Source organism: Rhipicephalus microplus, chromosome 3, assembly GCF_043290135.1.
Source record: "Rhipicephalus microplus isolate Deutch F79 chromosome 3, USDA_Rmic, whole genome shotgun sequence".
NCBI lineage: Eukaryota > Metazoa > Arthropoda > Arachnida > Ixodida > Ixodidae > Rhipicephalus > Rhipicephalus microplus.
In genome coordinates this window covers 109,971,769-110,030,540 of record NC_134702.1, presented here as the reverse complement: position 1 = coordinate 110,030,540, position 58,772 = coordinate 109,971,769, and the positions used below count along the sequence as shown (strand labels likewise).

Below are 58,772 nucleotides of genomic sequence, written 5' to 3'. Positions count from 1 at the left end.
CCAAGTGTGATGAACAAATGGAAACTAACAACTGATAATCTGCGTATATTGTCTAAAACTGAAATGTTAAATCGGATGTGCTGATTGTGTTGTAAATGAATGTTCGGTGATTTCTCTAATGGTATATTTCAGTTTTTATTCTTTCATGCATAGCTTTGTTATGAATATTTTTGTGTGTATTTTAGAGTTCTCATTCTATTATTTGCTGTCATGGGCCACATGCGTGTTTCTTTTTTTATTGTCGCTTTCAGCTGCCTGTAATTTTTGTCTCTTTTTGTAAATTTGTAGCTTAGATTTTTTTCTGGGTGAAGGGGTCAGTCAAGCTGTGAAATGCAGCTTTTTTCCCTTCGAACCAAACCGCGTAAACAGTGTATTTTCGTGTACTTGTCTCGTGGTTGAATAAACATAAACTCAAACTCAAGGGACAAAAAAGGCAAAATAACTACCAATATGGATAGGATAGTTAAAATAGCGGAGGAGTTTTACAGAGATCGGTACAGTAGCCGGGACAATCACGACTTTAATACTATAAGAACTAGCAGTAACCCAGATGACACCCCACCAGTAATGATAGAAGAAGTCAGGAAAGTTTTGGAGAGCATGCAAAGAGGCAAAGCTGCTGGTGAAGATCAGGTAACATCAGATCTGCTGAAACATGGAGGACAAATTGTGTTAGAAAAACTAGCCACCCTGTTTACGAGGTGTCTCCTGACGGGAAGAGTACCAGAGTCTTGGAAGAACGCTAACATCATCTTAATACATAAGAAAGGAAATGACAAGGACTTGAAGAATTACAGGCCGATTAGCTTGCTCTCTGTAGTATACAAGCTATTTACAAAGGTAATTGCTAACAGAGTAAAGAAAACATTACAATTCAATCAACCAAAGGAACAAGCAAGATTTCGAACAGTCTACTCAACAATCGACCACATTCATACTATCAATCAGGTAATAGAGAAATGCTCAGAATATAACCAACCACTATACATAGCCTTCATAGATTACGAGAAGGCGTTTGATTCAGTAGAAATATCAGCCGTCATGCAGACACTGCCGAATCACGGCGTCGATGAAGTATATATAAACTTCCTGGAAGAAATCTACAGGGGATCAACTGCTACTATAGTGCTTCATAAAGAAAGCAACAGAATACCAATCAAGAAGGGTGTAAGGCAGGGGGACACAATCTCTCCAATGCTATCGACCGCGTGCTTACAGGAGGTTTTCAGAAGCCTAGAATGGGAACAGTTAGGGATAACAGTTAATGGACAGGAACTTAGTATCCTGCGTTTCGCCGATGACATTGCATTGCTGAGTAACTCAGGGGACGAATTTCAACTCATGATTACGGAGTTAGACAAGGAGAGCAGAAAGGTGGGTCTTAAAATGAATCTGCAGAAAACGAAAGTAATGTACAACAACCTCGGAAAAGAGCAGCGCTTCGAGATAGGTAATAGTGCACTTCAAGTTGTAAAAGACTATGTCTACTTAGGGCAGGTAATAACCGCGGAGCCGAACCACGAGATTGAAGTAACTAGAAGAATAAGAATGGGGTGGAGCACATTTGGCAAGCACTCTCAAATTATGACAGGTAGATTGCCGCTATCCCTCAAGAGGAAAGTATATAACAGCTGTATCTTGCCGGTACTTAGCTACGGAGCAGAAACCTGGAGACTTACAAAGAGGGTTCAGCTTAAATTGAGGACGATGCAGCGAGCAATGGAAAGAAAAATGGTAGGTGTAACCTTAAGAGACAAGAAGAGAGCAGAGTGGATCAGGAAACAAACGGGGGTTAAGGATATCATAGCTGAAATCAAGAAGAAGAAATGAACATGGGCCGGGCATGTGGCGCGTATACAGGATAACCGCTGGTCGTTAATGGTAACTAACTGGATTTCAAGAGAAGACAAGCGGGTTAGGGGAGACATAAGGTTAGGTGGGCAGATGAGATTAAGAAGTTTGCGGGTGTAAATTGGCAGCAGCAAACACAAAACCGGGTTAACTGGCTGAACATGGGAGAGGCGTTTGTCCTGCAGAGGACGTAGTCAGGCTGATGATGATGATGATGATGAATTCTCAGCATGAATGATCCCTTCATTTTATTTATTTCTGAATCTGTGAAGCTGCTTTTAAAATGAATTATTCAAATGCTATTTGTGTTCGTCAATGTAGATGCCATCCTCTGGTTCTTTTTTTCTCATAACCTTATATAAGTACTCCAGTACGTCCAGCCACAGTTGTTCCAACAGCAGCACCAATAGTACGATTCTCGTGGTTTCGTAAGTGGCGCATCAGCATTCGGTGTCGTGACTGGCGCCGTCCCTCAGTTTTAACGATCTGCATCGAATAGTTGTGCTATGAAGAAAGTAAAAGAATTATATTCAGATAAACAAATTGATGGGACATTACAAAACAAAATTGCTTGCATTCAATTTTTTACACTCCTGGAGAACAATTTACCTAGGTTTTGCATAATTTGCGTTCGTCATTATTTTTCGTTTTTCTTTTGATCAGACATTAAGCCTTTATTCATTGGTGAAAATTTCTAAATATGTGCGTTTAACCAATGTGCTTTGTAAAGGCAAAAAAAGGTAAGATAACCTACGCACGCGCTTTTTGTGCGCGAGCCCTATCTTTTCTGTGTCCCTGTCACTTTGTAGCTGAATTGTTCACAAGGAATTTGTTCCAACTAGCCCCCCTATCCTGGTATTTGTACTCAAAATCTTTCTATGTGACCCGGACAGCCAACAAAAAAGAAGGGGGGGGGATGGAGACTGCCGTTATAATAGTCACTGTGTCGGTTAAATTCTGCTGTTCTTTAGAATGCTCGCTGCGCTCCTTATGATATGAGCGTTGATGACTCGAAAGCGAAACCCTTGCTTACTGCACTCAATGTAAATCTCACCCTCTCCCCCTCCTACTCCAACCTGACATGGCCTCGCTCTACGCCTGCGGGACCAAAAGCACTGCAAGCTTCTGTACCTCTCCTCGTTTCGCGCAGGTGCCGCGTAATAACGTGACCTCACGTAGTGTGATGTCTTTGTGAAGCCAAAGTGACGTCATGAGGACATCAGAAACTGGCACCCTGTGACGTTTTGATGACGTCATATGGTAGCATCTTCACGTGATGATTTTTTTACATCATTCGTGCTGAGGCAGCCAACACCAATGGCCTATTTTCGTGTTTTATAGAGCATCTAAATAATGCTTTCCCATTAGATAACAGATACAAATATATAGATACATACTCTCAAGGGACGCAGCTGGCAGTTCCGGCAATTGAGTGTTTCGTGCACGTGGGTGACGTGCTTGAGAAAACCTAGGTGGTCTGCCTGCAAAAGAACGCACGCCGTCATACTAATTTACCCACAGCACTACAAGATAAGAGATTGCAATAATGGTCAAAACATAGAAGCGAAGATGATACATACGTCGAACTGTACTAGAGGATTCACGAATTGCTGGCTCTCCGTACGTCAGTACATTATGGAAATAAGAGTCGTGCATACGGGACCATCCTGCAAAAGAAGATTGAGAGATATTGGTACCTCAAGACGAATCGTAATTATCATAAGACATGAATGACGTCTAAATAGCAAAGAGAAAAAAAACAAGGGTACGTACTACGACGTAGCGCATCACGTTTACGACCTCCCTCACCATCACGGATTAGGGGAGCGCGATTTCCAAAAGATTGTCCTGAAAGTGAAGCAGTGAAACCATCATGCGTTGAGTGTACCACCAGAATATATGAGCATACGGAAATTCACATACCGGGAAGTGGAGCAGAAGGCACCTGGGATACTTGTGTCGCTCTATGGAAGTGGCGAGTCTCGGGAGATACAAGAAAGCCTTGCATGGGATTATCTGTGAGACATTTGCAGTTTAACGCTGGCAGCCGAGATAGCTGCGACCAAATAATAACTGACGAAATGAATGCAAATGAGGATACGTACAAAGACTCGCAGGAGGTGGTCCTAGTAAACCCACCACAAGTGGAGGTGGACGTGCAAACATAGGATGATATTGTGAATGCAGAAGTGGTACATCTGCAACGTAGTGTTTCAGATTAACGAGGGTCTCGAGCTGGCAGACTTGGTGCCATGAGCTTTATACGAGGGACTCTTGGTCAGCTGCCAGTTCGTAATAGGTTCACGTGCTACGTGGCGCCCAACAGGTTCACAAAGAGTGTGCCACACTCACCACCATGGCTACAGGTAGCGCTGGCTGACACTCCTACGTGTAATTCAGATATAAACCCAATAAAGTGGCTGAGGGGATGGCCGCCGCAGTAGCTCAGTGGCAGATCATCAAACCCATTATTGGAAGGTCGCAGGTTCAGCTCCTGTCCCAGCAAGTTATCTTTTCACCCAGTTTTCTTGCTTCACGTTTACATTTCAATTAGGTCTAATAACTTCTCCAATACTTTCATTGGCATTATTGTGTCAAAACACAGAAAAACGAGCCCTTAAGTATGGACTTTCTCCTCTAACTATAAACTATATATATATATATATATATATATATATATATATATATATATATATATATATATATATATATATATATATATATATATATATATATATATATATATATATATATATATATATATATTATGAGACCACGTCCGGTACGGCAGCAACCAGGTTATCCTTTTTTAATCCAGGCGCACGAGCCAGAGAGTCAGCCCGCGTGACATACGATGATGATCACTACAATGGTTTGGTCATGCAGATGAAGATGAAGTACATAGTAAGCGCTCACACTATTTTCCCCCCTTGGCGAAAGAGGGCAGCAAGTTAGAAAGGGTTGGGACGCCGAATATATCGTTTCAGTCGAGAGACGTGGGCGATCTCGGTGTGGCGGCGACGACGATCAGAAGCCGCGTTGACAGGAGCGACGCGATAGTTGACTTCAGATGTTCGTTCCAGGACGGTGTATGGACCGAGATACCGGTGAAGGAATTTTTCGCAGAGCCCAGGTACACGAACAGGTGTCCACAAAAGGACTTCGTTGCCTGGGCGGAACACAACAACTCGACGCGTGGCATCAATGTCGATTTTTCTCTTGTCCTGAATGGTAGCAGTGTTCGCGCGGGCGATTTCACGGCAGCGGGCGACGCGAGCGGCGAACTCTTCCGGGAGAGATGAAGATGGATTGGAAGATGTGGACAAAAAGGTGGTGTCCAGAACAAAAGTCGGTACACGGCCATACACGAGAAAAAAAGGGCTGAAATTCGTTGTACGCTGTATGGCAGTGCTATATGCGAACGTGACAAAAGGAAGTATTGTGTCCCAGTTTTTGTGATCTGGTTGCACGTACATAGAGATCATGTCGGACAAAGTTCGGTGAAAACGCTCAGTCAGACCATTAGTTTCTGGGTGATACGCTGATGTGGTCTTGTGGATGGTGTTAGAGGCCTTTAAGACTTCAGCAAGGACATGTGAAAGAAATGTCTTGCCACGGTCACTAAGGAGCACACGCGGTGCGCCATGTCGTAAAATAATGGCGCGAAGGAAAAAATCGGCTACTTCAGAGGTAGCACCAGATGAAAGAGCTGCCGTCTCCGCGTAGCGAGTAAGGTGGTCTACGGCAGTAACAATCCAGCGGTGACCGGCTGGCGTAAGCGGAAGAGGTCCGTATAAGTCTATGCCCACAAATTCAAAGGGAGTGGACGGGCACGGCAGTGGTTGCAGTGGTCCCGCGGGAAGAGACGTGGTACGTTTTCGGTGCTGGCATGACGCGCAGGAAGCGACGTACTTGGCGACAGAAGTGGAGAGGCCAGGCCAAAAGCAGCGAGTCCTGAGGCGGTCGTAGGTCTTGTGGAACCCTAAGTGGCCAGCTGTCGCATCGTCATGAAACGCTTGTAGAACTTCCAGACGAAGTGAGTGAGGAATGACGGGAACCCATTGGTTACCGAGAGGATGGTAAATTTGCCGACATAATGTTCCCTCTTGAAGCTTGAAACGGGCAAGTTGTCGTCTTAGGCGGCTGTTTGGAGCATGCGATAAGCCAGTGAGCCGATCGATGATTGTGCGGCAGTAGGTATCGGCATGTTGGAGCGAGGCGAGATCTGTGGACGAAAGAAGGTCCGCCGAGGCAACTAACTGTTTCGAAGGAGCAGGAAATGCATCTTCCGGTGGCATACACTTTGAAAATGACGAAGCAGATGAACCAGTGACGACACAAAGCGGTGCTTCTTCGGTAATGCTGGCAACAGTGGTCCCCTCAGGCAAAAGAAGTGGTTCTGGCGTCGTGTTGCAGGCCGTGATGCTTGCATAACCACGGGAGAACCGCACTAAACAAGATGCGATGGTGATCCCTCGAAAAATGCAGCGTTGGCAAGGAGCAACCAAACCGTCACCATCTAGAATGTCACGTGACTTGATCGTAAGGACACGTTCTCGTCCGGGAGGCAGGAGGAAATCCGCAGCTGTCACAAGGTTGGGCGACGAAAGGTCGGCAGCAGAAGAAAGCTCAGTGTCCGTAATACGAATGAGGGGCCGACCACACGAAATTACAGCAGACGCCGCTGACAAGAAGTCCCAGCCTAAGATTATCTGATGAGCGCACGAAGACAGCACAGCCAATTGTATGTGATGACGGATTCCATTGATGTGAATACGAGCAGTGCACAACCCGGTCGGGCGAATTGGACTGTCATTAGCACCGCATAACATGGGACCGGCATAAGGAGTTTGCACTTTACGCAGGCGAAAACACAATTCACGATCAATTACCGAAATGGCGGCTCCAGTGTCTATAAGGGCGTCAACAAAAACACCTTCCACAGAAACAGGCAGTAAATTAGCTGGACGAGACGGAGGAGTTGTAGCGTTCCGACGACAAGCAGTTTCCCCTCCAAAAACTGCACCTTCTAGTTTTCCGAGTCCCGAGAGATCGGAGCGGGACGCAAGGGTGATGACGTACGCCGAAACGGTGACGGAGAACGGCGGCGAGATGAACGAGAAGGATGAGGCCCAGCATGAGACCGTGGAGGGGAGGGCGACTGACGGAAGGTGGATGGATACGGTGCGGGATCGTATTCATCGGGTCTCGGGGAAAAGTCTCTCTCGTAAGCTGAGTAACCACGTCGTTCATCCTGCTGACGGCGGCGGCAGAAACGGGATATATGACCCCTTATGCCACAGTAGAAGCAGATGGGGCGGGGAGGACGCCATGTAGAATAGTGGCGTGGCCTTGGCGCTTGCGTTGTCATCGCAGCCACATGGTCGCGTCCGACGTCCGCAGGCACGGTTGGAACTGGTGCAGGGACCCGCGATGCAACTTCTGCGTACGAAGGCACTGGGAAGCGCACAGGAGACGGGGCATGTGCAGCGCTTGTCATTGATGCCAGTTCGTCCTTGATTATCTCTCGCAAGTTGGGAGGAGGTGTGTGGACAGACGCAACGGTAGGGTTGCCTGGAATAAGGCCGTGAAGTTCTTCTCTGACAATTGTGCGGATAAGGGCCCGCAATTCATGCTCTTTGGTAAAGCGAGCGTCGCAGGAGGCGTGTGGAAGGCGCATGGAATGAAGCGCGTCCAGGCGTTGGCATGTAGTGATGACGTCCCGGACGGTAGTCGGGTTCTGAATCACGAGAGCATTGAAGGCCACAGAGTTGATGCCTTTCAGTAGATGTCGGACGCGATCGGCCTCCGTCATGCCATTTTGTGCTCGGCGACAGAGAGCCAGAATATCTTCAATGTAGGACGTATACGAATCGTCGTCCCCTTGAATGCGGGTTGCGAGCTTCTGTTTCGCTACTACAGAACATCCTGCAGACGTGCCAAATACCTGACGGAGATGCCCCGTGAAGGCCGACCAATTGGAAAAGTCGCTCTCGTGGTTGTAATACCAGGTTTTAGCGACGCCATCGAGGTAAAAAGGAACGTAGCGCAGTTTGTGCGCCTCGTCCCAGTAATTACAAACGCTGGTTCGATCATAACTGTCGAGCCATTCTTCGACGTCTTCGTTGCGAAGGCCGGAAAATACCGGAGGGTCTCGATGAGAGGTACTCACGGTGTAGTGAAGCCTAAGTGGCTGAGAAGGAGCGGTTGCAGCAGTGGGCGGGTTGGGTTCTGCCATTGCTGTTGCTTGAGGGCACAACCGTCGACCAGACCGGAGCTCCAGGGGTGACGGGTAGAGCAGGAGGACGTGGGAACCAAAGCACGCTCCACCACTTATGAGACCACGTCCGGTACGGCAGCAACCAGGTTATCCTTTTTTAATCCAGGCGCACGAGCCAGAGAGTCAGCCCGCGTGACATACGATGATGATCACTACAATGGTTTGGTCATGCAGATGAAGATGAAGTACATAGTAAGCGCTCACAATATATATATATATATATATATATATATATATATATATATATATATATATATATATATATAGTAAACGTATATTTGCGGATATTTACGATGTTTACACGCGACGACAATGGCTGGCTGGCACATTGGTGGGCTGGGACCAGTTTTGTTTTGTTTTGATTTGTTTCCCTGGGAGGTTGGCTCATACCCACTCAGGGGGATTGGCCAAGAAAGTGTAGTGCAGTTTTTCTGTAATCATTTAACTATGTGTAATTAATTGGTATTATAATAAGACTAATGTAAAAATAAAAACAACATAAAAAGAGCAAACGAAAAAAAAAATCAAGTTGAGCAATTTTGAGATTTGAGGTGTTATGTTTACCACTCAGATGCGTTTACTTCACTCTGCCCTTGGGAGTAATAAATAATTTTTTTTTGTTTTTGATTGAAGATCACAAAGGTATACGCTTGGTTGCCTGAATATAATCGCAAACGTCATTGAAAGCATCCCTGTGGCAATGTCCCAAAGCTGAGGCGCCAAAGCTTAGCGCCGTTTCCGCCGTCAATGTAAGGCCTATTTTCCGAAATGGCATAACCAGTAACCTCTTTCTAAGTATATCGTAGCGGCGACAATACAAAAAATAATGATCTAGTGATTCCATTTCTCCGCAGAATGCGCAGAGGGGTGATGTTGTCTGACCAGCTCTGTGTAGATATAGGTTTAGTGGGGGGACACGACATCGAAATTTAGTGATTAAGACTTCGATCTTTCTGGACTGACTCCAGTGGGGTTGCCATGGAAACATGAGGTGGTTATAGTCTGTCCATGTAATTACTTTTTCTATCGTATCAGTGGAGATTGCTGATTTTCGATATCTTATAGCCGTGATATATTCTACATCTGGCAGTATGGACAAAACTGGCCCATCAAGCGCGGCTCGTGCTAAGGAATCGGCCAATTCATTTAATCTTAATCCACAGTGACCCGGAACCCATAATAATCTCAGGAGTCTCAACTGCGGCGGTACCAATGTTTTGAATGTGCTTAGAATTCGAGAGTTCTCTGAAGCTGTCAGAGCTGCACAAACTGAAAGAGAATCCGTCATTATTACTGCATTGTTTTGATTTGATGGAAGTTTTCGAAGAGCTAAAATAATCGCCAAGAGCTCCGCTTCAAAAACTGGAGTAAAATCAGGCAGTCTCACTGAAAAGGACCAGTCAAGCAAATCAGAGGCAATGCCTACACTTGCCTTTTGATTATTTACGGAAGCATCTGTGGCTATTATATTTTTAGTTTTTGCATGCTCCAAGTAATCTAATAATATGCTATTTAAAAATTTGAGGGATTGTAATTTGGCGTTTTGCGGGAATATATCATCATACTCAATAATAACATGACAATTCGAGTCATTAGTCTCAATTACATTTCTAATGTTCACATTTATACTTTGTAGATTTTTTTGTACAAACATTATTTGAGGTGTGTGAAACCGTGGCCAATGAGCAAGAAAGAAGGCGTCTGGGTTTGCGATAAAAGCATATTGAGATCTTCTTGCCGGTAAGCTATAAAATTTTAAAAATGCTTGTACGGTCAAAATTTGAAATCGACAAAGCAGTGTAGGCAGGCGCGCTTCCTGGTACAGTACGTTGATCGCCACAAATCTAGGGAGTCCCAGACACATTCGCAGTGCTTCTCGCTCCAAGACAACTAGAGGTTTCGTTTTATAAGCAGGGCCACCCGAGAATAATATGCAGCCGAATTCCATGATGGGGCGCATGTACATCTTGTACAACGTTATCAAGGTGTGCCTCCGTAACCCATATTTCCGGTTACTTAGCTTGTGTAGTAAGCCTGAAGCCCGCTGTGCTTTGGTAGTTATATACTCTATGTGTGGACTCCAGTTAAGTTTGTCATTATAAATGATTCCCAAATATTTTATAGAGTCTACTTGCTGGATGGGTTCCTGTTTATATAGAATTGAAATTGAAATTGGTTCTGCAAGCGGAAACGCCATGAGCGCGCTTTTGTTGACATTTAACGATAACGAAATCGACTGCAACCAAATTTCCAACATGTTAATATATCTTTGTAATTTAAGTTGTAAGGAGTAAATACCACAGTCAGCAGCAAAGAGTGCGATGTCATCAGCATAAATGTAGACAGTAACTTCTTGATCTGTTGGAATTGTGCTCATTAAAGCATTAAATAATATTGGAGATAAGACTGCTCCTTGGGGAACTCCGCGCGTTTGTTTAAATCTAGATGAGGAACATCCATCCTTGACGCAGTAGAATTCTCTTGATTTTAAGAATTCTGCCACCCACTCAATAAAATATTGTGGGAAGTTCAATCTCTCTAGCGTATTTAACAATATGAAGTGCTCCACACTGTCATACGCCTTGGCTATGTCAAGCGTTACTGAAGCAGCGTATTGCCTTCTTTTACGCGCGAGCTGTATTCGGCTCTCTAAATCAGCATGGGCACACCAAATTGAGAAATCACTATGAAAGCCGATTTGGTTCGGTTTTATTACTAAATTTTCTGCCATCCAGATACTTACTCGGCTATGTAGGACCCTTTCTACTAGTTTGACCATGTTAGATGTTAAAGAGATTGGTCTGATATTATCGACTGTTAATCCTCCACCCGGCTTTTTTAGTATAGGAATCACCTTTGCTATCCTCCAATCCTGTGGCACCCATGAGTTTTTTAAGGAGTAGTTAATAACATTGGCGACGTCTCGAGGCGATAAATTGAACAGAATTTTAATCATGGGTACTGTGATTCCATCTGGGCCAGGAGATGCACAGGGTAAATGTTTAATCACGTTGGATACTTCAGTCTGTGTCACTTCTTCAAAGTCAGACTTTGTCGTAGACTTGTGCCAGTTGTTTGGCACTACTGAAGTGAATCTGCTTTTTAGACCTTTACCGATAGCCTCTAATGTTGTGGTCATTTCTTGTGCCGACAGATTATCACTAGCTACATTAACTGGTGATGGCAAGATTTTCCGAGCTCTCATATATCGGAACAGTGCTTTCATATGTTTAGGCTTCGACAGGTATTCATAATGTCTTCTGTCATAATCTTGTTTAGCCTGAGCTACCGTTCTTTTAAAGCCCGCAGCAATGAATTTATAATCGGCCCAGTTTTGTGGGGATTGATTATGTAAGAGCTGCTTCCAAGCTGCCTGACGTCGTCGGTGCTCTCTTGTACATTCATCATTCCACCAACGGCTATATACTCTTTTTGTGGATTCAACAGTAAATTCGGCTCTTTTGTAGGATCGTTTAATGACTGCGTTTATTTTCAGTGCTTTTTTATTTCAAATTTCAAAACTTATCGGTAAGTGGTCACTGTTGGTGCCACAGTCCAGCGCTTTCCAAGAAGAAGTACTAATGGCTGAACTGACAAAACTTAAATCTAAGGCCGACCTGGAGTGATTACGAATAAATGTGGGGGTTCTGACGTTGAGGCACGTGAGGTCATTGGCCATTGTCCACTCCCACAAGCGTTTCCCACTAAGATCAGTTCTAAAACCCCAACTCGTGTGTTGGGAATTAAAGTCTCCAACTAAAACTTTGTCTTTGCACCACGATTTTGTAGCTAGATCCAAACTTCGTGTGTCTTGAACTCCATTCGGAAAATACATATTAACTAAAGTGAAAGGAGTGCAGTTGGGCAGTGTAATGTCTACTGCCAAAATTTCGCATTCTGGCGACATATGTTTGTATGAGCATTTGACTTTCATACTAATTCTATTACTAATAAAGAGAGCTAGACCCCCACCTCTCGATGGACGGTCTAATCGAAAAGATTGGAAGTTATTTAAATGGAACAAATTTTGTACAGATAGCCATGTCTCTTGTAATGCTATAATATCAGGAGCGAATTTAGAAGTCAAGTATACCAAATCCGTAGATGCAGAATGGATTGATCGGCAATTCCAATGGAGAATCTTAAGCGACCCTATGGTTTCGAAAGAGCTGCTTCCGCTATAGCTTTCTCTAGAATGCTTTCTTTCAAGAAATCCCTCTTTGAAAGGCTCTCCTTTTCTTTCAGATACTTTTTGTTCTTTGTTTGTTTCGGTGAGTTAGTTTTCCTTGACACAGGGGATCTAGATCTCTTCAGGGACCTAGGGTCCAAATCCATGTCATCGGAATCTATTGTATATGCAGCTTTGTCTTCCCTTACACTCTGTATATCTACTGCAGAGGGTGCTGTAGACGTAGAATACGATGGTGCGGTTTCGAATTCCTCATTTTGGCTGTGGACGCCTATTGCAGAGGCTCCTGCGGGCTGATAATACGATGGCGCAGTTTCAGATTCGCCGTCAGCTATTGGTCGTGAACTCTCAACATGTTGGGATACTAGGCCTGACTCTCCCGCTGTACCAAATATGCGAGTCATCTGGTTAGCCAAAACCAGATGGGACCAGTCTCTATCCACTTCGTAGTCTTTTCTTCCAGACAGAGACCCTCTACCGCTTTATGCCCCAATCCCACTACTGCCTTGTGGCACTACCCCGCGGCGTTAAAGCGCCGACGCGGCGCTCGTCACGAAAGCGGAGTGTTGGGCGGCACATAAGACTTCAGTCTTACGACGTGCACAACAGTAGATGGTGGTCGCGTTGAGTGCGCTTCATCGACTACTCGCTGTATCTCGTAGGTGAGGTTTGTGACCTTGAGTAGGACTTTGTATGGTAAGTCATAGTGAAATGAGAGTTTTTCGGAGAAGCTGATGTGACGACATTGGGTCCACAAGAGTACTAGAGAACCAGGTGCATAAGAAACTTCAAGGTGGTGACGATCGTTCCGAGCCTTTTGAGAGGCTTGAAAAAGTATGAGTCGTTCTCGTGCAATCTGTCGTGCTACGTCGGTTCATCCTATGGCATCGCAGACGTAGGTGACAAGGGAGCTTGAACCAGCGGGAAGGAGTGTATGAAGAGGCTCAGAGGGTTCACATTCATAAATAAGGTAGAATGGGGAATAGCCTGAGGTGTGATTTCTGGACGAGTTGTAAGCGAAGGTGACGTAGGGTAACGTTGCGTCCCAGTCACGGTGGTCTGGAGAAACGTACATGGACAACATGTCAGTGATTGTGCAATTCAGGCGCTCTGTAAGTCCATTAGTTTTTGGATGGTATGCCGTTGTGAACTTGTGGTTCGTCGAACAGGAACTTACAATATCCTGGGTGACACGAGATAAATAGTATCGGCCTTGGTCAGTAGTGAGACGCCGAGGAGCAGCGTCATGCAAAATGATGTCGTGCAGTAGAAAGTCGGCGACATGGGTAGCGCAGCTGGTTGGGAGAGCGCGGGTGATCGCGTAACGTGTCGTGTAGTCGGTCGCCACGGCAACCCATTTGTTCCCGAATGCAGAAGTGGGAAATAGCCTGAGAAGGTTGAGCCCTACGCGGTAGAAAGATTCAGCAAGGATGTCAATACGGTGAAAGAGGCCAGCTGGAAGCAACATTGGTCGTTTTCGACCTTCACAGAGGTCGCAGCTAGCGACATACTTTTGCACAGAGTGACATAGGCGTGGCCAGAAAAAACGGCGCCGGACGCAATCTTAAGTGCGGGTGACTCCCAGGTAACAAGCGGCAGGTTCATCGTGAAGCTGTCGGAGAACATCTACACGCAAATGGGAAGGCACGACGAGAAGGCGGTCAGGACTATTAGGGCGCATGTTGTGGTGGTAGAGAACCCCTTCATGAAGGAAATACAAGTTCAGAGAAGTGCGTGGAGTAGCGGAACTCAGGCTTTCTATAATGGGAAGTAAATCCGGGTTACGGCGTTGCTCACAAGCGATATCAAGAAAGTCTGATATTGATAAGACGCAAGCCTCAGCAGCTTTCTCTGTGGCGTCTCGCGGATCCACTGGATACCGTGACAGGCAGTCGGTGTCCTGATGGAGGTGACCAGATTTATACACGACCAAGAAGGTGTATTCTTGGATGCGGAGAGACCAATGACCGAGACGTCCCGTGGGATCCTTGAGTGACGAAAGCCAGCAGAGCGCATGATGATCACTTACAATAGTAAAACTGCGGCCAGACAGAATATGGGTGAAATTTAGCGACAGCCCAAACAAGAGCAAAACACTCTCTTTCGGTGGTGGAATAGTTCTTCTCGACAGGGACAAAAGGCGGCTGGCGTAGGCGATGACGCTGTCACGTCCATGTGGACGCTGAGCTAAAACAGCACCAATTTCGTGGCCACTCGCGTCAGTTCGAACTTCTGTTGGTGCAGTCTGATCGAAGTGGGCTAATATTGGAGTAGTCGTGGGGACTGCAATGAGCGCCTAAAACGCAGCACTTTGAGGCGAATTCCAAGTAAGTGGGACGTCTTTTTTAAGAAGCTCGGTGAGAGGCCGCGCAATATCGGCGAAATTCCGTATAAAGCGGCGGAAATGAGAGCACAAACCAAGGAAGCTCCGGACATCCTGAGCAGAAGAGGGTATGGGAAATTGAGTCACTGCGTTAATTTAGTCCCGATTGGGCTGTGCCCCCGATGCGTTAACGAGGTGACCAAAAACAGTTATTTCACGACGGCCGAAACGGCATTTGTAGGAGTTCAGCTGGAGACCAGCGTGGTGGAATATTAGAATACTGGACAGTCACTCAAGATGGCTCGCAAACGTCGGTGGAAAAACAAATATATCATCTAAGTAGGACAAGAACGTAGACCATTGGAAGCCGCGCAGAAAGGAATCCATCATGCACTCAAAATAGCCGGCGCATTGCAAAGCCCAAACAGCATTACTTTATATTGATATAACCCATCTGCGGTAACAAATGCTGTTTTTTCTCGGTCCCGTGGATCAACAGCGATCTGCCAATAAGCAGATTGAAGGTCAATGGACAAAAAAAAAACTTTGCGTCATGAAGGCAGTCAAGAGCGTCATCTATTCTTGGTAGGGGTAAACGTCCTTCTTGGTGACCTTGTGGAGATGTCTAAAGTCGACGCAAAACTGCCATGTGTTGTTCTACTGCTTGACAAGCACGACCGCGAACGCCCATAGACTAGATGAGTGTTCGGCGACACCTTTGGCGAGCATTTTCTCGACCTCTTGCTGGATAACAGAGCGTTCGGCAGCGGAGACATGGTAAGGGCGGCGATGAATTGGGTCGGCATCGCCGGTGTTGATGTGATGGGTCACAACTGATGTCTGGCCTAAAGGTTAGGTTTGGTCAATTTGGTTTTTATGGCGCACAAGCAGCTAAGTCTATGCTGCGCAAGACACAAGACTTTCAGGGATGGACACAGAAAAGATGAAATTCTAAAGCTTATTTAACAGATTACATTCTTTCAGAAAGTTCAGCACGTCAGACAGAGGTACTAGAGGGTCATCTCCTAGGAAGAAAGCAGGGTGTAAAGGTACGTGTTGTTTGTATAGCTTGCTGAAATTTTTTTGTCTGTGTTTCAATGGTAGGACATGTGATTAGGATGTGCATAACTGTTAATGCTTCTTGGCATTTTTCACATGTTGGTTGTTCTTCCTTTGCGAGTAAGAAGTTGTGTGTCAAGTGTGTGTGTCCGATGCGAAGTCGGCATAATACAACTTCAATAAACCGTTGTAGGTGACCACAGGTCTTCCATTCCCCGAGTGTGGGTTTCACCAGGTGGACCTTATTGTTCGTGCAGGTGTCTCATTGTTGAGGCCATTTTGCTAGTAGAGCCAGGCGAATCGTTCTCTGGATATATTGAAGAGGAATCTTCACTTGTGTTACTGTTTTATGGGCTGTCTGGGAGGCATACTTATCTGCTTTTTCGTTTCCGGGTATCCCAACATGACTTGGAACCCAGCAGAGACGGATGGAGGCTGCCTGGCTGTTTAAGTATACCATGTTTAAAATGTCGCCCACTATTGGCTCACATTCGGATTTTATATGTAGTGCTTTTAGTGCGCTTAGTGATTGCTTTCTGATTGCTTTGTATTTTTCAGCGATAACTTTCCAAACTGCTTCACTCAAGGCATAAGCTTCAGCTGAAAAAATGAAAAAACTACGAGGTACTTTCACAGAAATTGCGCGTTTCGTCGTCGCGATCCCAATAACCACGTGCTTTTCTGTTTTTGAGCAATCTGTGTAAAATTATTTGTAATCCCTATATTCGTGATGAAGTGTATAAAATTCTTGGATTATGTGTTCTGGTGGGGTGCTTTTTTTTATTAAAACGACTTAATGAAAATTTGCATAGCTACGACAGGTCGAACCATGGCAGCAGTCTTGGTAGTTTAAAAGCGACATCTAGTAATCCATTAGGGATGAGATAAAAGCGGCAGTATTCCTCGAAACGTAGGAGAAGTGGTTTGATTAGGTTCGGTTTATTGAGTTAGTGTAAGCGTGGGTCACACTTCGCGGCAATTGAGTAGCAGGTGCGTTCAGGTGACGACCTTATTCTTAAAACATATGACAAGGTTAGTAATGCTCTTTAATCACATAGAGGGGGCTCATTGCATTCTACGTATAGACTTTGCACAGGTGATGTTCTGTAAACACCACTGGACAGACGGAGATCGAGGTTGTGTATAGGGTCAAGACGGCGGATGTACGATTTTCGCGCCGAGTCGTAGACTACGCATCCGTAGTCTAAAATGCTGCGTACAAGAGATCGGTAAATACGTATGAGGCAGAGTCGATCGGAAGCCCAGTGCTTATGGGAGAGTACTTTGAGCACGTTGAGTGCTCTGTTTAGCTTAGTTTTCAGTGCGTTTATGAGCCAGAAAGTTTAGTTTTTGGTCGAATATGATACCTAGAAATTTGTGTTCTTGTTTTATCGGCATGTTGATGTTGTATACTTTGAGTGTGGGTTCAGGGAACAAACCTCTTTTTTGCGTAAAGAGAACAGCCGTGTTTTTTGGGGTGGGGTGGGGGGTGTTGATAAGCGGAAACCATTTTGGTCGGCCTATTTCATAAGCCGATTTATTGTCATTTGGAGTTGCCTATCGCAGGATGATAGGCTGGAGGCAAGGCATGCGATTTGAAGATCATCAACGTAGATGGAGTGCATGACTGTACGGGGTATAGCCTTGTTGATGGAGTTAATTTTGACTATAAACAGGGTGGTGCTCAAAACGCATCCCTGTGGAACACCATTTTCTTGGACAAATATTCGTGATTTTACCGTACCCAAACGTATTTGAAAAGTTCTATTTGATAGAAAATCGTATAAGCAGTTCAGCATTCTTCCGAGAATCCCTAAGTTAGCTAGATCTCTGAGAATTTCATATATCCAAATTGTGTCATATGCTTTCTCTAGGTCAAAGAAGAACGAGAAACAGAACTGTTTGTATAGAAATGCTTGTCGTATTTCTTGTGCCAGCCTAACAATCTGATCAGTGGTGGAACAGGCCTTTTTGTATGCGCACTGGTGTGCGTCTATTAGGTGCTCCGACTCCAGAGTGAAGGTAAGTCTAATATTTATTATGCTTTCGTAAGTTTTTGCTAGGCAACTTGTTAATGCAATGGGCCTGCAACTACTTGGGGTTGTTGGGGGTTTACCGGGTCTAAGGAACGGTATAACTTTGGCTTTTTTCCAATCTTCAGGCATTATGCCAGAGTCCCATATTTTGTTAAAAAATTGGAGAAGTGCCTCCGCGGATGCTTGGTATAGGTGTGCCAACATTGCGTAGTGTATCTACTCAGACGCTGTTGCCGTTTTTTTACCGGCGGTTCGTCGGGGGCTATGCAAATCGAGCAGATAGATATAAGATGGTTGAATAGAACAGCGCGAACAGCCACAACCTCAAGAGAGCTTTGTAGCACAATGTGCTGGCATGCTACGCTTCTTTGTGCAATGATGGCCACACCTCAAGAAGAGAAATTGTCACCATTTCGATCTTTACGAAAAACCACATATTGATTTAAGAAATTCACATGAGTTGGCTTTAAATGAGTTTCTTGAACACAGAACACTTTTGGCTGATAGCCATTTAGCAAGTTTTTGATATCATCTAGGTTAATAAATAGGCCTTTGGCATTCCACTGTAGTATTTGTGTGGTCATATTGAGAAGAAATGTATGTGTCCTGTGTTCAGATGAATGGGCTCAAAATATGTGTTGAAGGGGAGGCTGCCCTTTAGGTCACTGACCCCTCTGATGGAGCGGTTACGAGATGTTTCTCTTTCTTATTGCGCTCCAACGAGCGGTGATCTTTGGGCGTCGACGACACTGGTGTTCGTTCATCAATTTCCATCGCTTTCTCCGAGGCACTGGAAGGTCGAGGACCGGGCACAGAGACTTGTGTCTCCGGCCTTAGAATTCGATTCAGCTTCGGGGCCTGTTGAGCCGAGGCCTGCAGACCCACCTATGATGTTGGTGGCGCGGCAATCGCAGCAGCCACCTGGGGGTGGACGAAGTGACTACTGGGCCACTGTTGGCGACCGCAGTAGACTGCCGAGGCACTTGTGGTACTACCCCCCGTTGCACCACCTCGGCAAAACTGGTGTGATCAGGTAAGACAGATGGTTCCTTGCTTCACGAAATGTTATGTTTTCTTTTACTTTTAGTGAGATGATCTCTTTTTCGACCTTCCATTTAGGACATGTTCTAAAGTAGGCTGGATGACTTCCATCACAGTTCACACAATGAGGGGATGATTCACAATCATCTGACTAGTGTTCATTGGAGCTGCATTTGGCACAGTTCTTTTTTTCCCGGCATATCTGCCATCCGTGCCTATACCGCTGGCACTTATAGCACCTCCGAGGGTTTGGGATGTACCGCCTCACGCGAAGTTTGATGTAGCCTGCATCTAGTGTGGTAGGAAGCACACAACTGTCAAAGGTTAGCATTATATGCTTAGTACGGATCTGCTCATTTTTCCGGCGAATCAATATTCTTTCAACCTTTACGACATTTTGATTCTGGAACCCATCAAGAAGTTCCTTATCACTAAGATGCAAGAAGTCATCTTCTGATATTACACCACAGCTCATCTTCATTGTTTTATGTGCACACACTGTGACTGGTACGTCACCAATGCATTTCAACTCAATAATTTTCTCAAATTGATCTTTGTTCTTAAGTTCAAGTAGCAAATCACCGCTAGTCATTTTCGTGGCCTTGTAGCCTGGTCCAATGGTGTTTCCGAGGCATTTCGCCTCCAGCAAAGGAGACAATTGGTGAGCAGTTGGGTTGCCCTCGCTATGGATCACATGGTATTTTGGAAATATGTCATTGCTTTTCAGGAAAAAGTGGAAGGGTGCTTTGGTGCGCCCTCTTTTTTGAGAGCGATCACGGAGTAAAGTAGCTTGTTTAGCCATGGGAGTAGTGCGTGTGTTCGGCGGCAGCGCCAACCGCCCACCACGGAGCCCAACAAGGGGACGCGGTAAGACTTGAACTAAGTCTGCACAACGCCAGCTGTACGCTGTCATTGTAACCGGGTATAGCATACCCAAGGTTGGATACCTACACGAGGTTAACCCTTGCCGCCAGAAAACAATGTAGTAAACGGAAAAGAGAAGAGGACAGGATAGATTTAAAGAGGAGAAAAGATGAAGATGTAGGGAGGGAGAGATAGGAAAAGGCGACTGCCGATTTCCCCTGGGTCGGTCAGCCCAGAGGTGCCATCTCCGCGAAGCCGAGGCCAAAGGGGTGTGTTCCCTCGGCCAAGGGGCCTTAATGGTCCAATCACCCGGCATCAGCTTAACCCCCAGGATCCCCTTTTTCCTGGACACGGCAAAGCCACGCACGGCAAGGCGTAGGAGGGAGTAGAAAGTCCCCCGTTAGCTCGGGACCGTGGTGTCGCTACGCACCAAACGCCTACTTACGCAGGCGCGCCTGCGGGGAGGGCCCTGGGAGACCAGTGTCTGCGGGCCCTTTGATGTGGATGGAGCAGCTGGCGCTGCTTCTTTTAAGGAGGCGGTTTGAGTCACCACAGGACCACTGGGTGTGGTAGCGGTGGATTCCTGAGGCCTTTGTGACGCTGCCCCCGACTGCATCACATCGGCGTAACTTCTGTGGAAAAGGTATGACAGCCGTTTTCGCGCTTTGCTGAATTATATTTTTTCTTTGACGGTCAGAGCGATCACTTCTTTTTCTTTTTTCCAACACGGCATGACCGGGAATAACCTGGGCGTTCCCCGTCAAAGTTAACACAGTGGGGTGAGGTTGAGCAGTTTTCCGATTTGTGGTCATTTGCGCTGCATTTTGCGCATGTTTCTTTGCCTCTGCATGAGTGCGAGGCGTGTCCGAATCTTTGGAATTTGAAACAGCGTCTGAGGTGGGGAATTTCAGCTCTGACATTAATTTTAATGTATGCAGCCTTAAGAGAGGTGGGCATTTCACTTGTTCCAAAGGTTAGTATTACGTGTTTGGTGGGCGCTTCCGGATTATTGTGACGGATTACTATTCATTGTACCATTATGACATTTTGGTCTCGGAATCCTTCGAGAAGCTTTCGTCACTAAGGCCTAAAAAGTCTTCTTTAGATATTACTCTCCTGCTGGTGTTTAGAGAGCGATGGATCAAAACGTTGACAGCTGTTTCTCCGATGCTGGTTAGTTGGGATAGCTTAGGCACTTAGTCTTTTTCGGTTAGCTCCAAGAGGATGTCACCACTTGACATTTTGGATGCTTTGTATGTGGGTCCTATTTTTTCTTTTAGGCACTTGGCCACCAAAAATGGGGATAGTTTTCTTAGAGGTGTGCTTTCACTATGGATAATATGGTATTTCGCGGAAGTAACTTTCGTTTCTGTCGAGAAGCGAAAACTTGCTTCGGTGCGGCCTCTCTTACGAGACCAATCAAGGGTGGCGGATGCTTGTGAAGCCATAGAAGTATGAATGTGTTCGGTAACAGCAGCAACCACCCACCACGGAGCCCAACAAGGGGACGCGTCTGGACTTGTTAAACAAGGCCTCCCGACACCAGCCATACGCTGTCAGTATAACCCAATGTAATTATCCAAGGTCGGATACCTACACAAGGTTAACCCTTGCCGCGACGAAAATCATAAGTAAACAGAACTGAGGAGAAGACAGGAAAGATAGAACGTGTGAGAAAAACACGAAGATGTGGGAGGAGAGAGACGGGAAAAGGCGACTGCCGATTTCCCCTGGGTGGCTCAGCCCAGGGGTGCCGTCTACGTGAAGCAGGGGCCAAAGGGGTGGGTTGCCTCCGCCGGGGGGCCTTAAAGGTCCAATCACCCAGCCTCGGCTCAACTCCCAGGATCCCCTTTTCCCCGGACGCGGCAAAGCCACGCACGGCTTAGCGTGAGAGAAAGTCAACCCCCCCCCCCGTTAGCTCGGGTCCGTGGTGTCGCTACACACCAAACACCTGCGTACGCAGGCGCCCCTGCGGGCTGTCTGGCCTAAAGGGCGTTTGTGAAGATCAAATATGCCCACATAGAATATCAAGAGACGGTGGAGGTCTTGTGCTTCTGAGGGCGAAAGATCTGGCGGTATCATTTTGGCAATGTCAATGCTCGAAAGGTTGGGCGCATTGAGCAAGTTGACGTGCGTAGTACGCCTGCCTGGCTCTTCCGGCAATCCAACACGGAACTTCGGAGTGGTCGCCACCTTCATTTTCCTGCAATGGCTCTACAGGCCAACTCACAAGAGCAACAGCAGCTGCCTCCTCTGGTTTTCCTGCTTCCACGAGACCCCGGAGCCTTCTCGGGCACAGGCAAGGATAAGTGGAATGTCGATGATTCGGTCGCACTGTACGAGCGCGTGAGCGAATACTATACGTGGACCCCACGTTGATGCTAGCCAACGTTGTATTTTACATGCGGGATACGGCACTCATCTGGTATGACACGCATGAGTCGGAGCTGACCGGCTGGGACATTTGCAAACTGAAACTTGTCGAGTTGTTCAGCAGGCCATTTGGGTGACAGCAGCCGCGAGGAAATACCTGGAATGTCGCGTGCAGACATCGACGGAATCATATGTATATTATATACAGAATGTATTGGGCCTCTGTCGAAAGGTGAATGAGAACATGAACGAAACTGACAAAATCGCGCACATATTAAAGGGAATTGCCGACGACGCCTTTAATCTGTTGATTCTTAAAGATTGCGCCACCGTCGACGTGGTGGTAAGGGAATGTCAGCGCTTCGAGCACGCCAAGAACAGTCGCATAACCAGCCAGTTTGTGCGTCTGCCTAATACTGCAGTCACTTCGGCCTGCGAAGACTGCCCCAAATTCACGCAAGCTTCATCATCCGAAAATGTCACCCGAATCGTTCGCCGCGAACTCGAAGCAATGGATCGTGCAGCCATGGCTTCCGACAGCCCTAAAGATAACGCATCCACCGTCTGCCTCATCCAAGCCGTCGTTCGCTAAGAAACAGCAAATCTCGGCATTGCACCTGTTTGCGCTGTTCGCACTACTGAGAGTTCGGCTTCGGTTAACCAGATCCCAGTGTACCCTTTCCGCTACCCTTCACGCTACCGAACCCTGCTGAATGGAGGACGTCGGATGATCGACCAATCTGCTTTCACTGCTCTCACGCCGGACACATTTCGCGCTACTGTCGCAATTGTTGAACGTCGAATTCATCCTTGAACACTCAGTCATGGCGTTGCTTTGAAAGCAACTCTCGTCAGTTTTCTACTCTGTACGATCCCCAGCCTGCTGCTACTAACGTTCAGGGTCGAAGGTTCAGCCGGTCACCATCACCCCACGGCCGCCGATCTGTCTCGCCAATAATTCCTCGATCCAGGTCCCCTGCACGACCTGGGTCCTCAACTTCTGGAAACTAGATCATGCAGCTCCCGGAGGTGACGCTGCATTAACGACCCGGTCTGCAAATCCTCTGTTGACAAGTCCTACCCGCCGCAATTTTCGGACCTTTTGGTGGATGACGTAACCGTTACAGCCCTCATAGACACTGGTGCACAAATTTCAAGCGCCACTCTCTGTATTAAACTACGAAAAACGATCACGCGTTCTTTTAAGTGTGCAGTAATGCTTACCGATGGGAGCAAATCTGCCGTTCTCTGCATGTGCACCTCTCGCGTGTGTATTGCTGGCCGTCAGACCGTCGTATTGTTCACCGTGCTTGAGCAGTGCTTACACGTCGTCATTCTTGGTCTCGACTTTCTCTCTGCGCACTCCACCCTTATCGACTGCTCAATGGATCTTCTTCAGCTGGAACTGCCTTTTGACGCCGCTGTTGTGTATGATGCTCAAAATAGCCTTTGTGCCATCGAGTTCCTGCATGTTCCGCCGCAAGCCGTGACTTACGTGCAGCTCGTGTGAGATCCGCCTGTGCGCGATGGTGAATATGTCGTTTCACCCATTACCGACTTTGTGCTAAAGCATTCTATTGCTGTCCCGAACACCATTGTGAGAGTACGCCACAACCAGACTATTTGTCTCTCTTGAACTTTGGTTTCGCTGCGCACGTGCCGCCAACTGGTATTAAACTAGGCGTCGCGTAGTCTTCGCAAGAGTGTGATATCTCTGAACTGTCAGCTGAGCAACCTACCCCGCACCTCCACCAATAATCTTACAAGGAAACGTATATTTGCATTTATTTGCAATAGTTACACGCGACGACGATGGCTGGCACACTGGTTAGCTGGGATCAGTCTCTATTCACTTCGTAGCCCTTTCTTCCAGGCAGAGACACTCTACCGCTTTATGCCCCAATCCCACTACTGCCTTGGGGCAGTTAGCTACGTTGGGTTTTATGGCGTAAAAGCAACAATGGCTATGATGCGCCAGACACTGGGTGATTTGGATAATAGGGTTAAAATGTGAGGTGAAAAACATATTTCTGTTTACAGTTTGTTTAAAAGACCTGCGGCCTCTAGAAACCGAAAAACATCCTGTATGGGGATTAGTGCATTTTCTGATAGTATTAACATTCGGTGTAGAGATGTTTGTGTTTTGTAAAACTGTTTAAAATAAGCGTGTCTTCTTTTTTAAAAAAATGGGCATGTTATTAAAATATGATTGATAGTCAGAAATTCCTTGCAATGTTCGCATTCTGGCTGATCTTCTCCGCGCAATAAGAAGTTGTGGTTGAGGTGAGTATGACCTATCCGTAGGCGGCATAGTGTTACTTCGATGAAGCGCTTTTGGTGATTGCACAACATCCATTCTTATAGAATAGGCTTGACAATTTGAAGCTTGTTGTGCACTTGAGCCTGCCACTCTTCTAGCCATTTTGCCCTAAAGGCTGTCCGACAACTGTTGAAACAGTCCCTGAATGGTGCCCTTATTTCTGCTATGCTTTGATGGCTTGCCCTTGTTGCTACTTTGTCTGCCTTTTAGTTTCCTGGGATACCAACATGGCTCGGCACCCATACAATTCGAATTGTCTGGCCATTTTTCTCGGGTCTTTCTAGCTTCTGTAAAATGTCCCCGAGAAACAGTTCGTTTCCCGACCTAAAATGTAAGGCTTTTAACGCGCTAAGTGAGTCAGTGTATATGACAGTTTTTTGTGATTTTTTGATAAAATATCTTCGAGAGCAATCAAAAGAGCATATACTTCTGCTTTGAAGATAGATACAAATGGCGGCAGTCTTATACATGTTTCTTAGTGTTTTTATATGACAGCACTTCCTGTACATTCTTGTGTTTTTGATCCATCAGTGTAGTATTTAGAGTGCGTGTTATATTTTTCTTGTACGGCTGGAAATCCTGCATAATTTGTTCTTGTGGAGTTTTCTTCTTCTTTAAATGAGTTAAAGCAAGGTCAGTGTAGTACGAAAAGTCCAATCATAGAGCCAGTCTTTCCGGCATTCGGACAACGCTTAGTGCCTGATTCGGTACTTTGTAGTCGAGACATATTTCTTCAAAGCGCAAGAGAAGTGGTCTTATCGTGTGCAATCTGTTATTGTATTGTATTCTGGTACCGATGTGAGAGACAATAGTGTGACATATGTGGCTTGGTTGATTGATATGTGGGGTTTAACGTCCCAAAACCACCATTTGATTATGAGAGACGCCGTAGTGGAGGGCTCCAGAAATTTCGACCACCTGGGGTTCTTTAACGTGCACCCAAATCTGAGCACACGGGCCTACAACATTTCCGCCTCCTTCGGAAATGCAGCCGCCGCAGCCGGGATTCGAGCCCGCGACCTGCGGGTCAGCAGCCGAGTACCTTAGCCACTAGACCACCGCGGCGGGGCATATGTGGCTTGGTTTCGATCGGGTTCTTGATACATAGGGTACAGTAAGTAGCGCTCCTCTTTGTTGCAGGCAAGGCTCGTTGCTCTTAGCATATAAGATCTGGACAGGTGAAGTACTATACGCTGGAGTCGCCAAGCGTAATCCATGATTATGTATTGGGTCAAGACGTTTGAGGTAAGATTTTCTGGCTGAACCGTAAATAACACTGCCGTAGTCAAGTATGCTGCGCACGATCGAGCGGTATATGTGTAAAAGGCAGACTCGATCGGCACCCCAGTGTTTCTACGATAGTATTTTCAGAATGTTGAGCGCTTTGTTTACTTTCTTTTTTGTGTAATTCATGTGGGAAATAAAGTTTGGTTTCCTGTCAAAGACTAGGCCTAGGAACTGGTGTTCTGACTTGAGTGGCAGTACACTGTTGTTGATTTTAAGAACAGGGTCAGGATACAAGCCTCACTTTTGTGAGAAAATTAGGGTAATGGTTTTCTGGGTAGAAAAGCGAAAGCCGTTTGATCTGCCCATTTGGTCAGGTTATTGATGGTTAACTGCAGCTGTCTTTCACATGTGGATATGCTTGAGGCTCGACATGCTATTTGAAGATCGTCAACATATAATGAGTGCATGATGGAAGGTGGGATTACTTCATTAACTGAATTAATTTTGACTATGAAGAGTGTAGTGCTTAACACGCAACCCTGCGGCACGCCATTCTCTTGGACAAAAATACGCAATAGTGCGAAGCCCAACCGTACCTGAAAGTTTCGGTTTGATAGAAAGTCAGAGAGGCAGTTAAGCATTCTTCCGCGTACTCCGAGATTCGCAGGGTCTCTCAGTATACCGTACCTCCACGTAGTCTCGTAGGCCTTCTCCAAGTCAAAAAACACTGCTAGGCAGTGTTGCCTATGTAAAAAGACCTCACACGCTGCGTGTTCGAGACGGACAAGATGGTCTATCGTTGAATGGCCTTTCTTATACCCGCACTGATGATCATCTAGTAGGTTGTCTATTTCAAGGGTGTATGTTAGTCTTATGTTTATTATGCTTTCGTATTATTTTGCCATACAGCTTGTAAGTGCTATGGGCCTATAGCTAACCGGTGAAGTGGATGGTTTTCCAGTCTTTACTAATGACCCTATGGTTGCCACTTTTCATTTTTTGGGCATTTTGCGAGTTTTCCAAATCACGGTAAAGAACTTCAATATTGCTTGCACGGCAGCTTGAGACAGGTGCGCGAGCATTGTGTAATCAATTCTGTCTGGCCCGACTGTTGTCTCTTTTCCCGCCGAAAGCACAGTGCTTAACTCTTGGAGTGTCAAGGGAGCATTGTACGGCTCATCTAGGCCACCGGTTACTGGTAGTTTTTGTTTTTCGGTTGTCTCTTTGTATGCCAGGAAGGATGGCGTGTAATTAGCGGAACTAGATATAGTGCAAAAGTGTTCGCCTAAATTGTTCGCCTGCTCCTCTAGAGATGTCTGTGTGCCTGGGTCTGTAAGTATGGGTATTGCGTATGAGGAGTAGTCGCCGTTGAATTTTCTAACCTGGTTCCACATTTTTATGGTTGTGATTGTGCTATTTATTGTAGATATGTACTTCTGCCAGGATGATTTTTCTGCATCTCTACGAATATATCATGCTTTGGATTTAGCTTGTTTGAACGCGAGAAGGTTGTTACATGTGGGGTAACTACGGAAGCTGCATTATGCTTTATTTTGTAGTTTTTTTTTGCTTTTGCACATTCACTGGTCCACCATGGCTTTAGCTTTCTTCCCACTAGTCCGGAAGATTGGGGAATAGCTTGCCCTGCCGCAGACAGTATGCAATCGGTGAACTTGTCATTTATTTCATCTACTGTTAGGTGTTCACAGAACTCATCCTGTAGATTAGCTCTCTGTGTAAACAAAGGCCAGTTAGCTTTGTGAAGCTTCCAACGCTGTCGTTAAGAGCGTATGGTCGGAAGTGGTGATGTTAGTTTTACAATCGACGGTATATGGTCACTGCCGTAAGGGTTGTTTATTTTTTCTTTGTAAAATCAGCCAACAGTGAGCTAGAGCGCAGTGCCAAATCCAAGCAACTCATGGTTCCTAAGCCTGGAGAGCAGTATGTTGGTGATCCAGTGTTTAAAAGACACACATTGTTAGTAAGAATAAAATCTTCAATTACCTGCCCTCTACTGTCTGTCCTTACACTACCCCATAGTATGTTATGCGCATTGAAATCTCCTTCCATTAAAAAAGTTTAGGTAGCTGTTCTGCGATCAATTCTAGATCTTTTACAGTGAAATGTGAATGAGGTGGAATGTATATGGAACAAAGAGTGATAGTTTTATGTGATAAAATGGCGATTGCAGCCGTTTCAATGAAACTGTTAACTATAACTTCTCAGACCGCTATACCACTTTGGACAACAATGGCGACGCAACCCGACAGCCGGTTGCTTTGCGAGCGGTCGCGACGTATAACAGTGTAACCTTTTAGTGTTTTGGTGTTTTTTGGTCCTAGATTCGTGTTCTGCAAGCATAACGCTACAGGAGAGAAGCTTGTAAATATGTCCTGAATGTCGCTTAAGTTTCGTGTCATGCCTCTGCAGTTCCAATGGACGATGTATGTCATTACGTGAAATGATATGTATAAAAGTTAGTATTTTAAAGTAGTTGTGCATAAGCTAAAAGCGGCACTATTTGTGTGTTTCATCACTTCTTTTTTTGTGGGGCCGAAAGTGTGTTTCGGCTCCCTTTTCCTCTTTTGCAAGGAGGGATGATGGGCTGCCTGATCGCCCTGCTAGTTGAAGCAGGGTCTGTCAGGCTTTCAGTGTCCGATGGACTCACGTCCATGGACTCAGCACCAGCAGGGTGCTCAGCAGGGCTGGTGCTTTACAGTTCCCAGCCGGGTGGTCATTCGTGCTGCACTTAGCACATGTGGCTTAACCTAATGACTGTGACGCGTGACCGAACCTTTGGCACTTGAAGCAGCGCCTTGGGTCCCGTATGTATGGTCTGACATTGATTTTCAGGTATCCTGCGTCTATTGAGCTGGGGAGATTGCTGGTTCCGAAAGTAAGAATGATGTGCTTAGTTGGGAGATGTTGGGAGATGTTTCCTCTAATGGTGATGTTTTGTACCTCGATTACATTTTGGTCTTGGAAGCCCTCGAGGAGCTCCTCATCACTGAGTTTCAGGAAGTCGTCTTCTGAGATGACGCCCCTTCATGTGTTCAGTGAGCGGTATGCAGTGATTGTGACATCAATGTTGCCGATGGTGGCAAGGTCGTATAACTTTTCTATATGGCCTTTGTTTTTCATTCAATGAGAAGCTCTTCGTTTGTCATTCTCGAGGCTTTGTAGTCTTTGCCAATTGCTTCTGCTAGAAATTTCGACAAAATGAAAACGAAAAGTTTGTGCATGCTTGTTCTCCCTTCACTATGTAGTACATAATAATGAGAAAATTGCTCCGAAGTCGAACCGGATGGTAAAATGGAAACGGTAGTTCTGTGCAACCTTTTTTGAGAGGCCGATCTGGAAGGGGGGGCGAGGTAAGAGAGCATTCTGCCACAACATGGTTTCGAAATTCGGCTGCGGTGGTAGCCACCCACCACCGAGTTCAACAAAGGGACGTTGCAGGTTTAAAAGCCTGCAGGCGTCAGCTATACGCCACCACTATATCCAAATATATATACCCAAAGCTGCATATGATACACAAGATTAACCCTTGCCGCCAATAAGGATTGAAGTAACTGGAAGCGAGTAGTAGACAGAAAGATCAAAAGTGAGACAGAAAGACGAAGATGTGAGGAGAGAAAAAGATAGGAACAGGCGACTACCGATTTCCCCTGGGTCGGTCAGCCCAGGGGTTCCGTACACGTCTACGTGAAGCTGGGGCCAAAGAGGTGTGTTGCCTCCGCTTGGGGGCCTTAAAGTTCAATCACCCGGCGTCGGCTCAACCCCCAGGATACCCTATTCTCCGGACACAGCTTAACTACGCCCGGCTAGGCGCGAGAGAGGTCTAAACCCCCCATTGGCTCGTGTCCCTGGTGTCGCTACACATCAAACGCCTGCTTGCGCAGACGCCCCTGCGGGGCGACGTGCTGTCTTTCATACGAAAGTCCCAGATGGTAGCATGTATTGACCAGGTGAGTACTCCGGCTGGATTTCTACCATTTTGTGAAATCATTAGTCACGGCATTATAGAAACAAGACTATATTTACGTTATTTACACATAGCAGGAGGAACAGTTAATGGCAGACGCTTGCTTCTTTCTCTTTCTTGAGAGCTTACGCGTTCTTCTTGATGGCTTCTTCTTCATCATCATCTTCTCAAGGAAAGGCAAATATTCAATAGGAGTATTAAACAAAAGAAATTTTTCATCAACCGGATCTGGCTATTCACTCGTCATCCCAGCAGCCCTTCGCGCAGAAGTGCTTTCAGCTTGCCAAAACGAAGTGAGTGGCCAACGTTCCCGAGTGACTGGCCAACGTTCTCGTGTAATCAGCCAGAAGAGTTTAGCAAAGGTGCTACTGACCATGACTGAGCACAGCCGTGAAGCACCGCGTTCTTACTTGCCCCGACTGCCAGCGACGCGACGCAATAAGCCACCGCCGACTAAACCAGCTGGCCTTCTTCAACCTGTGCAGGTCCCAAGAACATCATTCGACCAGAGCGGCATGAATATTTTGGGCCCACTTCCTACTTCTATTGCAGGGAACCGCTGGGTTATCGTCGCGACTGATAATTTGAACCATTAGGGCTATCCAGAGAGGTACGCAATGGAAGTGGCACGATTTTTCATCCAGAATATTGTACAGAGTCATGGTGCACCAACCGTCGTAATCACAGATACAGGAACTGCATTTACGGCGCCTCTTTTGGATCATGTCTTGACGCTGAGTGGAACATCTCATTTAAGACCACCGCCTACCACCCGCAAATGAATGGGCTAACAGAGCATCTAGACCAAACAATTGAGCACGTGCTCTTGATGTACGTAGATGTCGAACACTAAAATTGGTATAAAATCTCGTTTTATATTCTGTTTGCGTATAACGCTGCCAATCAAGAAAGAGGCGCATCACCCCATTCAGCCTCGTTCATGGACGGGAAGTACGAACTATGCTAGATGCAATGCTACCGCACGAATGCAAACCCATTGACCCGTATGTCGATGTGTTTACGGCACACGTGGATGAAGCCAGGCAACTTGCTAGCTTGTGGATTCTCCAGCCGCAAGAGTACGACGCAGGCTGCTGCGATGCTCACCATGGAAAAGCCGTTTACCAAACCGGCGACAGAGTACGGGTTTCGACGCCAATACGGAAATGAGACTTCCTAGAAGCTGTTAAGGAGATCTTTTGGACCATACCAAGTACTGCGACAACAGAGCGATGTAACCTACGAAGTCGTCCTCGACAGTTCCTGTTGTACGAGGCGTCGCCAGCACCATCCTGAACTTGTTCACGTGGTACGCATGAAGCCTTACGTCAGCGAGTGATTGCGTCATACTTTTTTAAACAAAAAGCCTGCATTACTAACTTAGCATTGAAGTGATGCTCTCTGAGGGAAAGGCAAATGACGTGTGTATACACATGTGGACGAAAATCTTGCTATTCAGCTGTTTTAAACGCGGTGCACTTGCTGTTTCAAGGAGTACCTGTCTTTTGCTCGCGTATATATATATATATATATATATATATATATATATATATATATATATATATATATATATATATATATATATATATATATATATATATATATATATATATATATATATATATATATAAATCTTTTTATATATATATATATACATATATGTGTGTATGTGACGCTATCATGCATGGGAGACATGGCCTGGCTCATACGTCATGTTTATTCCATTCTCACTTCTTTCTTTTCGGCTTGTACTTCTAACTCCTAACCATCGCTACCTTCTTACGTTATATATATATAACGTAACATATATATAACGTAACATATATAACATATATATATATATATATATATATATATATATATATATATATATATATATATATATATATGTAACAAACAATAATGCCAAGGAAAGTATAGGGGAAGATATTAGACTGATATTGAGCCCTTAAGTATCCACTTATTTTCTTAATTCATTAACGAGCGTCTCCTACTGGCACACTTAGTGCCCTTAGATTGTATACAAGGTACCATTAGTCAGCTGCCCGCTCGTAATAAGTTCACGTGCTACGTGACACCAAACAGGCCCAAAAGAGTGTGCCAAACTCGCCGCCATGGTTACTTGTGGCACTGGCTGACAATCCCACGTTTAAATTCACATATAAACCCAATAAATTGGCTGGGGGGATAGCTGCCGCGGTAGCTCAGTGGTAGAGCATCTAGCGCGCTATTCGAAGGTCACAGGTTCGGATCCTGCCCTTGACAAGTTATCTTTTCACCCATTTTTCTTTTTCATATTCACTATACAATTCGGTCTGATATCTTCCCCTATACTTTCCTTGGCATAATTTTCTGTTAGAGCCTATAATATTGTGTAAAACATGAAAAAACGAGCCCTTCAGTATACAACTTTTTCTTTATATATATATATATATATATATATATATATATATATATATATATATAATATCGCGGTGGTCTGTCTAGTGGCTAGGGTATGCGGCTGCATATCCGATGGAGGCGGAAATGTATGCCCGTGTGCTCAGATTTGGGCGCACGTTAAAGAACCCCAGGTGGTATAAATTTCCGGAGCCCTCCACTACGGCATCTCTCATAATCATATGGTGAATTTGGGACGTTAAAACCCTCATATCAATCAATGAAATATATATATATATATATATATATTGCATCCTTCCAGGTAGTCAATGAGCAGAATGAGCTCCGAGTCGTGACGCTGTTGCTCAGCTAAGCGGATTGCTGATACGACAGAAAGAAAAGTGTCGTCGTCTTCAAGGTCAGTGTTGGCATTTTCGACCGGTGCACGTGAGAGACAGTCGGCGTCGGTGTGTTTCCGCCCAGATTTGTGGACGATGGTGACATCGAAATCTTGTAGCCGAAGGCTCCATCGTGCTAGACGACCTGAGGGATCTTTGAGATTTGCGAGCCAACAAAGGGAATGGTGGTCGCTAACTACCCTGAATGGGCGGCCATACAAGTATGGGCGGAACTTTGTTATGGCCCAGACAACAGCGAGGCATTCCTTCTCGGTTGCAGAATAGTTTTTCTCCCCTGGGGATAACGTTCTGCTCGCATAAGCGATCACGCGCTCTACGCCATTATGCCACTGAACTAATACCGCTCCTAGTCCAACGTTGCTGGCGTCAGTGTGTAATTCCGTGTCAGCGCTTTCGTCAAAATGACCCAGTACAGGCGGAGCCTGGAGGAGGTTTCGGAGCGTGTCGAACGCATGACACTGATTGGGACCCCATACAAACGAGACACCGTCTTTTGTAAGCTTGTTGAGGGGTTCAGCAATCTTCGAAAAGTTTTTGAAAAAGCGCCTGTAATACGCACAGAGCCCCAGAAATCGGCGTAGGTCGCGCTTATTTGTGGGCACGGGAAAGGCGGCAACAGCACGGGTTTTCTCCGGATCTGGGCGGATGCCGGCATGGCTCACAACGTGACCAAGAAACTTCAGTTCTTCATATCCAAAGTGACATTTCTCGGGTTTGAGAGAAAGCCCCGCTGTTCTGATTGCCTGAAGTACTGCCTGAAGGCGTTGGACGTGTTGTTCAAACGTGTCTGCAAAGACCACGACGTCATCAAGGTAAACAAGACATGATTGCCATTTGAGCCCTGTGAGAACCGTATCCATCATTCTTTGGAAAGTAGCTGGTGCTGAGCATAGACCGAAAGGCAACACTTTAAACTCGTACAGGCCGTCGGGAGTAATAAACGCCGTCTTTTCGCGGTCGCGCTCATCCACTGCGATTTGCCAGTAGCCGCTACGTAAATCCATGGAAGAAAAATATTTAGCGTTGCGTATACGGTCCAACGAGTCATCTATCCGGGGTAGAGGATAAACGTCCTTTTTTGGTGACCTTGTTCAGTTTACGGTAATCAACGCAAAAACGCAACGTACCGTCCTTCTTCTTTACTAGCACAACTGGCGAAGCCCAGGGACTGGTTGATGGCTGGATGACGTCGTCCTGAAGCATCTGCTGGACTTGGTCACGTATAGCGTCTTGCTCTTTTTGCGACACCCTATAGGCGTGTTGTCGGATGGGTCTCTCGGTGGGTTCCGTGATAATACGGTGCTGAGCAAGTGGTGTCTGTTTAACCCTTGACGTAGTGGCAAAGCAGTCTTGAAATGAGCCGAGTAAACGCAAAAGGCTTTCTCGTTGAGACGAAGGTCGTCTCTCGTTTACGTCGAGAGTGCTCGTGAACGCCTCGTCAGGGTGGCCATTCGATGAAAATAAAGCTAACGTGGGCGAACCATCGGCATCGGCAAGTTCTTCACAATATGCAATGGCAGTGTGTCTCGTTGGGTGGCGATATTCGTCGCTGAAGTTCGTGACCCGCAGGTGAACATGCCTATTGCTAGGCTGAATGATTCCTCTGGCAACACAGATTTGTCGTGAAATAAGGAGAGACAAATTGGCCTCTGCAGTTACGGCGTCAGACATGTCCTGTCCCAATTCTACTTCGACAAAGAGGCTGCTTCGAGGTGGGAGGGTCAGAGAATCGTTGGTAACACGAAGTGCTCTTTTCCGGAATTGTGTACTGTCAGTTGCAGCACAAAAAGGATCCTCGAACGACACAAGTAATTCACGGAGGTCGATGACGGCGCCGTATTCACGAAGGAAGTCCATTCCTAGAATGACTGGCCGAGAGCACACGCGCAATACGAGGAAAGAGCCTGCAAATGTCGGCGTACGTATACGAATGCGTGCCGTGCACATACCGGTAGGCATCACCAGATGGCCCCCTGCCGCGCGCAACTGCGGTCCTTGCCATGGTGTGGTAACCTTCCTCAGTTCAGATGCCAGTGCGGCGCTCATTACGGAATAGTCGGCCCCGGTGTCGACGAGGGCGTTGACAGAATGATTGTCGACGAAGACGGCGATTTCGGCAGAAACAATCTTTCTGCTTTCAGAGAACACTGCAGAACCGGAATGGTCCTTGTCTGGTCGTTGCGTCGAATGAGGGTCTTTTACAGTTCGCCGGGCCGCGACTTCACCCCCAGAAGTCGCCGTTCCTAGTTTCCCCTGCGGGGTCTTGGTGACCGGCTCCTGAAAGGAGCGGAAGACGATGTGGGCAAACTGGGTGACGTAGACCGGCGAGGCGACGGTGATCTCGACTGGTGGTGCTGAACAGTCGAAGGTGTTCGCTGGCCCGTGAGATAGGCTTCGATTTCGCGGGGGCGCTCACCGTAGCGCGGGCATCGAGCTTCAGGATGGAAGCCGCGGAAACCTAGTTGCCGGTATTGACAGTTCCTGTATACGTGACCCGCTTCGCCGCAGTGATAGCCGAGCGGACGGTTATCCGAGGTGCGCCACGTGCTTGCCTTGCTACCACTTTGTCTTGAGGTAGACTGCAGATAGGTGGGTGTGCTCGGGAACCTTGAGCCGTGAGGCGGGCTCGAAGCAGTGGTGTGGAATGACTGCATAGCCTGGTACCTGGGCCGCATAGCATGATCTGTAGCCGGTGGCGCAGAGGATCGCAATGCCGCTGCGTATGTCAGGACTGGCGCCTCGGGAATCGGTGGTGTGATTGGGGTCAGGGGTGTGACGGCCTGCCGGACTTCTTGTCTGATTACATCCGCGAGGGCAGACACAGGTTGATGGGATCCCACCGCCTGAAACTGTCGCAGTTCGTCCCGAACAATACTTCGAATGAAGTCTGCGAGGGCCTGTCTCTCGCTGTCATAGCCGATAGAGCATGCGGTGGCCGGGATCTGGCGTTCGTATTGTGATGACCGCTGCTGCAGCGTACGTTCCATTGTGTTCGCCTCACTGATGAACTGGGCGACTGTCGTTGGTGGATTGCGCACGAGCCCAGCGAAAAGCTGTTCTTTTACTCCACGCATCAAATGCCTCACCTTCTTTTCCTCGGGCATGGCGGGGTCCGCGCGCTTGAAGAGCCGAAGCACGTTCTCGACAAACATGGGTACTCGTTCGTTCCGCCGCTGGTTTCTGCAGGATACGGCTTGTTCGGCCCTCTCCTTCCTTTCGGTGTTCTGAAAGGCGTCACGGAGCTGACGGCTAAACTCTTGCCAGGTTGCAAAGGAGCCCTCGTGGTTCTCGTACCATGTCTTCGCAGAATCCTCCAAGTAAAAGTAAACTCTGCGCAGCTTGCGAACATCGTCCCATTCGTTGATACAGGCAACCCGATCAAAGTGGTCGAGCCAGTCATCAACATCCTCGAAGATATCTCCATGGAACGGCTTTGGTGTCTGTGGCGCATGAAAAACATGGGCGAGAAGAGAACCGTGGGCATCGCTGGTTTGGACCACCTGGCTTGTCATCGGAATTGCCATCTTTCTGGGTGTCGATGTCAAGGGACCAAATTCAGGGGGTAACCCACGCAGGCGGTGGCTGCTTCTTGCTCTGGGAGAGGTAGCTGTCTCCACGATGGCCGACACACCCGAAGTACACGTACCCAGCACTTCCACCAGTAATGTCGCGAGCAAAAACAAGATCTGCAGCCAGGAGTTCACCCGAACCGGGGCAACCAGAACGTTCTCTTCTTCTTCGTAGCCTAAAACGGGTATGAGCCACAGCGGCTCGTTCATCAATGGTGGCAATATATATATATATATATATATATATATATATATATATATATATATATATATATATATTCAAGCACATCCTTCGTGAGCAGTCACAATGTGGTATATTTCGACATTTCAGCCAGTCTGGCAATCAAGATTGAAGGTACTGTTTGTTGATGCTCAGCTTTATACAATCTTAAATGAGAGAAAGAGAGATGAAGGAAAAAAATAAATAAAGGAAATCAAGAAAAAGCAATGAGAACATGGAACGGACACCCCTGGCCGCCCCCTTCCACTTTTCTCTTCCCCACCTCCTTCCTTCCTTTTCTCCTCCTCATATATATATATATATATATATATATATATATATATATATATATATATATATATATATATATATATATATATATATATATATATATTGTAGAATGGATATGGTGCATTTCACAGTGCCTGCAAAAGACCAGGAAGAGGACCGTGGTTCGTGCTCGTGACAGCTCCGATTTGGATCGCTGAGCGCTTGACCTGTGTTCGTTTTTGATAAACGCGTCGAAGACGCAACGCTCAACGCGTACTATCAAGTGGTGGAGAGTGCTGGTTCTCTTTTTCACCCTGGAACTCCGTAGCTAGACTCCACCTCCGCCGTCTATCATGCCTGACGATGTTGCAGCACAGCCGAATGCTGCCACGCCCCCCGCTCTCCGCTGCTCCAGTATTCCGAGGGAGCGCGACCCAGTTCTGTTCAACGGCACTAATGAATAGGACGTCGACGAGTGGCTCGCTTCGTTTGAAAAAGTGAGTGTCAACAACCGGTGGGACGATAAAGACAAACTCGGTCGCGTCCACTTCTACCTGAGGGGTGTCGTGGAGCTTTGGTTGATCAACCATGAGGCTGAGATTACCATCTGGGCCTCTTTCAAAACGACCTTCGCAGACATATTCGGCCGACCGGCAGTGCGCAAGCTCCGCGCGGAGCAGGGTTTGCGTGATCGTGACCAGTTGCCAGGAAAAAGTTTCACGTCTTACATTGAGGACGTCGTAGGCCTCAGCCGGCGCTTCAATCCGGCCATGTCATGAGCCGACAAAGTCAAGCATATTATGAAGGGCATCGAGAACAATGCATTCCACATGCTTGTGGCGAAATCTCCTCGAACCGTCACAGACATCATTCAGCACTGCCAGAGCTACGACGAGTTGTGGAAGCAGCGCATTTCCACGCGACTTCACAGTTTCAACACCACAAGCACGTCAGCACTGACCGTTGGCGCGATCTCCCCAGGTCCGGTAGTATTGACGCACCATATACAACAATTCATGGAGGTTGCCCGTCAACTGTCTCTTGTTCCCTTTCTCCCTAGTGATAGTCATGGACTCCCCTCGGCACTGTGCCAAACCATTGAGGAGCAAGTATCCGAAGCTTTTCCACCTACGCACCAGCCACCACCTGTATCAGCGCCATTGACCTACGCCGACGTCGCATGATGGCCTTCACATGCAGTGCCATGCAGCACAGGCCCTCCTCAACGCCCTCATGTCTTCTACGCACCGCAGGCGCCGACAAGCCCGCAAGTTCCGCTTTATTGACGTCCTGCCACCCGTCCCAATAATCCTTGGCGCACACTGGAAAACCGACCAATATGCTATTACTGTGGTCTACCCGGGCATGTCGAGCGTTTCTGCCGCCGCCGCGTTTCTCGTCCAACTGCCGGTGAAACCAATCACAGCTACGACCATACAGAGCCGCAACAGCCAGTACCCTCCCACGCTCCTTGAAACACCTCATCGTCGAACCGCCGCACCTCCAACTCGTCTCGATCACCCTCCCCGCGCCGGCGCTCGCTATCGCCAATGCTTCGACGCACCACGCCCGTCCACACGGAAAACTGACCACCGCAGTTCCCGAGGCAAGAACTGCGCCACTGTCGACATCTACAAGGCCTCGTTCCCAACCTGCAAACGAAATTCCATTCCTCAATGAAGGTGTTGCCGTGTTCGCCTTAGTCTATGCTGGAGCTGCTGTGTCCGTGTTTAGCGAAGCAATGTACCACAAGTTGAAAAAGATTACGACTCTGCTTTGTGGTGTTTCTCTCCGTACGGCGACCGCACATCACTTGCAACCTTCCGTCACGTGCACAGCTCGTCTACTCATTTGGGACGTTTTGTATGTGTTGCAATTCGTCGTATTTCCGCACTGCTCGCATGACGTTATATTGGGCTGGGACTTTCTTTCCATGCCGTTGTCGATTGTGCCCGTGCCGAGCTTGAATTATCAGCAATCTCGGACATCGCTCCTGCCAAGTCATCTTTTTCTCGTGTCGTCATCGCCGAGGACATGGACATCTCACCTATGTTGTCTGCTATTGTGCCAATCTCCTGCGACTATGCTTTCTCTACCGCCTTGTTTGCGCCTTCAGCGAAATTCACTTCCCGTAAGCATTTTCTCATCACGATCGAAAACTTCTCCACAACCATTTACGTCACGAACCTGCTTTCGGTCCCAACCACTATGTTCCGCGGAGAATGTATAGGGCAACTTGAGGACAATAATTCAGTCTGCCCTAACTCACTACCTGGTCGCACAGCTAGCCTCGACGTCGCGAGCGTTAATGTCGATACCACAGCCAACCCATCTACCCCAGATGCCTTCCTTCCATTGCTTCGGACCTTCCCAGCGTTCAGCGGACGCAACTCTTGAAGCTTCTCGGCCGCTTTCGGATGTTTTTCGATTGCAAGCAACCCAGTTTGGGCAAAACAACTTTGATCGCTCATCATATAGACACCGGCAGCCATGCACCCCTGCGCCAGCGTCTATACCGCGTCTCTCAAGCTGAACGTCGGATTATTGAAGACCACGTGACTTACAAGCTTAGCCGGGGAGCCATAAAACCGTCCCACAGTCCCTGGGCATCCCCGGTGGTGCTCGTGAAAAAGAAGAACGTTTCATCCGCTTCTGTGTTGATTATAGGCACCTTAACAAGATCACGCACAAAGATGTCTATCCGATCCCCAGAATTGATAACGCACTCGACTATTTGCAAGCAGCGGAGTTCTTCTCTTCACTGGATCTTCGGTCGGGGTACTGGCAGGTACCTATGGATGAAGCCGACTACCCCAAAACTTCGTTCGTAACTCCTGACGGCTTGTACGAGTTCAACTTGATGCCGTTCGGCCTTCGCAATGCCCCGGCCACATCCGAGCGTCTTATGGACAACATAATTCGAGGTCTCAAGTGGCATACGTGCCTTCGCTATCTGGACGACGTCGTGGTTTTTTCAAAAGGCTTCAATACCCATCTCCAGTGCCTCACAAGTGTCCTGGAATGCCTCACACATGCTGGGCTACAACTAAATTTGAAGAAATGTCACTTCGCCGCACGGAAGCTCGAAATCTTAGGGCACGTTGTCAGCAAGTACGGCGTTCTACCAGACCGAGACAAACTCCACGCCGTCACCGAGTTTCCTGAGTCGTCGACGCTCAAACAACTCTGAAGCTCTATAGGCCTATGCTTGTATTTTCGACAATTTATTCGTAATTTCGCATCTATAATGATCCTTTTAACACGTCTACTTGCTGACAGCCAAGGTATCGCGGCATGGTCGTCCACCTGTGACGACGCATTTGCGAAATTACGTCATCTTCTGACATCGCCGCCGATTCTCCGTCACTTCGACCCAGACGCCCCTACCAAAATCCACACGGACGCTTGTGGAGTCGGCCTTGGCGCTATCCTTGCGCAGTGGAAGTCTGGCTTCGATAAGTGCGTTGTGTCTTACGCGAGTCGCACTCTGACCAGAGCTGAAGAAAATTATTCGGTGACAGAGAAAGAATGTCTAGCAATAGTTTGGGTAATCGCTAAACTTAGACCTTACATATATGGTCGCACATTTGATGTCGTGAGTGACCATCACGCCCTCTGCTGGTTGTCGTCACTAAAAGACCCATTTGGTCGCCTAGCCCGTTGGGCATTGCGACTCCAAGACTAGGACATCCACGTCGTCTACAAGTCAGGGCGCAGACATTCAGACGCCGACGCTCTCTCTCGATCTCCGCTTCCCCATGACTTTGCAAATGCGCCTGTTTCTACCTACAATTTTGCCTCCCTCACACACGCTGACATGCCATCCGAGCAGCGTCAAGACCCTTGGATAGTGTCTTTTATAAAGTTCCTATCGAAGCCATCACCGAGTACCGCCAGTCGCTCGCTGCGGCGCACAGCTCGCCATTTCACCATGCGCGATGGACTACTTTACCGACGCAATTACCTCAGTGAAGGTCGCAAGTGGTTGTTGGTGATTCCTTGCCATCTAGGTGCTGATATTTGCGCCTCGTTCCATGCGGACCCCCAATGCGGCCACGCTGGTGTAATAAAGACGTATGCACGCCTACAGCTGTGGTACTACTGGCGTGGAATGTACCGATTTGTCGTCCAATACGTGCGTTCATGCTCAAAATGTCAACGCCGGAAGAGTTCACCGCATGCCGCCACTGGACCGCTCCAGCCGTTGCCCTGCCCATCCCGACCTTTTGATTGCATCGGAATTGACTTATACGGCCCACTTCCATACACACCTGACGGGAATCGCTGGTTGGTTGTCGCTATTTATCATTTGACACGATGTGCTGAGACTGCCGCGCTGCCAGAGGCTACATCACGTGAAGTCGGCTTATTTATTCTTCACAAACTTGTTCTTCACCACGGCGCTCCTCGCGAGTTACTCAGCGACCGTGGACGCACGTCCCTCTCAGAAGCCGTCCAAGACCTCCTGCGTGAATGCAATGTTGTTCATCAAACGACCAGTGCGTACCATCCCCAAACCAATGGCATGACTGAACGCTTCAATCGCACATTAGGGGACATGCTGTCCATGTATGTATCTGCTGACCACACCAACTGGGACCGTATACTACCATTTGCCACCTATGCGTACAACAGCGCCACTCAGTCCACGACTGGATTTTCTCCCTTCTTTCTTCTATATGGCCATGAACCCTCCTCATTTTTGGATACTATTCTGTTGTATCACCCGGATACTTCATAGTCTGCATCTCTCTCAGAAGTCGCCACCTATGCGGAAGAATGCAGGCAGCTAGCATGTTCGTTAACAACACAAGACCAAGCACACCAAAAAAACCGCCATGACGCCGACCTGCCTCCCCAGTCATATTCGCCTGGAACATTGGTGTGGCTTCGCGTTGCCTCCTCAGCTCCAGGCCTTTCTTCAAGCTGCTGTCTAAGTATGAAGGCCCCTGCCGCATCCTGCGTCAAGCATCCCCGGTAAACTATATTGTCGAGCCCGTACTGTCATCCACAGACCGCCGTGTCGCGGCCGTGAGACTGTTTACGTCGACCGACTGAAGCCACACTATGACCCACCAGTTGTACCAGTGCCTTAGGTCGCCAGAATGGCTCCTTTTCTGTGGGGGAGTGATTTGTAGAATGGATAGGGTGCATTTAGCAGTGCCTGCAAAAGAAGAGGAAGAGGACCGTGGTTCGTGCTCGTGACAGCTCCGATATAGTATGCTCAACGCGTACTATATATCAATTAGATGGAAAAGTATGGTTAGGGAAATTGCATATCTTCAATAATAAAGTTTTGGCCTTGGCACGGCCTTCATCAAACATTGACCTTCCGGCCAGGACTTGTTAACAGTCAATACATCCACCTTTCGTAATTGCGCTACGTCAATTCTTGTCTATAGCTGTCGTTCATCGTCCACGCATTCGAGCATATGGTCTGCGGATGTCTTCATTGGCAGCTTTGCTGAAAGTCTGGTCAACATAGCCGTTTACAGTGTGTTGCAGACAATATTACGAGGGTATTAAAATTTACGCGGGACATAAAAGTGCATATACATACGTAGTAATGGTCCTGGTGGTCTTGGTGAATTGTGACTGCTTGACAGCTGCTGGTGCCGAGGATTTTCATGATGTTCTGTGGGTATCGTGTCAAAAGAATGAGCCGGACTACCACAATTTAACGTAGACAGAAGTGAAAATATTGCTATGTGTTTCAGAATGTTCCGATTCCGGGTTTCTGTCATGATTGACTGCGGCAGCAGTGTTTCTAACAATACAGTCGGAACGCCGTGCCTGTTGGCACGACACAGCTCCTTGTCAAGCGTCGTGATATATACGTGTGCGCAATCAGCTTTCGAGAGAAGAATGTTTAATTTTATTATTAGCGTAATTATTGTGCACATTACAAAGCACGTGCCACACCATCGGCACGTCTCACAGGGTGCAATGGAGTAAGGAGGAAACCCAGCTATGCGATATGAATACTTCCAGTTATTCGATTCAACACTATCAACAACGTGTTACAGCCTATAAAAATGTAAAATCTAAACTCTTACCACTGGTACTTGATAACGGGTGAAATGAGCAAGCGGAGATATTGAGTGATATGGGCTAGATGCTAACAGGCAGTGGTTTTTATCTTCGCTTAGAACTCTCAATTCTACTTACTTTTCACTTTTAGACGAAAAATTCAGACATATGCATCAAATATAGCTTGAATCGTTTGAACGGTTCGCACGGTAAATATCTCTGTTTCTAAAATATTATGTCGAGAATGCTGAGCTTGCGTATAATGAACTCTACCGCCATGTTAACACTGTATTAGTTGCTATCTATCTATCTATCTATCTATCTATCTATCTATCTATCTATCTATCTATCTATACATCTATCTATCTAGTTATCTATCTATCTATCTATCTATCTATCTATCTATCTATCTATCTATCTATCTATCTATCTATCTATCTATGTCTGTATTGAAATAGGTTAAGAAGAAAGGACGATCAGAAAGGATGAGCAGAAGCAAGACCCATCATTTCGCATTTGTTTACTGGCCAGAAATTTTTTCTTTTGCGCTGTGAATGAATTCTGAAAAACGTCCATTACGTTGTGATAAACAAACGCACAGTTACAAGTGGTTCATCAATGAGTCAGAGACGTACAAAACGTTCGTCATAACTCCTGGAGGGATATGAAGAGTTTCTCAGTGTGAATTATCCTTCCATTATTGACGAATGATTGCATGCTTGAAAAACTGTATGAGTGGGCTTGTTTACAGTTGTAGGTGATAAAACTTTTAGTGCACACAAAATGGCACGGATGAAGGAAGTGACGTAAGTACAATGCGCCTAATAAAAACATATTTTATGCGAAGGTGCAACACACACGTAGAACTGTGGCGCGCATACGCGGAATGCTCTGGCTAGGCTCATTAAGCAATTTTAATATCAGCGACAACTAAGCAGCGGAAGCAGATTGATTAGAGCACTTGAATAGCAAACGATTACTGTCGTTTGATTCGACTCACTCAAAGAATATGAAGCGTGCAATTGCTTCCATTTGCCTAGAATCCATCCTTCAAAAGTTATGCGTTCATGTAGCCAGCGACAGGTGTTATCATTGCAAATTCTACACATTGAAGCGTGCGGAGCTACGCCACTATATTTTCTTTCTTGATTGATATGTGGGGTTTAACGTCCCGAAACCGCCATATGATTATGAGAGACGCCGTAGTGCAGGGCTCCGGAAATTTCGACCACCTGGGGTTCTTTAACGTACATCGCGTTTTCTTTCTTACGAAGTCATTTTTCTGTTCGGTAAATAGATGCTGTGCTGATCCACGGAGATCCTGCTTCTTTTAGACTGCCTTGATACTCTCGTGGGTAATGTTGTTGCCCGTGATGTCAATTCAATCATCCAGTGAAAGTACACGAACAATTCCTGCAATGTTAAGATTACTGGTTGCTGTGTTTTCAGAACTGTTAAAATGCTCACGGAGTCTGTCATTTAGCTACAGGGCGGTTTGCCCGGTATATTTAATTCGTCGTGACAGTGGGAAAGATAACGCGACACGTTTATCACTCGAAACTAAAGGGTTTCTATGCTTTCTAACACTTGAAAATTGGACCAATTTATAGCTCACCTTACAATGCTTCGAAATTTTACTCAGTGCGGCAAAAGCCGCCCATGTCTTTGTCTTTCTGGCTACATCCTTGAGACAGTGCGATATGTAGCTTATATAAGGAATAACAGATGTTTTACTGGTTTATGTGGTGAACGGTATCACATGAATGTTTGTGCATGTTTTCCTTTGACATTCCAGAAAAGTCATTCACCCATCGAAATGATGACATGGCAAGGGTTGCCCGCTCAGTTCAAACGATTTGTTTGGGTGAGAGTGGTGGTCTCATATGCGTGTTAACTGCACTTGAAACAATTTTCTGTGTGAGTCTGGTGATTTTTCCTTTTATAAGCTAGAAATAGCTCAAGAAGAGAGGCTGTAATGGTTTACGACACGAACTTCATATTGCCAGCAGATGTGTTCGATTGTGAACGTCCGCCATACGCCAAGACAACCTCAGGGAGTCTTTCTCTGAACCCTGATGTGAACTTAGCACTGTATTGAAACACTCATGGATTCATTGCTCAAGTGATAAATTCATTGCTCAAGTGATGGATTCATTGCTCAAGTGATGCATCAAGTGATGGTGACGGTGACGGAGTGACCGAGGCTCAGGCAGTGTTACCAGGTTTGGCCATATTTAGCTAAATTGAGGTACAGAAAAAACATAAAAATATTTTTGTCGTCGACTTGGGCACGTTCGCTTTGTCGCTTTCATTGGGTTACGGAAAATTGATTACTTGGCTTTGTTCGGTCTATAAATTGTATTCCCTTGTTTACCTCTCCATAGGCCACTCAAATATTATTATTATTATTATTATTATTATTATTATTATTATTATTATTATTATTATTATTATTATTATTATTATTATTATTATTATTATTATTATGCTGGCTTTACTGGCGCAAGGGCCATGTTTGCCCAAAGAGCACCACAAAAAATTGCAAAAGTGTAACAATTGTTGGTGTATTACGATGGTATGTAGGGATGATAATGTTATGTGGCTGTATAGTGGCTTAGAATTCAGTGCCTTTAGGCGGATAAAACATATAGATACTAAAATCATGAGAATGACGTGACGCTAGAGTGATAGTTAATGACAAGTGATCGTAGTAATAAAAGCATAGAAGGATAACAACACGAATGCCTTGTCATCAACCCTTGTGTACAAGAGCCGCCAGGCAGGTGTTTTTTGTTGTAGTTGCTGCGGCAGCAACCTGCACTCAGAGGTCGTGTTATGGATTGCCTGGAAATTTGACGTGAAAGCTATTTATATCTCTTGAAAGTGCCAGCAATTATCTGTACTTAAAAAGCGGCTTTCTATCTATGAGCATTGACAAATGCAGTGGTATTTGATATCTGTGGAGAAGCGGAAAGTGTTTTTGTCTAAGAGCATCCAATTCCTTGCACTCATTTAAAATATTAAGCACGCTGAGTGGGTCACCGCATCTGTCACACATGGGAGGATCACTACCGGACAAAAGGTATGAATGAGTGCTGTGGGAGGGCCCTATTTGTAGCTTTGTAGGTGTTACTTAAGTGCAGAGTGACCTGGATACTGGCGGCCAAGTTCCAAGGCTCAGTTTGGTAACATATAATTTATTTCGTGTTTTCTTATCCCATGAAAGCTGCCAACACGCCCTAAGCTTTTACATTACGAGGTGTTTCTGTTCTAAAGCAGCAACAGCCATAGATGTATTAGTGTTAGCGTTGTCGTGAACGGAGGCAGCTAGTTGGTTCGCCAACACATTTCCCCGAATTTCGTGGTGCCCAGGCACCCAGCACAATACAACTTGTTTTGAGTGAATAGATGGTGCATAAAAGAGAGTAAATCATCGAAAACATATGATGTGTTTTTTTGTTTTTTAGAGTTTTCAAAGCTTTTGTATTGCTCAGAGAAACAGTGAATATTACCACACGTTATAATTTTAACTAGTTTATGTGTTTAGCGGCCACAATTACTGCGTAGGCTTCTACCGTGAAAATGCTTGAACTAGGGTCGAGAAGGCCAGAATCTGAAAAGGAAGGACAAACGACAGCGTAGGACACGCCACTATGAGACTTATAAGCATCCGTAAAGAATTCAGGACAGTTGTATTTGTGCTGCAGTTCGAGAAAGTGAGTGTGTATATGTGCTACAGGCGCATGCTTCGTAACGTCTACAAAGGATGTACCACAGCCTGTGGGCTGCCACTGCCACGGCGGCAGACGTGGGGCGGCAGCCATCAGGCGGAGTTGAAGAAGTGGCATACCCGTTTGTTGAGCGAGGCTCCTACATGAAGTGAGTAGGGCTGTTGAAACGAAGAATAGTTCTCGAAAAGCGTACACCTAAACAAGTCATTGATAGTCATGTGTGAAGGGTGTTCTTGGTCTGCATTCGTTTTTAAATAGTATATGAAAGACATGTACGTTCTCTGCAGGTGCACTGACCAATCATTGGATTCGACATACAGACTCTCCACGGGACTAGAGCGAAAAGCACCCCTGGAAAGACGGGTGTCCAAATGGTGAACCGGGTTAAGCCTTTTCAAAGCATTTGTAGTAGCAGACTGGTATATTATTGCTACATAATTGAGGCGCGTGCGTATGAGGCTTTTATAGAGATTGATAAGACAATTGCGGTGACTCCCTTACGATATGCGCGAGAGTACTTTTAGAATGCTCATGGTTTTTGCACACTCGTTTTAACATACTTGATGCGTGACGTAAATGTGAGCTTAGAATCCAAAATTACGACTATAAATTTGTGCTCGGCCTCTACAGGTAACCACTAGCCATGCAAGTCGATTTCGACATTCGGGTGGAGGCCACTCTTTTTAGAAAAAAATTACGGAAGCTCTTCTCTGGACTTGACTTGAACCCGTTTTCGTCAGCCAACTTAGACACTTTGCTCAGACAGAGTTCAACATGCCGCTCACACACTACAAGATTACATGACCTAAAGCCTACCTGCATATCATCCACATATTCGGAATAGAATGTGTTATGTAGAATGCAGAGCCGTAATTTGTTCATTTTTACAATAAAAAGGGTTGAAACTCAGGACATCACCCTCTGGTACTACCGTTTTCTGAATAAATGACCTAGACAGAACACTCCCAATACGAACACAGAATGTTAGCTCGGATAAGTGACTCCTTATGATATTCAACATAACGCCATGAATACCAATGTCTGACAAATTTCTAAGAATGCCGTAGCACCATGTGGTGCCATGTGCTTTTTCCATGTCGAGAAACACACAGAGCCATTACTGTTTGTGGATAAACGCATCGCGGATGTATGCCTGAATGCACACGAGATTGTCCGTAGTAGACCAACTCTCTCTAAAGCCACCCTGAAAAGGGTCAGCCAGCTAACTGGTTTCCAGAAAATGCACAAGTCTTTTGTTTATGATTTTCTGGAACTGCACCTTGCAGGAGCAGCGTGTAAGCGCTATTGGACGGTATCTTGTAACTGAAGTGGGGTCCTGGCCTTTCTTTAAGATTGGAACAACAATGGCCTCTCTCCACATAGACGGCAGGTACTCGGCAGCCCAGATATCGTTATAAAAGGCAAGTAAAATGCTTTTTGTGTCATCGTGAAGGTGTTTAAGCATGTCATACATAATTTTGTCGGGTCCCGGTGCTCTGCTGTGGCACGCATTCAAGGCCGCCCTGACTGCGGCAATAATAAATGGAGTGTTTAATAAATGGAGGTACAGATTGTTCTGCAAGCGTTCGCGAGCGTCGCTCGCAAAGAGAGGGCCGCTGCTCTACTCGAGACCCGGGTTCAGCTACCAAATGAAAAGGTTGGAATTTTCACAGAGGAGATGACCCGCCTATTCCGTCACGCTGACCCAGACATGCCTGAGGAAAAGAAAGATCGTTTCCTCATGCGAGGGATCAAACAGGAGCTCTTCGCGGGACTAATGAGGAATCCACCGAACACCGTCCAAGAATTTGTATCCGAGGCGACCACCATCGAAAAAACCCTGGACATGCGAACCAGACAGTATAATCGTCGCCTGTCTCCAGAATGCGCTGCTGCTCGAGCCAGTGACTCCGACGACCTGCGTGAAACGATCCGAGCGATCGTGCGGGAAGAGCTGCGCAAACTGTTGCCTTCGGCGCAGCCTCAAGTGGATTCGATCGCGGACATTGTGCGAGAAGAAGTCCGGCAATCGCTTCAAACTCCCCACGCACCGCTGCCCGAGCCGAAAGCTATGAGCTACGCCGCTGCACTGCGCCACAACGCTCCTCCCCGTCCACGCCAAAACGCCACCCCATCGCACTTCCGTCGACAGACGCCACCGCCGCCACCACCCCCACCGACGTCATACCGAACGCCAGCAGCCCAGCGCAGTGCACCGAGGAAGACTGACGTCTGGCGCACCCCTGACCATCGCCCACTCTGCTACCACTGCGGCGAGGCCGGACACACATACCGCCGTTGCCAGTACCGACAGATGGGACTGCGTGGCTTCGCCGTCAATGCACCGCGTCCACAGCCACGAGAACGACCACGTGACATCGCCGACTACCTAACAGGAACTCGGTGGACACCACGAAGCCCTTCGCGTTCGCCGTCGCCCAGCCGCCGCACGTCACCGCACCACCGGCAGTACTCTGGCCCAACGCGGGGCCGGTCTCCTAGCCCGTATCCGGGAAACTAAGGGCAGCAACCGGTGGAGGTGCGGTTACTGTACGACGAACTACCGAAGATCCTCCGACGACGACGACGCCGCCACGGAGCTTTCCGAAGACAACGCCAAACAGGCAAAGCCCTGACGGCGAAAGCTCACTTACCGAAGGTGGCCTGACGACGCAACATGGAAGCAGCGGAACAAGCCGACGCAGCCGTGATCCAACGCCACGCCCTAACTGTAATGCGAGACGGCGAACTAGCGACCTCGACGTTCTTATCGACGGCCACAGTGTGACCGCTCTCGTCGATACTGGAGCCGACAATTCTGTCATCAGTGGGTCGTTCGCCGCGAAGTTAAAGAAAGTTAGGACAGCTTGGAAAGGCCCTGAAATCCGCACAGCCGGAGGCCATCTCGTAACGCCTGCAGGAATCTGCACAGCGAGAGTCACCATTAACGGCCGTATTTATCCTACAGACTTCGTAGTCCTACAGCGTTGCTCAAGAGATGTCATCCTTGGCATGGACTTCTTATGCCTCCATGGTGCTGTCATCAATCTAAAGACAAAGTCGATCACTTATCCACAGAAGAAGCACTACCGCCGCGCACGCCGTCAGAGCACCATGCCTTGAATGTGCTGGACGAACAAGTCACCATTCCGCCTCGCTCAAGCGTCATTATTTCAGTCGGCGCTCCTAAATCACCTGACTTGGAAGGCGTCGTTGAAGGCAGTCAGCATCTGTTGGTCACCCGAAATATTTGCGTCGCAAGAGGAATTGCAGAGCTGCGGGGAGGCAAAGCAACGGTTATGCTCACGAATTTTAGCAATGAGTACAAACATGTGAACAAAGGAACAACGGTCGCATACATCGAAGAAATTGTCGAAGCCACCAGTGCTTTCGCCCTCGCCGATTCTGCGGAACCTGCTCAGAGGAACCAAGCCCCTCCCATAGCTTTCGACGTCAATCCCAGACTTCCAAACGATAAGCAAGAACAGCTCAAGGCCCTGCTCCTGCAATACGAAGATTGCTTTTCGTCGTCATCGAAAATTCGGCAGACCCCAATCACGAAACATCGCATCATAACCGAAGAAAATGCCAGACCACTCCGTCAGAGTCCGTACAGGGTTTCGACGCGAGAACGTGAGGCCATGAAGAGACAATTTGATGAAATGCTGCGGGATGACATTATCCAGCCGTCCAAGAGTCCATGGGCATCCCCCGTGGTGTTAGTGAAGAAAAAGGATGGGACCCTACGTTTCTGCGTCGATTATCGCCGCCTGAACAAAATCACAAGAAAGGACGTGTATCCTCTCCCACGAATAGACGACGCACTTGATCGGCTCCATAACGCCAGGTACTTTTCGTCAATGGACCTCGAGACTGGCTATTGGCAAATCGAAGTCGATGAAAGAGACCGAGAGAAGACGGCGTTTATAACACCGGACGGCCTCTTCGAGTTTAAGGTGATGCCCTTCGGCCTTTGCTCAGCGCCTGCAACTTTTCAACGCGTTATGGATACAGTACTGGCAGGATTGAAGTGGCAGACTTGCCTTGTTTACTTGGACGACGTCGTCGTGTTTTCCTCGAGTTTCGACGAGCATCTTCGGCGCCTTGAAGCTGCACTTCAAGCCATCAAGACTTCGGGACTCACACTGAAGCCAGAAAAGTGCAGATTTGCGTATGAGGAGCTCTTGTTTCTGGGGCACGTTATCAGCAAGTCTGGAGTTCGTCCCGATCCACGGAAAACAGCCGCCATCGCCAACTTCCCGCCGCCCACTGACAAGAAAGCCGTGCGCCGATTTCTGGGCCTGTGTGTCTATTATAGGCGGTTCGTGAAAAACTTCGCCCACATCGCCGATCCTCTCACTAACCTTACCAAGGCCGACGTGGAGTTTAAGTGGGAAACGCCGCAGGAACACGCTTTCCAGGAGCTTAAACATCGCCTCCAGACGCCTCCGTTACTTGCCCATTTCGACGAATTCGCCGAGACAGAAATACATACTCACGCAAGCAGCGTAGGTCTTGGCGCCGTTCTTGTGCAGAGGACTGACGGACTTGAAAGGGTTATTAGTTACGCCAGCCGATCGCTATCCAAAGCAGAAGCAAATTACTCCACAACAGAAAAGGAGTGCCTCGCCATCATCTGGGCTACGTCGAAATTTCGCCCCTACCTCTACGGCAGACCCTTCAAAGTTGTGAGCGACCACCACGCATTGTGTTGGCTAGCCACCTTGAAGGACCCTTCAGGTCACCTCGCACGATGGAGCCTGAGACTTCAAGAATATGACATTACTGTCATTTACAAGTCCGGCAAAAAAACACTCCGACGCCGACTGTCTCTCTCGTGCGTCTGTCGACCAACCGCTACCCGACGACCCGGACGACGACTACTTCTTAGGAACGATAACTACCGACTACTTCGCTGAACGACAGAGGGCCGACCCGGAACTTAAGACCCTAATAGAATACCTCGAAGGCAGGACCGCCGAAGTCCCGAAGGTATTCAAGCGCGCACTTGCGTCGTTCTTTCTACGAAATGGTCTTCTACAAAAGAAAAACTTTTCACCGCTTCGAGCTAAGTACCTCCTTGTGGTGCCTTCAGCTCTGCGACCAGAACTCCTGCAGGCCCTGCACGACGATCCGGCGGCCGGGCACCTCGGTGTTTCTCGCACGCTCACGAGGATACAAGAAAGGTACTACTGGCCACGTCTTACCACCGACGTCACTCGTTATGTGAGAACATGCCGGGACTGTCAGCGACGCAAGACACCACCGACAAGGTCAGCGGGACTTCTGCAGCCAATTGATCCACCTTGCCGACCTTTCCAGCAGATTGGTATGGACCTACTGGGACCGTTCCCAACGTCGGTTTTCGGAAACAAGTGGATCGTGGTAGCTACCGACTACCTCACCCGCTACGCCGAGACAAAAGCCTTGCCAAAAGGCAGTGCATCTGAGGTAGCTAAGTTCTTCGTCGAAAATATCGTCCTACGTCACGGCGCCCCGGAGGTCCTTATCACCGACAGAGGAACGGCATTCACTGCCGACTTAACTCAAGCGATCTTGGCATACAGCCAAACAAACCACCGCCGGACGACAGCGTACCACCCACAGACCAACGGCCTCACCGAGCGGCTTAACAAGACGATCACCACATGCTGTCAATGTACGTCGATGTCGAACACAAGACATGGGACGCCATTCTTCCGTATGTGACCTTCGCATACAACACGGCGGTGCAGGAGACGACGCAAATATCTCCATACAAATTGGTCTACGGAAGGAGCCCGGCAACGACGCTCGATGCCATGTTACCCAACGTCACCGACGAAGAAAACCTCGATGTGAGCGAGTACCTTCAACGCGCCGAAGAAGCCCGACAACTTGCGCGTCTCCGTATCAAGAATCAACAGACGACCGACAGCCACCGTTACAACCTTCGACGACGCTTCGTGGAATACCAGCCCGGTGAACGTGTTTGGGTGTAGACGCCGATACGCCGACGTGGACTAAGTGAAAAGCTTTTGCGACGGTACTTCGGACCGTACAGGGTGGTTCGACGTCTCGGCCCACTTGATTACGAGGTTGTCCCCGACGGCATCACGAACTCTCAACGACGCCGATCGCGACCTGAAGTCGTCCATGTCGCGCGCCTCAAGCCGTTTCATGCGCGTTAACAAACTGAACCAGTTTTTTTTTGTATCATAGTTGTATCGTAATTTATTCATTGTACTTTCTTGCATTATTATTGTACTTTCATCTTTAGTTAAAGCATCGGGACGATGCTTTTGTTGAGAGGGGGGCAATGCCACGTTCCATTTCCCAAGTTTTTGTTATCATCCCAAAACACCACACGATTCTCAGCGCAAACCGCGCCTGCAGTTTTCTAGAAGGTTCCGGACTGTAGTAGATCATTTCCATAAGATCACGCCCATTGTGCGAACGGTACAGATTGTTCTGGAACCTACGCCACCGCCAGCGATAACGCTAGAACATTTGACGGCAAGAGTATAAATGCCGACGCGCTTCGCCGCCTGTCAGTTCTTGATCGAAGGCCGACGCTGCGTTCGCCGCTATCAGTCCGAGACTGCTATCTGTGCAAGACTGCTGTAATTAGACTTTCCCTTCACCGGGCACAGGTTCGCCCAAATAAACAGTTAAATTACAACACGAAGTTTCCTGTCTTCGGCCACGTCACGACCTCGTGACATCATTGTTCGCCTGTTTTAGACTTCAACTGAAGTGTTCTGCATTCTGTAATTTTTTTTAGATTCTAAGAAAAATTTGATTGATTTGTGGGGTTTAACGTCCCAAAACCACCATATGATTATGAGAGACGCCGTAGTGGAGGGCTCCGGAAATTTTGACCACCTGGGGATCTTTAACGTGCACCCAAATCTGAGCACACGGGCCTACACCATTTCCGCCTCCATCGGAAATGCAGCCGCCGCAGCCGGGATTTGAACCCGCGACCTGCGGGTCAGCAGCCGAGTACCTTAGCCACTAGACCACCGCGGCGGGGCACTCTAAGAAAAATTTTGAGTAGCGCTTGGCACTGGAAATGCGCTCAAAGTGCTTACCAAGGCTGTTGGCCTGGTCCTCCAGTGCGTTTCCTTTACTCACCAAAGGCAAGGGTTGTGCTTGCTGCCCCTTAAAACTTCTGAGGCCACTCCAGACTTTCTTTTCATGGATGTGAGAGTTGATGCCAGAAAGGAATTTGACCCAACTCTCCTTTCTTGCCTGACGTTGTGTTCGCCTACCAAGTGATTTCACTTTTTAAAACTTGACGAGAATCTCTGCATTCGGACATGGGCGCAGAATGCCCCAAGCTCTATTTAGTTTCTTACGCGCATCCGTACAGTCCTCGTTCCACCAGAAAACACGTCGTTGACACGGGTGACCAATTGTTTGCGGGATACACTTTCCACCAGCATCAAGAATGCACGCACTGAAGAATGCTATCCCCGCCGTGGTGGTCTGGTGGCTAATGTACATGGCTGCTGACCCGAAGGTCGCGGAATCGAATCCCGGCAGTGGCGGCTACCTTTTCGATGGAGGCGGAAATGCTGTAGGCACGTGTGCTCAGAGTTGGGTGCACGTTAAAAACCCTAGGTGGTCAAAATTTCTGGAGGCCTCCACTACGGCGTTTCTCATAATCTTATGATGATTTCGGTACGTTACGCCCCACATATCAATCAATCAATCAATCAATCAACTAAAGAATCTACAATGCAATTGATGTCACGATTTGTGAGGAAATCACATAGTAAATGTGTTCATTCCTTAAACTTCTCCCAGTCAGCGGATGTTATTTTTTCATTTTGGAATAAGAGAAGGAAGGTGATGTGTTGTTAAGGTAAACATAACAGGAAAGTAGTCACTGCCATACAAATTCTTCCCCCCATTCTATTCTAACTCGGTGAACAGAGAGTAAGAACCAAGCGCCCAGTCTATCTATGAATATTAGTTGTGATGATTGTTGTAATAAGTAGGCTGTTTTTTATTGAAGAGGTATGCTCCGAAACAAATGAGAAATTGCTCTATCAGTCGGCCTCTCACATCGCAGCGGGTGTCCCCCTTAGAGAGCTGTGAGCATTGAAATCACCAACAACGATGTAGGGGGCCTGCAGCTAATCAATGAGGTGATAAGAATCTGACGACGACGACGACGACGATGATGATGATGTTGTTGATGATGATGATGGTAGATTTCAGTGGAGCAAGGGCAACTCAGGCCAAAGAGCGCTAAACAGGGTTTTTGATCTACTTGATTGTAAAAAGTATACTCAGGGTGGCAAGAGTAAAAGAGTAGTTCATGGGGCTTAATCTTAAGTGTAGTGACTGTGTGATGAGTTTAAAACGGGCTAGGCTTATGGTTTTTACAAAGTCATGCAGTGTCGGCAACAGTTCTTGTCAGGACAAGGAGTGCATGCTGCAGGACATTTGATAAAGTCTCAGTGGTTCCGTCAGCATTGAGAGGAGGCTGATATTAGTGAGAATATGTTATCGAATATAGGAAGCCTAAACTAGCTAAAAAATTAAAAAACACTTTTGGAGGAAACATGGGATCGTCTCCAAGAAAAAATTGCAGGTGACGTGAAATGTGGCATTTGTACAGCTTTGGGAAGTGACACAGTCTTTCTGGTTCGAGGTACGGACAGATAGTTAGAACATAAACGACAGACAGCGCATCACCACATTTTGCACATTGTGGTGCTGGAGAGTTGTTTAAAAGGTGCGAGTGTGTCGCATGTCTATGACTGATTCTGGGTCTGCACAGTGCAACCTCTTGATGACTGTTACGTTTTTCAGTCACATATCTTCCTATTCTTAGCTTCACTAAGTGCAGTTTGTTTGAATTTGCTGCGTTCCATTCTTCTTGCCATTATCTACGCATTCAGGTTCTGATTAGTGGCCTCAGGTCCTCATACGGGATGCTGTCTACGTCAGCTGACTGGCGGAGTGCAGCTGACTTCGCAAGTTTGTCCGCTATCTCATTGCCATCTCTGTTGCAGTGTCCCGGAATCCAACATAGGGTGATTTCGAGCTTGGATTTGCGGGCTGGCATGATGCCTTTTACAAGTGTATTAGTAACTGGGTTTTTTAGTATTTTAGAGGAGGACAGCGCTGTCACTGCAGTGAGAGAATCTGTGTATATGATTGAGGCTGGTTCTTTCTCGTTTAAAATGTGTCTTACAGCTAAAATTATGTCATAGCATTCTGACGTAAATATGCTGGTATGTTCCTTCATTGTCCTAGATTCAAAGAAAGCGGGACCATGTGCCGCATATGCGACTGCGGAGGACTTTGAGGCATCAGTATAATACTCAGCACACCTGTATTTGACCTAAATGTGCTTGAAGTCTCGATCGATTGTGACTGGGAGACCATTTTTACCTACCTCTAGGAATTACAAGTTACAATTGATAGCCTGCATTTCCCACGGCACCACAGTGTCCTTGTGAGAGGTTAGTTGAAGATTGGAGACCGGTATGTGCATATTTTCAAAGTGGGAGGCCACTCTGAGGGGACACGGTGGTGTAGCTGATGGTCGCCTCAAAAACAGGTGGGCGTTTGATGTATCCTGCAATAGCGCACGAGCTAGGTGGTAGACATGGGAGAGCACCTTGGTGGCATATGTGACACTTGTGAACTGACGTCGCCATTCTAGTGACAACCGGTCTGTCTCAACATACAGGCAGGCTGTTAAGCTGGTTCGGAGAGCACCGCTGGCCAACCGAAGCCCAAGGTGGTGCCCTCGATCAAGCATCTTCAATGCAAATCTTGACGCTGACACAAAAACTCCCGAGCCATAATCAATACGTGATAGCACTACACTGTTAAGAAGGTTCAATAGACAGTCACGGTCTGTGCCCATTGACTGATGCGAGATAATCTTGAGCAGGTTTGGGGCTTTCAAGCATTAAGGTCGCAGCTGTTTGATATCTGTAACAAAGCTGGGCTTTTTATCAACCACAACAAGTAGAAATTTGTGATCTTTTTTAGTAGCCACGGTTTTTCCATTATTTAAAATGTTGGCAGATGGCCTAATGCCACGTAGTTTTGGAAAGAGTGTGCAAACAGTCTTGTCGCAGTTAAACTTAAAACCATTTTTGTCTGCCCAACTTGAGAGCTTATTTACTGTCAACTGAATCTGACGTTCACAGATGGCTAGGCTGCACGATTTGAAGCTGACCTGAATGTCACCCACATATACAGAGTAGGAGATTATTTTAGGCAGGATAGTGCTTATGGAGTTCATTTTTAGGATAAATAGTGTCCAGCTAACAACACCGCCCTGGGGGACGCCATTTTCTTGCGTAAACCACTTTGATAAGGCATTACCAACACGAACCACCAATGAATGGTCAGAAAGGTAGCTTTCAATAGTATTCAGCATATTTCCTGACACTCCAAAAGATCGCAGGTCACGAAGAATGCCATAACGCCATGTCGTGTCGTAAGCCTTTTCCAAGTAAAAAAATACAGATAGGCAGTGCTGTTTATGAATGAAGGCATCCCTGACATGGGATTCAAATGCTACCAGTTGGTCAGTTGTCGACCGGCCAGATCTCAATACAGCTTGATGACAATCAAGGAAGTCATTGTATTCGAGGTAATACATAAGGCGGGGATTCACCATTTTTTCGAACACCTTGCCCAATCAGCTGGTCAGCGCAATAGGCCTGTAACTAGCAGCAAGTGTGGTTTCTTTTCCTTGTTTAAGGATGGGTATGATAACTGTCTTTTTACAGGTCATGGTTAGACGCCCAGAGGACCATACATTGTAGAAAAGAATGAGGATGACGTCAAGCGTTTCTACGTGTAGGTGTTTCAGCATGCCGTAAGTAATCCTGTCCGAGCCTGCTGCTGAGCAGCCGCACTTTCATCTCGAATAGGTGTACGTCCTTCGACAAGTTTGTATCGCCTAAAGGAGTCTGTATAATGTGCTCAGCTGAAAATATACTCAAAGTGTTGGCCTAAGGCATCGGCCTGGTGTTCCAATGTATCACCAGCAGTACTAACAAGCGGCACCAGATGAGTTATGTGCCCTTGGAGTGCTCTTACTCTGTTATACACCTTATGTGTGTCAGTGTAAGAGTTAATCGATGAGAGGAAGGATTGCCAGCTCTGTCATTTAGTCTCTCGACGGACACATCTACCGCTTGTTTTTGCATGCTTAAAATTCACCAAGTTTCCGACTCTAGGATACCTGCGAAATTTTGACCATGCTTTGTTTTGATTGTCACGAGCATTTATTTTTGTAGTCAGCGTTCCACCAAGGTCATCTTTTGTTCCGTGTGTTGTTATATGTGTGTGGAATTGACTGATCTGGGGCCTGTATAATGGGCAGTGTGAATAGCGGTTCACATTCATCAATACCTAGGTTTTCAATTGATGAGCATGATAGTTTTGAGAGTTTCCGGAATATCGTCCAGTTCACATCTTCTTCTCTGAACCTGGTTACATTCACAGTCATCTTACAGACATTTCCTGTGTGTTTCAGACAGACAGGAAAATGATCATTTCCGTAGAGGTAATGAACTACAGCCCACTCAATGCATCCCAAGAGTGAAGGAGATCCGATAAAGAGATCTATTGCTGTGTATGAGCTGTGAGCTACGTAAAAGTATGTTGGCTCTTTTTTATTAAATATGCAGGAGTCGGAAGACAACAGAAAGTTTTCAATTAAGGAGCCTCGAGAATCCGTTCTTCTACATCCCCATAGAGGGCGGTGCGCGTTAAAATCTCCAACCAACAAGAATGAATGTGCAAGCTGGCCGATGAGTGTTTCAAATTTTTTAGTAGACAGTTGGTAGTCCGGAGGGATGTGTAGTGAAAACACGGTTGCTATTGTCCAAAAATTGGTGCTCGTATTGCCACTGCTTCTAAGTCAGTAACCAGAGTGAGGCTTTGAGATGGAACTGCTTTCTGCACCACGATAGGGGCACCGCCATATGAATGGGCAGTACCCTGTCTGTCCTTTCGGTATACCACATATATTTTCAAAAGGGTAGTGTGTGAGGGTTTTAGGTGTGTTTACTGTAAGCAAAGTATGTTTGGTTGGTGTTGTGCTTGTATTTCATAGATATCGTCTAAGTTCTTAAGCCTCGGCGATTCCAGTAGACGATACTTAAGGCAGCCATTTTCATGAATGAGGAAAAGAGCGTGCCTTATTCACACTTCACTTCCTTTATCAGGCGGCTTCACTGGAGGGTGTCTCTTTCCTCTGAGGCGATCTATGGAGCCCCGCCTCACTTAGGGGGATTTCATCTGCATCTCAGACGCTGAAGATGCTGATGTCACTTCCATTGTCTCCGGTGGATCCTCGGAAGCTAATGGAGGTTCGTCAGAAGAGACAGGTGTCTCTGTGTAGTCCCTGAGGTCTGATGAAGTTCGACCTCCGGGACTTGAAAGGTTGGTGCAGCCGGTGGCTGCTTGGTGGGTGGGGGGGGGGGAGATGTGCACACATCAGCAAAGCTGTATTGCGTGTTCACCGTCACTAGACGCCGCCCGGCTCCCCGGCGAGCTGCGTCAGCGTATGATCTTCCGAAAAAAGGGGATACCTTCTTCCGGGCTTCCGAGAATGTTATATTTTCTCTAACCTTGGTG

General features: G+C 46.9%; 1 protein-coding gene across 2 annotated transcripts; it reads right to left on the bottom strand.

Moving 5' to 3' along the window:
* Nucleotides 1–2,084: 2,084 nt before the first annotated feature.
* On the bottom strand, nt 2,085–42,191 carry LOC142803872 (uncharacterized). Of its 2 annotated transcripts, XM_075890133.1 has the most exons (7): nt 41,966–42,191; nt 3,957–4,049; nt 3,775–3,867; nt 3,625–3,699; nt 3,432–3,518; nt 3,249–3,332; nt 2,095–2,355 (listed from the first exon to the last, which is right to left on the bottom strand). In XM_075890133.1, the coding sequence occupies exons 1-7, from the start codon at nt 42,147–42,149 to the stop codon at nt 2,330–2,332; spliced, it is 642 nt and encodes a 213-aa protein (XP_075746248.1). In that variant the 5' UTR covers nt 42,150–42,191; the 3' UTR covers nt 2,095–2,329. The 2 variants fall into 2 exon arrangements, with proteins under 2 accessions (XP_075746249.1, XP_075746248.1); XM_075890134.1 differs by lacking the exon at nt 3,957–4,049 and having other exon boundaries at nt 2,085–2,355.
* Nucleotides 42,192–58,772: the final 16,581 nt, after the last annotated feature.

Excerpts from the sequence above, each read along its gene's own strand:
- LOC142803872 (XM_075890133.1), bottom strand. The coding sequence starts at position 42,149 with ATGACAGAAACCCGGAATCGGAACATTCTGAAACACATAGCAATATTT. Across the intron at positions 4,050-41,965 it reads ACCACCAGGACCATTACTAC|ATGTACCACTTCTGCATTCA; the intron begins GTATGTATATGC and ends ACTACGTTGCAG. Across the intron at positions 3,333-3,431 it reads ATCCTCTAGTACAGTTCGAC|GCAGACCACCTAGGTTTTCT; the intron begins GTATGTATCATC and ends GTTCTTTTGCAG.